Source organism: Xenopus laevis, chromosome 4S (assembly GCF_017654675.1).
Source record: "Xenopus laevis strain J_2021 chromosome 4S, Xenopus_laevis_v10.1, whole genome shotgun sequence".
NCBI lineage: Eukaryota > Metazoa > Chordata > Amphibia > Anura > Pipidae > Xenopus > Xenopus laevis.
This window is the reverse complement of record NC_054378.1, coordinates 9,215,438-9,287,526: the sequence shown is the minus strand read 5'-3', so window position 1 is coordinate 9,287,526 and position 72,089 is coordinate 9,215,438. Positions and strand designations below refer to the sequence as shown.

General features: G+C 40.3%; 2 protein-coding genes across 3 annotated transcripts in view; one reads left to right on the top strand and one right to left on the bottom strand.

The window, feature by feature from the left end:
- fshb.S (follicle stimulating hormone subunit beta S homeolog) overlaps positions 1–7,068 on the bottom strand; it is an 8,572-nt gene extending 1,504 nt beyond the window's left edge. The window contains exons 1-2 of the mRNA XM_018259910.2: positions 6,886–7,068; positions 2,713–2,915 (exon numbers count right to left, since the gene is read on the bottom strand). Coding sequence (XP_018115399.1) covers positions 2,713–2,871 — 159 coding nt within the window. The 5' untranslated portion in view covers positions 2,872–2,915; positions 6,886–7,068. The remainder of the gene's footprint in view (positions 1–2,712; positions 2,916–6,885) is intronic.
- Positions 7,069–44,158: 37,090 nt separating this feature from the next.
- On the top strand, positions 44,159–51,237 carry kcna4.S (potassium voltage-gated channel subfamily A member 4 S homeolog). Of its 2 annotated transcripts, XM_018259462.2 has the most exons (2): positions 44,159–44,819; positions 45,988–51,237. In XM_018259462.2, exon 2 carries the CDS (start codon positions 47,085–47,087, stop codon positions 49,116–49,118), a length of 2,034 nt encoding a protein of 677 aa, XP_018114951.1. In that variant the 5' UTR covers positions 44,159–44,819; positions 45,988–47,084; the 3' UTR covers positions 49,119–51,237.
- Positions 51,238–72,089: the final 20,852 nt, after the last annotated feature.

Below are 72,089 nucleotides of genomic sequence, written 5' to 3'. Positions count from 1 at the left end.
AGTTTTATCCCTCCCAGGAAATTTTCGGAAAAATGTATTGATAAATAAAGGGAAATAACCTGTACGGATTTGGTTGAAGTTGTTTTTTCAGAAAATAATGAGATAAAGTCTGATTTTTTATAAATAACCCCCTTAATGTTCTGATTCCTCATGTGGATTTACAAGCGCAATTAAACTTTAGGTTCTGACTCACACTGACATCTTATTAATCACATCAAATTTAAATGGAAAATAAAATACTGAGATTGCTCATTGAAATTGCCTCGATTATAATCACAGCAAGGCAAAAAGAGGGAAGGAAATCCTTATTGCAGAGAGTTAAACCAATATTTTATCCGTTTCATTTAGCAAAATATACAGGTATTAAGAAGAACAGGAATTCAGGAGCCATGGCAGAAAGGGAGGGAGCTCTGTCTATGTCTAAGGGATTTTATAAAAAAAATAAGAATTCTCAGGACCTGGGGTTTTCCGGGTAACGGATCTTGCCGTAGTTCGAAGCTTTCTGGATAATGGGTTTCCGGATAACTAATCCCATCCCTGTATTTATATTATTGTATTTTTACGAATGAAATATATTTTTATATCACATTTATTTTATAGGTACTGCATTTATATTCAGGTATGTATTTTTAGATTCATATTTAAATTTGTTTGTATTTATTTTTAGATATACGATATATGTTTAGATTCATATTTAGATATTTACTTTTACATTTATGTGGTTTTTTTTAATTCATTTCTAGAAATCAATTTTAATTTTATATTAATAATTATATATTTTTATATATAATATATTATGCTTCCATACTATAGACAACTACATAGAGAAAAAAGGCAGTAGGAAGCTGTAGGACTGTAGAACAATCTGCAGAGGGTTCCCTTCCAGGGCAGGACAGGCTTATTGGACAAATGGGTAATTTTTTTTAACAGAGGTTAAAAGATTGACCCTAAGCTAACCCATCATACATTATCCTGGTAGAGTCCTGAGTGGGTCCAATAGGGCAGACCTGTGCCCTACCCTGACCCGCAGACCTGCAAGCTGACCGGCACCTGCCACCCACTATGGCCCGCCACCGAAACCCAGTCCGCAAACAGCTTGCTTGCCCCCAGATCCGGCACCTGCGCAAACTGGAAGTGGCATCACTTTTACCCGGAAGTGACATCACTTTCACCCAGAAGTGACATCACTCGGAAGTGACTTCATACAGGACCTTATTCCGCTACCACAAACTCAGGAGAGGGTAGGAGGGACCAGTCCTGCATCATAGCCGGGTACCCAGACAGGCTACCCACGGACTATCTGCACAATCAGGTACTCGGAAATTTTTGCCCAAAACCCGACCACCTTCCGGGTATTCCCGCAGGTACCCGACCCGATGCAGGACTCTAATCCCTGGCTTTCCTCATGCAAAGCAATCATATGAACACCTCCACTTAGTGAGTGTAAATAAATGCAAATATGAATATTCCTTTGATATTTGTACAATTTGGATATACAATAGCGTGTGAAGAACAATAATGTACCAGTGGATTACCAAACTATCAAAATTCTTTGTGGATAAACTTGATTTATTCAACTGGACATTCCAATTAAACGACTCTAAAGACGTATATGATAAATGCTAAATAAATGAGCCAATGATCGCACATATTCTACATACGGCGTCTCTGTTCCGTAATTAAATCAGTTTGGAACGTGAGAAAATAATGGATAAATACAATATTTCCGGGCCACGCCATCTGCTCGCAAGGACGATCGGGATTATTATTATTATTATTATAGAATATTGTACATTCCGTTTATGCACTTGTTGTGCTGTACAGCCACGAGTAATGAGATATTATCATTTATATACCACCTGCTACAAGAACCATTACCTCCAGTATCGAAACTGTTGAGAAATATTTTAACTCATTATTTATATGGCACAGCTTTTATTTGGTGGCTGGACCTGTCGATAAACCATTGAAAGTGTTTCTTTGCATTCACACGGAGCAAGGAACCAAAACACCAGTCGTGGGCCATTGTTCCCACTTTAAATCCGGAATAGTTTGTAGGTGTGGAAATAATGTAAAATGTGTGTGGGCATACTGAATATTCTGTTCGCTCTGTTCATTTGTGGCATAACTTGTGTGTGGGTGCACAAGCGCACACAGCTTTGACTATACATTCGGAAAATAGTGCATCAGTTTGCCAGGAAGGTATGTAAAGGAGAAGGAAAGGCTAAAATTAAGTAAGCTTTATCAGAAAGGTCTATATAAATACACCAGTAAACCCTCTTTCGAAAGAGCCGGGGCCCCCTTGACAGTGCCGAAGCCGTGCGGCCATTTCCGAAGTCCCGAACAGCCGAAATGCGGACGTGCCGAAAAGCCGAACAGCCGAAGTCATGAAAGGAGGCGAAGACCCAAAGTCACGAAAGGAGGCGAAGTTGAAGTCCGCCAATTTGTGTTTTTTTATTTTTTTTCAATCCCCTGGCCACCAATGTATTATTTTAATATTCTATAGGCCCCTGCCACCAATGTTTTTTTTTTTAAAAAAAATCTTCTTTGGGGCCCCAATTTTTTTTAACTTATAAGGGGGGCCCTGGCGCCAACGTTTTTTTTTAACTTGTAGGGGGGCCCTGATCACCAATTTTTTAAAAAATGTTTAAGGGGGCCCTGGCACCAGTTTTTTTTAACTTATAAGGGGGCCCTGAACATCAATAGACTTACCTTGGTTAAACAGTATCCCGAGCACCAGGTGGCATTCACAGTGATGCAGGTGTCACATCCTTCCTTCTCCAACACAACTGTCATGTTAGACAACTCACACGAGCTGCATGGAATCATCTTCCAACACACAACGAGCACGTACACAAAAAGTCTCTCCATTCTGCCGATACAATCAATAAAGGAAGCTTTTCTTTACATACACACTGCAGAATGAAAGAAAAAAGAACATTAAAATGCTGTGCAGCTGAGAGATGGGCACCGAGTCTTTATCTCAACTGGGACCCACACTCTTCAGTTTTTCACCTCAATATAAAGCGGAACTAACATTATTGTTGGGCACTACAGTAGTTAGTTTCTATCCACTAAAACTATTGCACCTGAATGAGAAAATATTAGAAACAATACCCCCAAATCATCAAGGGGCCCATTTACTTAGCTCGAGTGAAGGAACAGAAGAAAAAAAACTTTGAATTTCAAATGATTTTTTTGGTTACTTCGACCATCGAATTGGCTACCTTCGACTATGACTTTGACGAACTAAAAATCTTTGAATATTCGACCATTCGATAATCGAAGTACTGTCTCTTTAAAAAAAACTTCGACTCCCTACTTCGCCACCTAAAACCTACCGAGGTGCAATGTTAGCCTATGGGGAAGGTCACCATAGGCTTTCTTAGCGTTTTCTAGTCGAAGAAAAATCGTTTGATCGATGGATTAAAATCCTTCTCATTGTTCAATTCGAAGGATTTAATCGTTTGATCGAACAAACTATTTTTCGTTCGATCAAACTAATTGCGGTAAATCCTTCGACTTCGATATTCGAAGTTGAAGGATTTACCTTTGGCAGTCGAATATCGAGGGTTAATAAACCCTCGATATTCGACCCTATGTAAATCTGCCCCCAGGTCTTTAGCCCGGTGTCTGGGGTCCCATTAATAGCCGCATGGGACTCAAATTAGAAGAAGGAATAGAGCAAAGTAGAACATTTGCTAAGGGCAAATCCGCAAAAGAAATATGTAAGAATCTCTGAGTCAGAGAATGAATTGGAAGTAAACGAAGACTCCCTAAATTTCTACCCTGTTCATAGGAGAAGTTTAATTAAGGCCTAGGGATGTTTCTAAACCAAAAATCAATGTATTACCTACAAACATAAGAGACAGAGGTATAGGAACTTTATGTATCCTGTCTGTGTGCTGGGAGGTACTACACATAGGGACAGATTCATCACATACCTCCCAAAATTTATATAAATAAATAAAATAAATAAAAAAAGGGACAAAAAAGTTGCAGCGCGGGCATTTTTGGACCACACCCGTTTTTGTGGCCACACCCCCTAATTGTCATGTTCATTTTCCAAAATTTGGCAGGTTATGAAAGTTTGAACATATTTCTGTGTTTTTTTCCCAGTTATTACAGTTTTGCTAATGAATTGCCCTTTAAACTGAGTCTAACTTCTCCCAAGGGACCTGTTATCTTATATTGTTACAATTACTTATTGGCTTATCTCAAAATTGCTACAAAAGTATCATATCTGCTGCTGTGGCTGTTCTGGGCTCTCTGCCAAAAGCAAGTTAAGTTAGAAACATTGTTTCTTTTTCTGGCTGTTCAGTGCAGAGAAAAACTGGACTTTCCAGTACAAACGAGGGACTGCGGGTTGAGCTGTTAAAAGATAGACTGTCCCACTAAAAACGGAACAGTTGGGAGGCATGTTATCAAGGGTCGAATTTCAAGTAATGGGAGGTTTTTTTTGAACTCCCATAACTTCGTAATTTGAATGAAAAAAGACCAATCTAAATTTATCAAAAAATCTAAGGGTTTTTTTTTTTTTGCCCGAATAGGTCTGTTTTCGATCGAATTGGAATCGTAAGAATCAAAGTAACATCGCATTTGATCAAATTCAATTCAAAGTTTTTTAAAAAAATAAGAAGTCCACCAATTGACTCAAAATGGGTTCTAGGTCCCCCATAGGCCAATTCGGCAGGTTTAAGATGACGATTGGTCGAAGTCGAATTTTTAAAGGGACAGTACATGATAAATTTCGATATTTGAATTTGGACTCTTCGAAGTACACAAAAATTAGCTTGAAATTCGATTTTTTTTTAATTTCGAATTTTCACTTCGACCATTGATAAATCTGCCCCGAAGGGCCAGATTCAATCAGGTGGGAAAGATGTACCGTATATACTCGAGTATAAGCCGAGTTTTTCAGCACACAAAATGTGCTGAAAAAAGTCTACCTCGGCTTATGCTCGAGTCAGCATTTTAGGAAAGCATTATTTTTTTTTGCCGTTTCTTTACAAGAGTGCTGAGCTGAATCTGGGGGAATACACGGACAGGCAACCTAACAGATATTATAGCAGCATAACGATAAAAAAAATGCTTTCCAATTAAAAATAAAACATTATGTGATTACCGTATTATTGCAAAAAGACACCTGATCTTCACTAAACTTATGTTGCTTAAGTGCCAGTTCTTCCCTTAGGCTTTTACTCGAGTCAATACATTTTCCTAGTTTTCTTAGGTAAAATTAGGTACCTCGGCTTATACTCGGTATCTCCATATTTAATTCCAGATTGTCCCATAACACCAGATACAATTCAATGAGAAAGATGAAAACGCTATTGACCTGGAGAAAATTCCCTCAAATTGAATCGTGCCCATAATTTTTTTCATGATAAACCATAAAATAATGTTTTTCTCATTGATTTAAATTTTGGCCAAAACTGGCACTGCCATGTGTTCTAGGATATATCTAAATATATTAGGTACTGTATCTCATCATACATTTTGTATAAATTGGTCCTAGCATACTATTAAGAAATCCATGTAATAAATGTCTTTTATTAGCTTTTACCTATGAGATTGTTCTCCGGTGCTATAAAGTCATGAAAGGTCCAGAAGTCAATTAAGGGAGTGGTTTGCCTTTAAGTTAACTTTAAGTATGTTATAGAATGGCCAATTCTAAGCAGCTTTTCAATTGGTCTTCATAATTTATTTTGAATAGTGTTTGAATGATTTGCCTTCTTCTTCGGACTCTCTCCAGCTTTCAAATAGGGGGTCGCTGACCCCCATCTAAAAACAAATGCTCTGTAAGGCTACACATTTAGGGGCAGATTTATCAAGTGAATTCGAGGGAATTTTCAAAGTAAAAAAATTCGAAATTCAAAGTAATTTTTTGGATACTATGACCATCGAATAGGATACTACGACTTTGAATTTACTTCGAATTCGATTCTAAGTAAAATAGTTCAAATATTCGCATATTCGATAATGGAAGTACTGTCTCTTTAAAAAAACTTTGACTTCAATAGTTCGCCAAATTAAACCTGCCGAAGTGCTATGTTCAAACGATCAATCGAACGATGGCCAAATTCGGTGAAAAATCCTTCGACTTCGATATTCGAAGTCAAAGTATTTTAATTCGATGGTCGATTTTACTTCGAAATTCGACCCTTGATAAATCTGCCCCTTATAGTTAATGTCACTTTTTATTACTCATCTTTCTATTCGGGCCTTCTCCTATTCCTATTCTGGGCTGTTATTCAAATCAATGCATGGTTGCTAAGGTAATTGGGATCTTAGCAACCAGAAATGACAAACTGGAGAGCTGCTGAATAAAAAGCTAAATAACTCAAAAACCACAAGTAATAAAAAATGAAAACCAATTGCAAATTGTCTCAGAATATCCCTCTCTACAACAAACTAAAAGTTAACGCGACGGTGAACAACCCCTTTAAGAGGAACAATCAGGAGTTATGCAATTTTGGGGGATCATTTTATATCCTGAACTGAAACCTGGATCCCTACTAGTTTACAGGGAGAAAAGAACGAATGTATTGAACAGCAGAATACCACAAATGATAAGATTGACCTTCGATTATAATAAAAGGATTATTTTATTTAAAAACAGAATTTGTTTTTAAAAAGATGTACAGCTTGCGCATTAGACAAATAATTTTTTTTTTTTTACACCACGATCAGTGCTTACAATTTTGGAATTCTAATCCATGTGTTTGTAAACAAGAAGCGGCTGACTATGGATTAATCAGAGGTTATTCGTTAGAAGCATAGGAGGAAGCTGAATAGCAGCTAATTAGAGATTTATGCTCAGCAGGGCAGTAATTGAAGAATAGATATATATATATACAGGTCTCAGTGCCTGCGGTACATTACCTTTATTGTCGGTTCGGGAGCTGGATCATTCTGTAGCCCAGGCACAGGGAAGCCCTTCCCTTTTATAGGAAACCGATGGCTGAGTAACCGACACCTGAAAGGTTTAAGTAGTATTAAAATATATCTCGTCCCGGCCCTCTGTTAGCTTGACAGATTAGCATTTGGCCAGACAGTCCTTCCTTGCAACAAAATACCCTCCCACTAATTAATAGGTCAAGATCATTGATTTTTGGTGCCTGGTCCATGTTCTCTACTCTGAGCCTGGCTAAATATAGGCATTACCCCTGTAATGATAAATGAAGTTTAAAGGGATACTGTCATGGGAAAAAAAAAATATTTCAATATGAATCAGTTAATAGTGCTGTTCCAGCAGAATTCTGCACTGAAATCCATTTCTCAAAAGAGCAAACAGATTTGCTTATATTCAATTTTGAAATCTGACATGGGGCTAGACATATTGTCAATTTCCCAGCTGCCCCAAGTGATGTGACTTGTGCTCTGATAAACTTCAATCACTCTTTACTGCTGTACTGCAAGTTGGAGTGATATCACCCCCTCCCCCCCAGCAGCCAAACAAAAGAACAATGGGAAGGTAACCAGATAACAGCTCCCTAACACAAGATAACAGCTGCCTGGTAGACCTAAGAACAGCACTCAATAGTAAAAACCCATGTCCCACTGAGACACATTCAGTTACATTGAGAAGGAAAAACAGCAGCCTGCCAGAAAGCATTTCTCTCCTAAAGTGCAGGCACAAGTCACATGACATGGGGCAGGTGGGAAATTGACAATATGTCTAGCCCCATGTCAGATTTCAAAATTGAATATAAAAAAATCTGTTTGCTCTTTTGAGAAATGGATTTCAGTGCAGAATTCTGCTGGAGCAGCACTATTACTGATGTGTTTTGAAGAAAACATGTTTTGTGATGACAGGATCCCTTTAATAAACCAGCAAATAGGGAGCGGAATAAATTAATCTGGATGTATCATTCCCGGAATGTGGAAACCCCTACAGACATAACATTGTATCATACCATTGTTTTATAGATGATCTAATACTTATTTGGGAAGGTACAGAACAGGAGTATTGTCATAGAAATGATTGCAATTTACGTTTCACCTATGTTGCAAACAGCAAAACAATTGATTTCCTAGATATCACATTGGAAGGGACGAATATTGGTGAAATAAAATGCGATCTTTAAGTAAAACCGATAGCCAGGAATACACTGTTAAGAGCTGACAGTTGCCATCCTCGCTCGGTCCTGGCAGGCATCCCAGTGGGACAGTTTTTGAGACTTAGACACATATGTACCATGTGGGATGACTTCCAGAACCAGACGAAGATACTTTGGGACTAGGGATGGGCGAATTGTTTGCCTTGTTTTGCCGGAAAAATGACGCCCATAGACTTGTATGGCGTTGGGCATAAAAAAAAAAAAAGACGAGTGGCAAAATTTTTTGATATTTCGCCGGCGGCGAATTATTGCCGAAACAAAACGGGTCAAATTCGCCCATTCCTAGGGACAAATTGGTGGAGAGAAAGTATGATGTCATGGTTATAAAAAAGGCATATGAAAAGGCAGTGGGAACCTCTAGACATGAATTATTATATCCAACAAATGGTAGAGGTAAATAGAGAAACAGATATAATAAAACACATGACGCACAAAATATGCTGTTTATTACCAAATATAGTAATCAATCGAAACAAATAAAAAAAATGATTGATAGAAGGCTAGATATTCTTCAAATGGATCCCTTATTGGACAATACAATGGTGGAAGAATTGAAATATGTCTTCAAACGGGGGAGGACCATTTCTAATGATGTATCCCCTAGTTTATATCGACCCAAAATTAAACAAACAGAAGGATTTGAAAAAAAAAAATGGTTAAAAAAGGATCATATAAATGTGGGGAAAATAGGTGCAAAGTATGTAGACACATATTGGTTCAAAACACCTTTAAGAGTAATGTTCTCAACCAACAAACCCTATGTAGAAGCAGGTCTACTAACAAACCAATCAGCAGTTACTATTGACTGTCTTCTGCAGTTTAAGGAATGACAGCAAATATGTGGTTGCTACTACAGGTATGGGATCCATTATCCGGAAAACCCATAGGCCGTCTCCGATAGACTTAATCCAAATGATCCAAATTTTTTAAAAACAATTTCCTTTTTCTCTGTAATAATAAAACAGTATCTTGTACTTGATCCCAACTAAGATATAATTAATCCTTATTGGAAGCAAAACCAGCCTATTGGGTTTATTTAATGTTTACATGATTTGACTTAAGGTATGAAGTTCCAAATTATGTAAAGATCTGTTATCCAGAAAACCCCAGGACCCGAGCATTCTGGATAACGGGTCCTATACCTGTAGTTATTCCAACCACTCCTAGGCCCAGTTTTAAGATATGTGGCCTGTTATAGTTGCGCCAGCTGTCTCCGGCCCTTTTCAGCCAAAAGAACGGGAAAAAATAGCAACTAAGATAAGAAATCCATCTGCTTATTCCACTGTTCTGAGGACTCTTTCCCTGTCATATGTTTTATATATATATATATATATATATATATATATATATATATATATATATATATATATATATATATATATATATAAGTAATTGCACAATGTGTCATAATAAGTTCTGCTCCTATGAACATTGTCCTGCAACATTAGTTAGATAATCGCCAACTGACTCTTTCTGCTCCCTGTTCCTATAAATTCATCCAATCTGCTTCTATTAAACAGCCCCATGTAGCAGAATTGCTCCAAAGTACCCCCTTTAAAAATTGTCCAAACACCCTGGCCAATCCTCTCATTACTGCCTGCCATAGAATAGGGCCCCATTGCAGCCTTGCCACTCTCTAACATGTGCAAACTGCTAGATGCAACTTGGGTTAAAGTGCAACTGCGCCCAGTTTGAGAAATTCAATTAAACAAACAGTGCAACCTGCATCCAAAACTGCACTTTGCACACTGCTGATTCCTAAATTACATTATATATAGGAAGGAGTGCATTAATGGCAGACCATGAAAAAAATATATGGCAACGACCACCAATAACTTTTTAGAAAAGTAAGGTTTCTATGTATTTATCTCCTTAACAATTCAGTAAGTTCATTTTCCCAGATATGCATATGGACACTAGTTGGCAGTCATGAACTGCTGGTTTTCTGTGTTCAGTGTTTTGTTCTCAATAAGTATAGAATAATTAAGCATATTACTTAGTAGAGCCTTCTCCTGGCTAGTGTCTACACTTAACTAGAGCATATTCCATACTAGCACCTTCTTCTGACAAGAGCATATTCCAAACTAAAGCCTTCTCCTTTTTCTTCTAGACTACTAGAGACCTATCCTGACTAGAGCATATTCCAAACTAGAGCCTTCTCCTGGCAAGAGCATATTCCAAACTAAAGCCTTCTCCTTTTTCTTCTAGACTAATAGAGACCTATCCTGACTAGAGCATATTCCTTAGTAGAACCTTCTCCTGACTAGAGCATATTCCAAACTAGAGCCTTCTCCTGACAAGAGCATATTCCAAACTAAAGCCTTCTCCTTTTTCTTCTAGACTACTAGAGACCTATACTGACTAGAGCATATTCCATAGTAGAACCTTCTCCTGACTAGAACATATTACAAACTACAGTCATATCCTGACTAGAGCATATTCCGAACTAGAGCCTTTTTCTGGCTAGAGAATATTTCGGGCTAGAGCCTTCTCATTACTAGAGCATTTGCCAGACTAACACCTTTTCCTGACTAGAGCATATTCTGAACTATAGCCTTCTCCTGCCTAGAACATACTCTTGACTAGAGCTATTTCTCAGTAGAGCATTATCCTGAGTAGTACCTTATACTATCTATAGCATACTCCTGACTATATCATATTTAAGACCAAAGCATACCCTGACTAAAGTTTTCGTGGGAGTTATCACAGAAGAATCTGTTTAATTTCTTCACAAAATGGATTTTGCAATCACAGAACTCATTTTGTGTGGACAAAATTAATTTTGTGATTATTAAAGGTATTTTGTAGTCGTGTTTCAACATAAAATACAATTTTTTTTTTTAATTTACAGAAATACATTTTCTTTAACAAAATAACCGGAGGACAAAGAGTGCCCGGTGGATATAAAGAAGCCTGAGACTGTTCTTGTTCAGGATTTCTGCAGGTGGTTGGTTCTTGGGCAGCAGATGAGACTCTGGCTGTGACCTACACATTCCAGTACGCATTGAGACAGGTGATATTTCTACAGCAGATGGGATTCAATGCCAGTGCTGTGCAATATCCAGTATTCTTCTAGAGAGGTAACCTTTGCATAACAGGTGGGATATTGCCAAGAGATCTACAAAACCCCAGAACGACTTAAAGGAGAAGGAAAGCTACTCAAGCAGTTTATTGCCAATAGTTTAGCCACAATAGTGCAAGCATTAACACTATATTTATTCTGCAGAATGCTTTACCATACCTGAGTAAACAGCTATAGAAGCTCTCTCTCTGTTTGTTTAGGATAGCAGCTGCCATATTAGCTTGGTGTGACATCACTTCCTGCCTGAGTCTCTCCCTGCTTTCTCATAGCTCTTGGCTCAGATTACAGCAGGGAGGGGAGGAGGGAGGGGCAAAAGGGAGGGGTAGAGAGGAGCAAACTGAGCATGCTCAAGCCCACGCCCTGGAGGTTTAAGATGAAAACAGGAAGTCTGATACAGAAGCCCATGAGTACACAATAGAAGGAAAGAAATGTGGTGTTTCTTTTGACAGAAGACTCAGAGCAGCATTACTTTGAGGGTTTACTGGTGTATTTATATAGACCTTTCTGATAAAGCTTACTTAGTTTTAGCCTTTCCTTCTTCTTTCAGCCAGTTGCATATATTAGAGCATATGGAAAACTAGCCAGTTATAGCAGCCTCTTAGTTTTTATAATCCTTGACACTTACAGGGTTAAGATCTGGGTGTTTAGTTTGCTAGTTCTTTATCTTTCACTGAAAGCACCAGTGCTATGGCATCTACTGTATTAAATTTTGAGGTATGAGCTACTCTGAGCATTATATATCCGAGCCAGTGGGCAGCCTGCGCCGCAGCCTTCCAAATATACTGTAATTATACGTGTGCTGAATGGAAAGAAATATGCTGACCTTCGTATAGCAGATACCAGTACTTATGTACCTCGTTGTAGATAGAAATCTTCTCTTCTGAACTGTTGGGAGAAAAAATAGCCTTAACCTTCGCTTGTCAGAGGAAAATGAGCGGAGAAGGCCTCAAGCTGTGCTGCGGCTTCACCTCGTGCCTCTAGATGGAGTTAATGGCTTGCATAATGCTCAGCTGTCTCTTTGCGATTCAGATTCAGTGGCATCTCGTAAAAAAAATGGATGGGATGAGAAAACCTAAATATTTTTCCTGGAGGTATTTACTGGGGTCACACGAGTATGGGCAGATTCAGAGAGATTAGTCGCCCGGCAACAAATCTCCTCTTCTTCGGGGCGACTAATCTCCCTGAACTTCCCTTCCCTGCCGGCTAAAATGTAAATTGCCAGCGGGATGACGCCGGGCAACTAATTTTCCTGAATCTGCCTGTGTGCCCTGACCCTAAAGGGAACAGAACCTTCTGTAGAACTAATCTCTATCATGGGACAGTCCTGATTTTGACAGCTCAGCCCACAGTCCCGGATTGCCATTGAAATGTCTCGACTTTCACATTGATCTCCTGCACAGAACAGCCAGAAAAAGATATGTTTCTAACTTAATTGCTTTTGGCAGAGCGTACTTAGATACTTTTGTAACAATTTAAGAGAATCAAAGAAGCAATTGTAACAATTTAAGATAAGCAGGTCTCTTGGGGGCAATTCACCCTCATTAGCAAAACTGTAATAACACATAAAAACCACAGAAATGTGTTCAAACTTTCATAACCTGCCAAATTTTGTAAAGTGGACATGTTGGGAGGTATGGTTACAGACACGTGACAGATCGTGCCCAAAGCTAGGGGTAGGCAGCAGAGACGCAAATACCTAGGTGATTATTTACCGATGAGGCATCCAAGGTTATACTCTATCCCATCCTCGTCGCCAATTTGTTATGTTTTGGGAAGCCGAGGATGAGTAGAGTATAACAGTGCTTTATTAGCAGGCTCATGCAGCCATTACACAACAGTAAGCAACTCTAACACCACAAGCTGTATAGAAAGTATGTATCAGTTGTGAGCACAGTGACATCTACAGGATATTTGTATAAACACCGCACAAGGGCCTCTGCATAAGTCAGCAACTTTAGGGGGCACCCCTTGGTGCTTATATAGTACAGGGGTTACTTGGTTCCTCTTTAATCAGTACGCAGTTGGCACATGCACTAATGGCCAATGGAAGGGAGTGGTCTGAAGTCCAAGTCTTATGGCAGCACTGGTGCAACATTTCAGGGTTGCTAGGACCCTAGGCACATACCACCATTGCCTTCTTAATTCAGGATCAAGGATCAGTGAGTGACGAGTAGTGGGCCAGAGTTGAAGCATGGTGAGGGAGAGCGATGGAGTGGAGGGGACGAGTGAGGAGGTGGGTGGGGGAGGAGCAAATGACAGCTGGGGTCTTGCCATTGGTGCCCTTCATTTTCTGCCTTTGATTACAGACACAAGAAATTGCTCATTTATTTATTCAATTTTGGTGGCCATTTTTTTCTACCCATACAGTTTTCTGTCTCCCATAATTTCAGGGTAGTTGCAGGCAAGTGGGGTGTTACGTCTGATGTGTCAAAATTAAATCGGGTGTTTGCATTGCGATCAATCAGTGGTGTCAAAATTGCCAGTAGGCTTTGCACCATTTCTGGTGTTCCTGGTATCAAAATTGTCTTTGCAGATCATTGATCAGATGGAAGTCTACTGCACCTACTGACGTAGCAGGGTGAGGAATCGCTGTGTATATTAACAGTGTGAAAGTGGCAGTTGCTACAGGGTTACCCAGTGGCAATAGGTGCACTGGCACTTGGTTCAACAGAAGGGTTGGGACAGATGAATTGGCAATTAAACTTGGGATGCCTGCTAAGGGGTATAATAGAGATATAAGGATTCATTATTGCCTTCAGCTGTGCTAAGATTCCTTTCCCAGGGAAAGGGTTAAACCTTGTGGCACAATAACGAAGGGCAGAGCCAAAAGCAACTTATCCTGTAAGTGATCCCGACGGAATTCCCACAGCTGAGTAGGTAACTGAGGGAACACACAAGTAACCATATGGGGAGCCCAAAAAAAGCCGCTCCATTTCCCTGTTTGGTAGGCATGGAGCTGGTCTCTAGGGGTCGCTTACTGGAGAACTGGCACAGAGACACAGAGATGGGGCCCAGGAATGAGCTATCTATCTATCATCTATCATCTATCTATTTATCTATCTATCTATCTATCTATCTATCTATCTATCTATCTATCTATCTATCTATCTATTTCTATCTATCTATCTATCTATCTATCTATCTATCTATCTATCTATCTATCTATCTATCTATCTATCTATCTATCTATCTATCTATCTATCTATCTATCTAGTTCTATCTATTTCTATCTATCTATCTATCTATCTATCTATCTATCTATCTATCTATCTATCTATCTATCTATCTATCTATCATCTATCTATCTATCTATCTATCTATCTATCTATCTATCTATCTATCTATCTATCTATCTATCTATCATCTATCTATCTATCTATCTATCTATCTATCTCTATCTATCTATCATCTATATATCATCTATCTATCTATCTATCTATCTATCTATCTATCTATCTATTTCTATCTATCTATCTATCATCTCTCTATCTTCCCTTTATCTGTCTGTCTTTCATCTACCTTCCATCCATCATCTATTCTGTCTATCATTCTATATACCTATTATGTATCTATTTGTGTTTCTCTGTATCTTTCTACTTATAATCTGTCTGTCTTTCTTTGTATCTTGGTCTCATTTACCCTTGGATGTGGCGGAACAATGGCTCTAATGGAGGCACCTGCTGTTGTGTTGCTACTGTGTGTCTCGGAGGAGCAGGGGATGCTGATGCGCAGACAAGGTTTTGCATCTGTTTCTATACTTTTGTTAATTCCTTTCCATCCCCAACATTCTGATCATCCTTTTGATCAAGTTGAGCCAAACCTTGGCAGTAGTTTAGCTTTTCTGTGTGTGTGTAGTTAAAGTTGGGAACTATTCATGCTCTGTTTTACTGGGACAGTGACAAGGTCCAGGTTCTAATCTTTTTAAATTTTAAAACCTACTCTATCTCCTTCTCCAATAATGTTGATACTGACTGGTGTTGGTGAGTGGCACAGCTTCAAACAGTGTTGTGTTGGCACTGAAGTCTGGCTTGGGTAGCAAAGCAAAACCCCAACAGGCTGCAGCACTAATTACATTTGTCCTCCAGCCATTTTAATTTAGAGAATGGCATAGTGACCTGCTCATAATTAATGGTTTTCCTGGGTTGAGTCAAATTCTGGTCGGAAAGGGGGCCTGGTTGTGTAGTGCAATGTTATATAAATTGCGATCCTCTTCCTTCTTCTTCAGTTTTCGAATATCCCAGGGGCAGACAGATGTTCAGTAGAATGAAATAGTTGGCTTTTTCATTAAAGTTTGGCGTTTCCCTCTACTGCACATGCGCAGCCGCGAGAAGGCAGAGGAAGCAGGAAGACAATCATTCCGTGGTCAGAACCCCGGCCAAGTAGTTTTCTCTTGATAGGAGCACTGGCCCGGCGTGTCAGGTAAGTAAATACAATCACTTGGGGGTGCCTAACTTTTCTTTCTCTTTTAAAGTAGGGGGTACATTATCCCTTATAATACATGAGTGATACTCAGAGTTCCCTGCAGCCTTGTGCCTTTATATGGTCACAGAACAACCCCTCAGTGACTTCTAATATCCTTATCATTTACAGTAGGGGGTACATTAACCCTTATAATACATGAGTGATACTCAGAGTTCCCTGTATAACTCAGCCTGCAGCCTTGTGCCTTTATATGGTCACAGAACAACCCCTAAGTGACTTCTAATATCCTTATCATTTACAGTAGGGGGTACATTATCCCTTATAATACATGAGTGATACTCAGAGTTCCCTGTATAACTCAGCCTGCAGCCTTGTGCCTTTATATGGTCACAGAACAACCCCTCAGTGACTTCTAATATCCTTATCATTTACAGTAGGGGGTATATTATCCCTTATAATACATGAGTGATACTCAGAGTTCCCTGTATAACTCAGCCTGCAGCATTGTGCCTTTATATGGTCACAGAACAACCCCTCAGTGACTTCTAATATCCTTATCATTTACAGTAGGGGGTACATTATCACTTATAATACATGAGTGATACTCAGAGTTCCCTGTATAACTCAGCCTGCAGCCTTGTGCCTTTATATGGTCACAGAACAACCCCTCAGTGACTTCTAATATCCTTATCATTTACAGTAGGGGGTATATTATCCCTTATAATACATGAGTGATACTCAGAGTTCCCTGTATAACTCAGCCTGCAGCATTGTGCCTTTATATGGTCACAGAACAACCCCTCAGTGACTTCTAATATCCTTATAATTTACAGTAGGGGGTACATTATCCCTTATAATACATGAGTGATACTCAGAGTTCCCTGTATAACTCAGCCTGCAGCCTTGTGCCTTTATATGGTCACAGAACAACCCCTCAGTGACTTCTAATATCCTTATCATTTACAGTAGGGGGTATATTATCCCTTATAATACATGAGTGATACTCAGAGTTCCCTGTATAACTCAGCCTGCAGCCTTGTGCCTTTATATGGTCACAGAACAACCCCTCAGTGACTTCTAATATCCTTATAATTTACAGTAGGGGGTACATTATCCCTTATAATACATGAGTGATACTCAGAGTTCCCTGCATAACTCAGCCTTGTGTCCTTATAATTTCAAGCAGGGGGCACAATATGCCCTATATAATTTGCTTAACATTTGGATATTTTTCACATTTTGTTTACAACTGAAATGGTGGTAACTTTCTCCTGCAGGAAAAACAGAAAGAAGAAATTCTTAGTGACCACAGAAGACATAGGAGTTGCATTTCACTCTCCTTTTTCGGAATAAACTGCCATTGTTGTTGCATCGCTATTCTTTTACATTTACACAGTATTTGATTTCCAGCTGCCGAGACCTTCTCCCTGTGTTCTGCTTGGCTGCTCTGTGGAAACCAAAACCGCTTGTGCATATGTTTTCTATAAGTGTGCCGCTACAGTCCTGCTTGTTTATCTTTCCTTTATAAATAGCACTCAGGGGATATCAGGTCAAGAACAAACAGGCAGCTATGCCAGTATTTTACACTTAATTTGCCGCAAATTTAGAAAAATGCAAGCAATAGAGGCGCTTACCGTCCAGGCCTGGCATATATGGGAAAGCCCCATTGCCACTGGCACAGATGAGGAGAAAAAAATCCCAAGATGGGCAGATATTTTTGGGGAGAGTGAAGCATTAAAGCAATTAAGTTTTTTAAGAAATAACAGCAAAAATGAAAGCTACATTTTTATTTCACTTTGGAAAATTCAGATCTGAATTAGATTTTTTTTATCGAAAAAAACAAACAAACTCAAAAACTGCTCGAATGCAGTGAAATTACATTTGACCCCTCATTTTGAATCAGCCTGCCATATTTCAACGCAATCTTGACAACTCGAATTGAAAAATAGCAGGTATTTTGAAAATACGAATCCTGCTGACTTCGCCATGAATGCACCGGCTTGGAGGCACAGATTTTTTTTTTCACTTTTCAAGCTTTTTACCCTAATACATTTTGAAATCTGAGTATTGGTAAATTGACTGAATGTTTTTGCAAAAACTCAAATCATAGTAATGACTCAAATTCGAATTGTAATAAATCTGGCCCTCTGCCTCTTTTGTCTGCTGTTAGCTCATGTGCATCAGACTAGAATGGTGGTGACAGCAAAATGCCTTATGCCAGGGTAACATAGATAACTAATAGTGATGTGCAAGTTAACCTGTAAACCAATAAACCCACTGGTTTATCCAATGGGTAACCATTGCTGATTTGGGTTGGGCACAGACCAGACTAGGGAAGCACACTACTCCTCTGCGCATTTATTGGAACTAGAGACACACACACAGAAGTAGCATTTGGAGCAGAAAGCCATGGGTTTGGGTTGGGCATGGGTCTAACAATGACAAAATTTTGCGGATAAGGTTCAGGTGTGGGATAAGGTTTTTTTCCTGAACCACACATCTCTAGTTGCACAAGATGACCCAATTTGATCTACTATACTGTGCAGGGGTAAGGGGCCAGCAAGTTTCAACCATGAACCCAGCAGGCAGGGCCTCATTACAAATACATACAGGTTACAATGAAAAAATATCTCAAAACAAAGAACCTCCTCATGCATTTTGTGCGTGGTTTTTGAAACATGTATCAACCCTTATACCTGTGTCAGAAATGCCATACTCTATGGGGCGATAGTGCTCAACACAGCTCAGTTGTCACATATCCAAATCCTTACTCCCCAGTGGAGGAAGACAACTTAATACTAAGGGGCAGATTTACAAAGCTCGAGTGAAGGATTCGAATTAAAAAAACTTCGAATTTCGAAGTGTTTTTTGGGCTACTTCGACCATCGAATGGGCTACTTCAACCTTCGACTACTACTTCGACTTCGAATCGAACGATTCGAACTTAAAATCGTTCGACTATTCGACCATTCGATAGTCGAAGTACTGTCTCTTTAAGAAAAACTTCGACCCCCTACTTCGGCAGCTAAAAGCTACCGAAGTCAATGTTAGCCTATGGGGAAGGTCCCCATAGGCTTGCCTGTGATTTTTTGATCGAAGGATATTCCTTCGATCGTTGTATTAAAATCCTTTGAATCCTTTGAATCGTTCGATCGCAGGATTTGCGCTAAATCGTTCGACTTCGATATTCGAAGTCAACGATTTTAGTTCCTGGTCGAATATCGAGGGTTAATTAACCCTCGATATTCGACCCTTCATACATCTGCCCCATACTGTCACCTCTACATTTTTTAAATGTATTTCTCTTCCCTTGTCATTTTATTGTTGTATGAACGATATGCATTCGTTTTTTTACCCACTATTCTGCACACAAGACTTCAAATGACTAATTAAATAACCACTTTTCAGTGCCAAGTCGCTTTGATTTCCAATCAAGCAGATCGTCTAATTGTTTAAGCTTTGAATTAACCTTGGTCATCTTGCCAAATCACACTTGTTAATTAGCAATCAAGCTAAGGTCACGAAGAAGTACAAAATCGTGTACACAAGTTCCAATGGAGACATTTGCTTTTATAAGCATTCTTGCCATTATTTTATATTCAATTTGGTGAAAACGGGATGATGGGATATTATATATTTGTAGATTAGGGACATCATTTACTATTTCCCTGAGCAGAAAATGCAAGAGCCCGTAAAAAGGATTCTGTCATGATTTTTATGATGTAGTTTTTATTTCTAAATTACACTGTTTACACTGCAAATAATTCACTCTACCATATAAAATGTCATTCCTGAACCAGCAAGTGTATTTTTTAGTTGTAATATTGGTGTGTAGGTGCATCTCAGGTCATTTTGCCTGGTCATGTGCTTTCAGAAAGAGCCAGCACTTTAGGATGGAACTGCTTTCTGGCAGGCTGTTGTTTCTCCTACTCAATGTAACTGAATGTGTCGCAGTGGGACCTGGATTTTACTACTGAGTGTTGCTCTTTGATCTACCAGGGAGCTGTTATCTTGTGTTAGGGAGCTGTTAGCTGGTTACCTTCCCATTGTTCTGTTGTTAGGCTGCTGGGGGGGAAAGGAAGGGGGGGTGATATCACTCCAACTTGCAGTACAGCAGTAAAGTTGACTGAAGTTCATCAGAGCACAAGTCACATGACTGGGTGCAACTGGGAAACTGACAATATGTCTAGTCCCATGTCAGATTTCAAAATTAAATATAAAAAAATCTGTTTGCTCTTTTGAGAAACGGATTTCAGTGCAGAATTCTGCTGGAGCAGCACTATTAACTGTAATTTCTGTCCATGGTTCAGGCAATAAGGATCAGGCCTGTGTGCCCCCCTGATGCCACCCTTCATGAATACTTCCATGCATAATGCAGGCAGCACTGTATTCAAGAAGGCAACCGATTGCAGAGACCAGAGGCCGTGGGTACATATAGACAGGTCCTCGTCCCTGTGGTACCGTTTTGTTGTAGCACGTTTGCGACTATATTTCCCAGCATGCCTTAACATTAATTGATATAATGTTGGAAATCAGTGGCGTAACTAGTGTGCGCCGGCCACGCGCAAAGGGAGGGGCCTGGAGAATGACAATCCCTAACTGCCCCAAGCCCACCAACTCTCAGGCCTCTCCTGCCCCCTGCTGCCCCATTCTCTTTTCTCCCTGCATTCTCCCTCCCCGGAGACCATTCTCAAAAGTAGGGGAGTAGCTGGGGAGTGAGAGATTCTTTAGAACTATAGAGTAAGTGGACCCCGTTGTGGGGTCTGCTATATCTGTAGTTAAACCACTGGTTGTTATATGCTGAGATTTGATGTCCAGTGGGCTTTGGAGGGGCAGCAATGTTTACTTCTCCTTTAAAGGGAATATCATGTTTCTCCAACCACATGATGCCAGGTTATGTTTTATGAAGAATTAAAGAATGAAAGCACAATGGAAGCTGTTGTCCCACAACCACAGAGATGACAATCCTATCGGCTTTGTTTGTACATGACTCTCCTAGAATTGTTTCATGCCGGACCTGCCTGAAGGCATAATTCAATATGCAAGGGACAGTAATGTATGTTCAAGCTCGGGGCATTATACTAAATATTGTTTGTGAAGAGGAGGTTAAACAGAGGGTGATGGAACAGTGGCAGTAAATCGAAGGCAACATTAATGGAAGAGGAATGCATTGCTATAACCTGTAAGAGGGGAACGTTTGACCTGTTTTTTTTTTATCCAAATACAGAATTAATTGTATGTAAAGTTTAATTGGGTATGCGCAGTTTGTTGCAGGCGGTGCAGCAGAAGAGTAATTGCCTTCCAATTATCACACTCGCTGACTGTTCTGTTTCTCAGGTTGGAAGACAAAATTGGAGCTGTGTGTGGAGACATCTGTTCCCTAAAGCCATGAATAGAATATGAGGAGAAGGCCTTTACTCCGTTAAGTCTCATGGCAAGGCAGTGGTGAGTGCAGGCCTCTGTGAAAAGTTCAAATGATGTTGCTTTACTGTTTTTTTTAAAGTCCCAGGGCTACTACTAGTCCAGTTTCTAAGATACACAAGGCTATTATTCTGCTACTCTAGAAACCAAGGTCTCTGTAGTCCCAAACTCTGGTTAAAAAAGTAGATCTTTATTTAGATAAAGTCAAAGCAAACAGCAGCATCGGTCACCTGACACATTTCAGGCGCATCCGCTTCAACGATAGACAGGGCTTCTATTCTACTAGTCCTTAGATAGAGGACTACATTTTGATGCATTTATTTGTCTCAGGCCCAGTCAACACAATGGAAGCTTCTTTCATGCCACTATGTTGTCTCCCAAACCAATTCTGCACTCCTTCTTCAATGTCCATTTATGTTCTCTGCTTTTATCTCCTTGACAGATTCCATGCTGTCTTAAAGATACAAATGAATTGTTACATATTTTGTCCACATTGAAATCTTTAGATACTAACTGTAGCTTATGCAGTATTGACATTGTAAGTCTATATACCTCCATACCCCAGGATGAGGGAATCATACATATTGAGGATTGCCTTCTCGAAACTAACTTGTCGCACAATATGGTATACTGCCTCATCGATTGCCTAACGTTAGTTTTAAAACGCAACTATTTTGGGTTTGAAGGCAAATATTACAATGTCAAGGTACATCAATGGGGGTGGCGGTTGCCCCCTCATTTGCTAATTTTTTTCTCCACGAGGAATTTAAGGATCATATACTTCTGCATTTATTTGTCTCAGGCCCAGTCAACACAATGGAAGCTTCTTCCAAGCCACTATGTTGTCTCCCAAACCAATTCTGCACTCCTTCTTCAATGTCCATTTATGTTCTCTGCTTTTCTCTCCTTGACATCTTCTGGTCTCACTTCCTTCCCCCAGGTGCCATTTTTCTCTTCCCTTCTCTCATGTTAATACCCCCCACTACTGATGGAGAACAATCAAAACTCCACTGTGTTCCTCTTCAGTTCTTTTTTTCCATTCTCCTCTTTTTTTTCTGCTCTTTTTCCACCTTTCCATTTCTCTTACTGTATATTCTCTTAAGCAAGAGCTATGGAAAGTTCTCTAAAAGACTTCTATTATAGACAATCAATTTGTAAGAGAACTTCAGCAAGGCATGTGGGTGGGTGTAGCTTGAAACGGTGATGTCTGTGGTGTCCCCATCTGCGAATATCTCTGTCCCTGGGCAATGCCTTGCTCTTGTGAGTACTAATCCATGAGGTACTTTACAACCTTAGACAAAGTGGAACATATTTGATCACTAAGAATTCTGCTCCATGCCATTCTACACACCTTCCCCCTAGCCCAAGTGCTGTAACTGTATTCATCAATCTATTGATACTTGTTGACCCATGGGGCAAAATAATCATTACCCTATGGAGCAAATTCACTAAGATTCATAGTTGCACCAGTCCTAACTTCGCCGCACTTCGCCAGGCATAGTTTCGCCAGCACTCCGCAAATTCACTAAAATCCGAAGTTGCGCTCAGGGGTAGCGGAAGGTTGCGAAGTTGCGCTAGCGATGGTTAATTTGCATACGTCGCCAAATTCAAATTTCAATGGAGGAATACGTACAATCACTACAAATGCCTGGGAAACCTTCAAAATATCAAATAAAAATCTTTTTTGTTGCCCTACACATGTGCCCACTGTATAGTTAAGTTGCCATGAGTTAGGAAATGTAGGGGAGAATTTTTCGATCTTTTTCAGCCTATCACCCATAATATAGAAAAAACGCCAGCGTTTTTTGGGACTTAGAAAAAATGTGAACTTTTTTTGAAGCAATCCCTATCTACTCTATTGCGCTTCACCTGGTCTGAGGTGGCGAAGGAAGTCTAGTGTAAAAGGTAGCGTTCAGTACAATGCGCGTGTTAGTGAATTTGCGTAGTTACGTCCGTTGCGCAAATTCGCCAGGCGTAAGGGTGCGAAGAAATGTAGGGGAAATGTAGGGGAGAAGGAGGGGAGCCCCAAAAAAGGCGTAAGGGTGCGAAGTAACGCTAGCGAAGTTACGCCAGCGTTCGTTAGTGAATTTGCGAAGTAATGAAAATGCCCAACGCTAGCGAATTGACGCTAGCGTTAAGCGCTTCAGCGCTTAGTGAATTTGCCCCTATAAGTGGCCATAGACGTCTGAAGAATGATTGAATCAGCAGAAAGTGAAGACAATCTTCATCTCCGCTACACTTATTCATCTGCCTCTTTACCAGGCACTGGCCAACATACAACGTCCAAATTTGTCCAATCTGATATCCATGAAATTAATTACATAGTTGGTGGGGGCAATTTTGGTTGCTTTGCTGATGATTTTCCTGCTGCTTAAAAATGTTTTCTTGAAAACACCCTGTGTGCCGTTACTATTGGGCTAAGCAAACATGAACCTTTCTGTCTTTAAACAGAAGCGCCCCCATCACTTATTTCTCTACCTAGCTGAGATGTGGTGCACAATGCAAACGCAGAGCTATTTGGCCATTGTTTGATATTTATTGAAGAAAAAAAAACATTCTATTTTTCTCTAAATTCTAGAGAAAGCAGAAAATGGGATGGGACCATTTAATGATACATAATTGGTTTTCTTTGTCTAGTTAGTCATGCCAGGCTGCAAGGTCCTTGTTTATTTAATCAAGCTTGTAATGGACTTCTCAGAAGTAATAACCCAATCAATAGAAAATGCCTTTCTGAACAGGCAGGTACTAATCACATTTAATTAACTGCTTGAGATCTTGTCATTTATTTCATGCTGCCTTAGGAACGGCACACTCAGCTCTGCAGTCAGTGAGATGGGTAATATATAGTTGTAGGGCAGCAAGTCATTTTATACAGTAACTAGTGGGGAAACTTAGGACCTGCTCTGTTACTCAGTATTGTCAACATTCTGAAGTTTTCTCTGGTTCTTCTTGGTGTGCCTCCGTAGTGACTTTATATTATAGGGCTTCTACAAGAAAGGGTTATTTGAGTGGCCATTGTTTTACTGGCAAACTGGCTACAGGCTTCTACACTTCCCATAAGGCTCCACTTGTGTTTGTAACCACATTTGAAGAAGCCAGGGGAGGAGTGTGACCTGATAGTCAAGGAGCATAAAATTACACCACTGGGGGTTTACAGTATACAGTATACTGTAGTGCATATGCAAGGGGTCATTCTTGACCCTGGACCTAGAGGCGTCGCAAAATTTAGTGGTCAAATTGAAAAAATGTCCTTTGTATAGTGTATATAGTTCATATATATTGTATACTTACTGCATATACAGTTTGTGCTCTATATATGCTATAGGTGCTCAGTGAAGACCATAGTGCCTGCCGTAGGTCTATACCACCATCTGCCCCATGCAGTAGGAAAAAGTAATGGCCGATATCATCCATTTATTGTATATATATATATATACAATAAATGGACGACGACGGTTCAGAGAGAACCGAAACGCGTTGATGTGGGAGAGTTTGTAATACTCTAATAAAAAGATACTTCTTAATCACTATACCCGTGAGTGCTCCTGACTACATTTATCTATTTCCTTTTGAGGAGCACCCGGGATTTGATCCAGTGAGGGTGAGTGCCGGTGTACCATATGACTATATATATATATATATATATATATATATATATATTACACAAAAGCCATGAATATCCTGTAAATTATATCCTTATAAATGGTGAGTTCTGATGTCATCAGTTATAAACGGTGAGTAGTGATGTCATTTCTGTCACATGACTCATTGAAATTTGTGTATTATAATAAATAAAGTACCCCCAGTTGCAAAATATGAGGATATTAGAAGTTACCTCGGAGTTCCATGACCTGTATAAAAACACTCGGCCTCGTGTTTTTATATGGTCATGAAACTCCTCGGTAACTTATAATATCCTTATATTTTACAAGAGGGGGTACTTTATTCACTATATATACTGTATAGTGTATGTATGCTTGGGTGCTGTAATGCAGTAGAAGTGAAGTTGTCTAATCGAAATCCCAATTTCAAGACAGCGGCTTCGGCCTCATTACATCTCACAAGAACGTCGCCATAAATATTCTCCAGCTCTGGAGGTGACATGATTGGTTCATTTATAATCTTTGTATTTGCCCGGCTGTAGCGGGAAACAAAACCTATTATTGGCCCGTAAAATATCAGCTGCTGATACAGATCCACAGATCAGATTGCTCATTCTCCAGCAGCAGCCAACACGCCTCTACATTCAGCCACAATTTATATACTCTGGGCAATAATATATCACAGCAAGGGAACATGTCGAGAATGCTGCCAGTGGGAACAGGCATAGTATTAGCCAAATGGTAAGAGAAAAGAGAACAACACAACTATATTACTGTATCATGTGTGGGAGAAGGTAATCTGGCAGGAAAAAAAACACTTTTATAATAATCAGACAGTGAAAGAGGCCCTGCCATTATTTTATGCAGTTCTTGTTTACAATTCCTGTGTTACTGTATATAATGTATAGTTCATTCAGAATGGTGAGTTTTGTATGGCTTCGGTGTCCAAATTAATTCTGTTTCCTCCCCTCTTCTTCAGAAACGGGGTACTCCAGGGCCTCTATTTACTAATGTTGGAACAGAAAAGTCTGCAATATATCATTAGCAATTTATATTCATTTTTTTGCTTTTAGTACAGGCATGGGATCCGTTATCCAGAAACCCATTATCCTGAAAGTTATGGATTACGGAAAGGCCATCTCCCATAGGGGCAAATTCACTAAAGGACGAAGCGCCTAACGCTAGCGCTAGCGTAGCGAATTTTCGTTAATTCGCCGATTCACTAACGGACACTGGCGTAAATTCGCTAGTGTTACTTCGCACCCTTACGCCTGGCGAATTTGCGCAATGGACGTAACTACGCAAATTCACTGACGCGCGCATTTTTCTGAACGCTACCTTTTACGTTGGACTTCCTTCGCCACCGCAGACCAGGCGAAGTGCAATACAGTAGATAGGGATTGCTTCAAAAAAAGTTTAAATTTTTTCAAAGTCCCAAAAAACGCTGGCGTTTTTTTTTAATGGGTGATAGGCTAAAAAATTTTTTTTGGGGCTACCCTCCTTCCCCCCTACATTTCCTAACTCATGGCACCTTAACTCATGGGCACATGTGTAGGGCAAAATAAAAATTTTATTTGATGTTTTGAAGGTTTCCCAGGCTTGTGTAGTGATGCTACATATACTTCCATTGTAAATTCAATTTGGCGCCGTATGCAAATTAAGCATCGCTAGCGTAACTTCACTTTGCCTGGCGAATTAACGCTAGTGCAACTTCGCAACCTTTTGTTTCCCCTGAGCGTAACTTCAGATTTTAGTGAATTTGTGTAGCGCTGGCGAAAATTCGCCTGGAGAAGTGCGGCGAAGCGGACGCTGGAGCAACTACGAATCTTAGTGATTTTGCCCCATAGACTCTATTTTATCCAAATTTTTAAAAATTATTTCCTTTTTCTCTGTAATAATAAAACAGTAGTTTGTACTTGTACTTGATGTCTATTAATCCTTATTGGAAACAGAACCAGCCTATTGGGTTTTTTTAATGTTTACATTATTTTCTTGTAGATTTAAGGTAGGAAGATCCAAATTACAGAAACATCTGTTAGCCCCAGGTCCCGAGCATTCTGGATAACAGGTCCCGTACCTGTATTCATGTTAGTAGTAGTTGTATACTTCTGATATCATGCAACAGGAGCAGCCCCCCTGCTGCCTGGTCCAGTGATAGATGTCCTTAGATCAGGGGTCCCCAAACACAAGCATGAAAAATGTTCCAGGAAGTGCCAAAAAAGGGCTGTGGTTGGCTATTGGTAGCCCCTATGTGGACTTGCAGCCTACAGGAGGCTCTGTTTGGCCATAAACCTGTTTTCTATGCAAAACTTGCCTCCAAGCCAGGAATTCAAAAATAAGCACCTACTTGGAGGCCACTGGGAGCAACATCCAAGGGGTTGGAGAGCAACATGTTTCTCAAGAGCCACTGGTTGGGAACCACTGCCTTAGATGTATATTTGAAAGTTGCTTTGAATGACTTTTTTTTATTAGGTAAAAGAACTGTAGTCAGGAACAGGCATATGGAGTCAAGAACTAGTGATATCAGTTTTCTGACTCAATGTAAAGTGCATCCAGTTAGACCCATAATTGGGTGTTGAACTTGGGTCTTTTGCATCTTTTGAATTTGGCACTGAGTTGCGTCATGTTGTCATCACATGCTGATATGTCATTGACTGCCACGGATGCTGCCATGTTGGACCCGATATCAGTTGCATTTGTAGGGGTGACATTCAAAGTGAGCCTTGAAAGTAACACCACTCAAAGAAATGTTGTGCCTTTTATTCCTAGATGAGCCCAATGGTGTAAGACAGTGATCCCCGACCAGTGGCTCATGAGCAACACGTTGCTGACCATCACCATAGATGTTGCTCCCAGTGGCCTCATAGCACATGCTCATTTTTGATTTCTGATTGAAGGCAAGTTTTGGAGGCATAAAGACCATGTGTACTGCCAAACAGACCTACCTGTGGTCTGTAAGTCCACATAGGAGCTACCAAATAACAAATTAAACCCCTTACTGAACTTTTTTCACAATTGTGTTGCTCCCCAACTTTAATGATATTTAAATGTGGCTCAAGGGTATAAAAGATTTTGCATCTATCCTTTTGCTTTCATTACTTATATCTCCTATTATCCCAACATCCACCCATATTCTAACCATTCCATCACTAGACCTCCTCTTGATGGAGTCTTGGTAATAGGGACTATAGCATATGAAGACTTGCTTTACATTGTCTTCTGGTGTCCAAATTAGATATATGGGAATAGAAGTGAGACAATGTCATATGACTGCATCAGCCTGTGTGACTACTGGTATTAGGCTGTTAGATAAACAAGACATTCTGCACTGGTTGGTCCAGTCACTTAATAGATCATGTCACTTCCACCTAAGGAACATATCCAAAATACGATCATTTATCACCCAAGACGCTGCCAAAATTCTTATTCACTCTCTCATCATATCACGTCTAGACTACTGTAACTCTCTCTTAATTGGCCTTCCCCTCCAGAGACTGTCACCTCTCCAGTCCATAATGAACACTGCTGCGAGGCTCATACACCTCAGCAACCGCTCCTCCTCTGCCTCGCCATTCTGTCAATCCCTGCACTGGCTTCCGTTACCTTTCAGAATCAAATTCAAATTAATGACCCTGACATTCAAAGCACTTCATAACTCTGCCCCACCCTACATCTCTGAACTCATCTCTATATACTCACCCACTCGCTTACTACGCTCCTCTACTGACCTGCTACTCAACTCTTCTCTCATTACCTCCTCACATGCTCGCATTCAAGACTTTGAAGGGCTGCACCCCTCCTCTGGAACTCTCTCCCACGGTCTGTCCGACTTTCTCCCAACCTTTCTGCTTTCAAAAAATCTCTGAAAACGCACTTCTTTCGAGAAGCCTACCCTCACTCTTAACTTAACTACCAAACGCAACACCACATACAATACCACATTTCTCACCCACTTAATTCGATCTTGCCCACTCCCACACCTTGTGAATTACTCCCTTCCCTTTAGACTGTATGCCTATGCATAGGGCCTTCCTCAACTTTTTGTACCTGTATTGATTGTGATGTTTGTTACTCCATATATTTTATATATGTAATTCATGTGATGTAGTTGTATAATCACATTTACTTTACAGTGCTACGCAATATGTTTGCGCTATATAAATACATGTTAATAATAATAATAATAATAATAATTCAAGCGTTGACTCATAATGTGGCTTGCCTGTTGGCTCTGAGCTCAGGGATCCGGGCACTGGCCGTGCTTTGCTGAGCACAGATATATCAGCAAGTTATTCTCCTGCAATGTGAGAAGAGCTGATGTCCCTATCTATCAGCATAATATGCTGAACTATGACACGGGTCATCTAATTATATAAAGAACCGAAAGAGCCATCATTCACACCAACTTTCTCAGAAGGTGCACATATTAATCAGCATAAGTGTTACATTAACCTAGAATGATTAAGTGATATATTACCGCTGTCTATCATTACTCGCAGAGAGAGAGAGGGGAAATGGCATTGAGGATAAGGAGGATAAATTCTCACATTTATTATATAGTGCTAATAATGCATACATATACCTATATTATATTACACAATTTCATTTTAGTTCTACTGTACAACAACATATGCTCAATTCTTAAGGTCTATAGTAGTAGCATGCATTGGCAAAGGCGGAGCTTGAATCAGGATAGATTATTAAAGAATACAATATACTGTATATAAAACACCAATTTGTACCCTCAGTTGTTAGGATAGTCAAAGCTTTACAATGCATAAAGAAATGTAATGAATACAGCACTTCCAAATGTATGCAACACTGTATTCATGGGGCAGACACAGGTCTTTGCACTGTTCTGACGGGTGTTTTATGCCTTTTTTTGCACTTTGCCCCTTATCATGCACTACGTGAGTCTTTACGGGTTTTTGGACTTCTTTGGGTTCAAGCCCCATTTTAGGGTTCAATTTTTGTTCAGTATTCCCCATAGCTCTTAACAGTGTTATATACCTATACTAATACTACTAAACTACTGTATTAGTAATTTAGTCCTACTTCCATGAATGTCTCGGTTCATCCATATCTCATGCTCACACCTTCAGTCTATGAGACCCTACAGACATGTTCCTCAAGTCTTACCATAGACTGAACTTCCCAACCACTGCTCTGAGCTTATCTAGGGTGGCACCACTTAAGTACAATGATGGTATTTTCAACATAAAACTTGTAGAAACGCTCACGCTTGGCAGATGGCAGAGTAGTGAACCTATGTGAACAATGTTTTGATTGTCCCCAAAAGGCTTAGGCAAATGCCACAAGGGGCTGCGGTTCCCACAGCTAGGAATCAAGGAAAAGCCACATGTAATTCAACATTAACACTCAATGAGACACATGTAGTGAGTGGGTTTTAAATTAGCTTTACATCTACATTCCTAACAATATCAACAGTTGCGAAGAAAAATGCAATGCCCGGAGGATATCATGCCCTACATATTACCCATAACCCCCTTGATGCTACTGGATAGACTTTGTTTTTTCAGGCTATAACTGGTTTAGTGTTTTGATTTGTGGAATCCATGTCAACCACATTTTATCATGTCATTGTACTTAGATTGTCAAAGTCATCATCATCCTCCTTATGCATTTGGTGCATTCTCATGCTTTTGTTTTAGTAAGCATGGATGGAATTTTTCAAGACAAGGTTCTTTCAAGGGGATGACAAGTCTAAAAGACCATCCTATAATCCTTTTAGACTGCAGCTGGACATGAAACATGGTCTGTCAATGGATCCGATCAGGGCGTTAAAGTAAAAGACTAAGCAATGACATTACCTGGACCAAAGGTATCTGGTATTCATCCATGTGTTTGGCAAAAAAAACAGCATTAAGTTGGCCAAATATAACGCGGACATGAATGTATCCAGGAAGGGCAATTCCTTTTTTTATAGGTTACGTCATCCACCCCAAATTGAACCTGTTCCACACGTGACACCATGGCAAGGAGAAGTTAAAAAGGGATGCAAGGGCCTCTTCTCCTTATAAGTTGTAACCTATAAATACCAAGGCTCTCACTAAAAGTCGCCAGTTCTTAGTTATTTTTATCTACTACATCTACAGTACAGCTGATTCCTCTAGCAATCTATAAATAATAAATTGGAACAAATACGAATTAGTAGTGGATAAGCGGTCAGGCAATGTGGGGTAATGGTGTTATGCCTTGAGGAAGGATCAACATGGGTATTTCATATATTCCCTTAAGAAACACACATTTCTACTCCATTATGGGTCTTACTTTTTGAGCTATGTGCATGGACAATTTAACTTGTGGAGGAACTCATCTCACATAAAGCATTGGCTGAGTTTTGTTTCCATTGCAGTCAGTTATAGTGAGTCAAAAACACAAGAGTTATCTCTAAGAATCACAGTAGGTAATGACCACCTGTAGTCCTCATCTATGTATGTTAATGCATTAATCCAGGGGAATTATTTTTTCACCCACAAAAGGGCACTCTAGTTTTTAATTAAGTACTCAGTGGGATGGAAGGGGTCATTTGGCAAGGAGTAGACCACAGCATCTGTAGGGACAGACAAGCCCTGTCTTTACCACCTTCCATAGGACAAGCAGTAAGGACAAGTCTACTGCTTCTCCTTAACTTGAATGTCATTCAGAAACCTGAAACAAAGTGCAAAATAATGGCCGACTGTGACCTTTTTTTGCTGATTACGCAGTGCCTTCTGTAATGTAGAATATTCCTATAGTCGTTAGTGTCCCTGTGACTTGGGCCGAGGCAGGGCAAAGTAGGGCACATCAGTAGAGGTGTATATGTAAGGGTAGGAAAATGCAAACAGGCAGATGTTGGGAAAAACATTAAAGCAATAAAGGTACTGTAAATGGTAAAGGTATTTAGCTGTACATTTAGTTGGGCATGGCATAGTGTAGCGTAAATTCACTGGCTAGAGTTGGACAAGGTGGAAAAAATAAAAGGCTGTTGATGCTGTTTCATGTCAGGCTTATTGGGTTTGGTTCCCAACCCTTGAATGTTGATTGGGTTGCTTGCCTCGGTTTCATGAACAGACTGTGCCACATGCATTTATACATTTATATGTTTTTCCCTTTGAAAATTGTTCCAGGATACCTAATAATCCCTCAACCCAAAGCTCTATAAGTGTGGCCTAGCCTTAGCTCATTGAAAGAAATGTGTCTGTTGCTGCAGCACAAATAGCAAAAAGGTCTATTCATCTTGGATCATCTTGATGGACGTTATAACTGTACCAACCATTTCTGAATTTTTCTGCAAATGATATCAGATCAGACCCCTAGTTTGCTATGCTGTACCCCTGGTGGCGGCTTGTAAATAGATCATAACACTACACAAGGCTTATCATCATCATCATCATTTATTTATCTAGCGCTGTCAAGATACGCAGTGCTTTTATGAGGCTAGGGAAGGCTTACACAAGCCTCAACAACAATACTTTCACAGAAGTCATGGAACTTCCATTAGGAAATTGCAAAATTAATATAATTTATAGTGGTACTTCAACTAAGGACAGCTAAAATGTTGTGGTCTCTAAGGTCCATGGTTAATGGTGGCCAACTGGTGAACTCGAGTTCAACCTTTCTTTAACATTTTACAAAGAAAATGTTACCTTGATTTGCGAATAGCCCATTTTCCATAAACTATAAAAATTGTGCTGCAAGAAAAATAGGTAGAAATAAAAATGCTGGACGCTGTCTCTGTTAATAGGCGAGGTTCCCACACTAGCCTAATGAAGCCAGTTAATGAAATGTAAATTGTGTCTAGGAGGGTAATTACGTGTGTGTTTTTGTATTCTGATTGCATTAAACAATATTCCAGATGGTTGTGTTTCATTCCTGCCTAGGTTATTGAGAAATAAAAGGGCTTTAATTTTAAATAAAAAGGGTAAAAATTGCTCAAGATCAAATATGCTAATGTATCCAGCTCTGCTAATGAAGGGGCTGTGATCAACTGTGTGACTCTAAATGGTAGTAAATGGTGCATATTAAACATACCCTAGGATAAACGCAAGGTTGTATTATTTTGATTGATATCCTATGTTTCTTGGTACCAACTCTTCTCTCTCTCCAAGCATGTAAAATATATTAAGGACCTGTAATACCATTATTATTTACATTTCAAATTGGTATCAATTCACTCGGCACCTACAAATAAATGATGTCTTGCCAACAAATGTCATTTTTTATGGTTCTGTATGCAGCCATGAATAGACACCAGAGCAAGAACTAAATTCACAGTATTCTACACAAATGACAGCTATGTAGACATGTCCCCAATAGCCCAGAAAAACTTAAAAGCTTGCCCCTGATGGTGACACATCAAACCCTTTCATTTTATGGTGTTACTAGTTTTCAAGCAAAGTGAGAAGCTGATCGAACTGTTTGGGGTGGTCCATGAGGAACCAATAGGCAAGAATCACATTTACTTATGGCCTGATGCAACCATAGCCTTATGGGACTTTCAAGCTTATCTGATCAATATATGACCAACCTCAATCAGGTATGGATAAGCCATGGTTTTGGCCCCATTGGCTTATAAGCAACTGCATATGGCCAAAAACTGGCAGATGTTACAGTAGGGATGCACCGAATCCAGGATTCGGGATTCAGCCTTTTTCAGCAGGATTCGGATTCGGACAAACCTTCTGCCAGGCCGAACCGAATCCGAATTTGCATATGCGGAAATCAAGTGACTTTTTGTTACAAAACAAGGACGTAAAAAATGTTTTTCCCTTCCCACCCCGAATTTGCATATGCAAATTAGGATTCGGATTCAGTTCCTTATTCAGCCGAATCTTTCGTGAAGGATTCGGGGGTTCGGCCGAATCCAAAATAGTGGATTCGGTGCATCCCTAGTTTACAGAACTTTTGTATTGCTTTTCCCCTTTGATTAAGCCCATGGCGTATTTCAGGTGTCTGATCTGCCATGTTTTTTATAATGGTGCCAACATTGCCACATTGCTGCTTTTCAATTTAATGTGACATGCCTGAAAGGGCCAGCACTGGCCAGAGAATATGTGCAGCAGAACATGTTCAGCCTGCCTGTTTTTTTGTGTGGTTTCAAGTGTTTGGGGATAAAACTAACAAACTTTGTTTTGAGTTCTGCATGCGTGCGTATATGAAAGATGAAACTATGCTCTGTCGCATTTAGGTTTAGTATCACTCAAGCAATGGGTGGGGTATATAACTCAGAAGGTTATGTTCTTTTATTAAATAAAAAAAATCTTTAGATTTCTTCCTATTCTGTATGCAAACCAAGACTAACTGCTACAACAAGAACCATATAAATCACTCTTCAAAAAGAACAACATTGACATGGTTTTAATATGTATCCTTGCTGTTACGTATGTGGACAAACACTTGTCTATCTTGCTTGACATGGTTATGGTGTTTATTTACCTATCTCTGAGCTTCTTTCACCACTTCAGCAGACTGATTGTCATGTCTTTTTGTTTTCGAGCTTTATCCATAAGCAGCCGGTGGAAAGAGGACCCTTAAAATGTCAGCAGGTGAATGCTAGCATGTATATGCGTTTTCCTAGCCATGCTTTTTCCATGAATGTCTCAAATTTACCTTTGGGAAATTTCAGTGTGATTCCTATTCACTGTTAGGGCAGAGACACACGACAAATCTCCTCTTCTTCGGGCGACTAATCTCCCCAAACTGCCTTCACGCCGGATAGAATCCAATTCGCCGGCAGGATGGCACACTTCGTTTTCCTAAGTCACCCGAAGTTTCCTCGTGAGGCAACTTCGGAAAACGAAGAGCTCCGAGTACCATCCCGCTGATGATTTAGATTCTAGCCAGCAGGGAGGCAGTTCTGGAACATTAGTTGCCCAAAGAAGAGGTGATTTGTCGCAGGGTGACTGAATCTCCCCAAATCTTCTGGTCTGTCTCTGCCCTAAACCTGATTGTGGCCTCCTTTCATGTAAAATACCTCCCAGAACACCTTGCAGGATAAATGTATTGTCAATTTTATATAAAATGCCCCAAAACACATGAAATGTTAAATTCAGTAAAATGTCTCAGAACCTCAGGCAATATAAATACAGTGCCAATTTTCTATACAATGGCCCTACAACATCTGTTTTGTATAAACACAATTCCAATTACACGTATAATACCCTAGAAAACACAGCAGGATAAATACAGTGCCAATGCCATATATTATGCCCCCAGAATACATAGTAGGCTATACCAATTTCACATATATTATGCCCCTGAAACACATGGCAGAATAAATACAATGCCAATTTCACTTATATTATGCCCCTGAAATACATGCCAGGATAAATATAATGCCAATTCTATATATCCCATAACACGTGGCAAGATAAAAAAAGTGGCTGTTCCATAAATTATGCCACCAAAAACACATGATGGTACAAATGCAATGTTTCATACATAATAACCCCAGAACATGTATAATACCTCCATACTGTTAGCATGTTTACCATAAAACAGCCCCTTTAATTTAAAGTACTTTCTGTATAAACAAAAAATACTATCCTGAAATTTTATTTTATGGAAAAATCATCCTTGAAGTAAAACGTACATATTCCAATAAAAGAGATTAGTGTTCTCAACATCACACCAGCCAAAAATTGCTATAGGGCTCCAACACTTTGACCTGGCTTAATTCAGCAGTGAGCTTGTTCTCCCATTCAAACTGGGCTGATTCTGAGTGATCTATAGGCTATATTATATTCTCCATATTTTTGGAAATTATTTAAATGCACAAGGGGTTACTCGGCTGAAGTGGTAGACAAAGTGCAGAAAACGGTGATATTTTATAAAACAAGAAAAGCCAATTTTTAACTCAATCAACATGACGGCGAGTAAATATTAAAACATAAAATTGCCATTTTTTTAATGGCAGAGACACACGTGGAGATTCAGAGACATTAGTCGCCCAACGACAAATTGTCCTCTTCTTCGGGCGACTAATCTCCCCACCGGCTAGAATCGAAATCTCGGCGGGATGAAACTCGGATCGCTTCGTTTTCAGAAGACGCCCGAAATTTTCTTGTGAGGCAACTTCGGGCGACTTCGGAAAATGAATCGATCCGAGTGCCATCCTGCCGGAGATTTAGATCTCCCCGAAGGCAATTCAGGGAGGGAGGCAGTGGGTCTGCGCGTCGGGTTGCAGGTTTTATCTAAATTTCTTATCTTATGTTATATTGTCTATATTTTACTCTTTTTTAAACTTGTTTCTATCCCTATGCACTTTTGATGATGTCACTTCCAGTTTGCAGCAACATCAATTCCTGTTTGATGGTGGTCGGCGGGTTGCGGATAAGTCAGTTGCGGGTCCGGGTTGGGTAGTGGATCAAAGTGGGTAAATATGCGGGTTGTGGTTCGGGTCATGGGCTGCGGGTTGTGGGTCCGGGTCTTAGAAATTGGTTCCGCGCAGGACTCTATCCCAAACCATTCAATAATAATCTTAAAGGAGCAGTAAACCCTTCTATATATAATAGGATCCCTACACAGGCCCCAAACACAAGACCCATATTCCCAAAAGGGGTTCACTATTCCCCTGTTACTGAGGATGAAATAGAGCTGTGCATCTGGGTTGGCAGCCTGGTACAGGTATGGGACCTGTTATCCAGAATGCTTGGGTTTTCCAGATAATGGATCTTTCCGTAATTTGGGTCTTCATGCCTTAAGTCTACCAGAAATTAATTTAAACATTAAATAAACCCAATAGGCTGGTTTTGCTTACAATAAGGATTACTTATATCTTAGTTGGGATCAAGTACAAGCAGAGAAAAAGGAAATCATTTTTTAAAATCTGGATTATTTGGATAAAATGGAGTCTATGGGAGACAACAATTCCGTAATTCGGAGCTTTCTGGATATCGGGTTTCCGGATAAGGGATCCTTTACCTGTACATGCTTTTAGAGCCGTGATCAAACCAGGAGCATGAGCACGTAACAGGACCATGTTGATATGTTGTCTGCGCTTAACAATGACAGTATGTACCAGGACCACACTGCCAACCCAGATGCACAGCTCTGCATTCGGCTTTCAGGTACTGGAGAACAGGGGCTCTTTTTGGGAGCATGACTCATTACATTAGCTTCAGGGTTTTATGTTTGCTGACAAACATTGTTTAAATATTTAGGAATAGCAACCTTAGGGAATGCTTCTGGCTATGTATAGCCCTGTGTTATCATTGCTGTCGCCCCAGCCCTCATATCTCATCTGCTTTACTTGTAGCCAGGATGACTTTGGTTTCATCAGTATTAATATATGTATATGTGAACGAAACAGTACAACATTCTGCATGTAGTACATTTACTTGACCCAGAAGTGCCATAGAAAATGCATACATGTCCACACATAAACACGCACAAAACTAGGCCATGGGTGGAAGCGTCCCATGAGACACCAGGGGGCCGATTCATCAATAGTCGAATATCGCGCGTTAATTAACCCTCGATATTCGACTGGGAACTAAAATCGTTCGACTTCTAATATCGAAGTCGAACGATTTTGCGCAAATCCTTCGATTCGAAGGATTTGAATCCAACGATCGAAGGAAAATCCTTCAATCAAAAAATCACAGGCAAGCCTATGGGGACCTTCCCCATAGGCTAACATTGACTTCGGTAGGTTTTATCTACCGAAGTAGGTGGTCGAAGTATTTTTTAAAGAGACAGTACTTCGATTATCGAATGGTCGAATAGTCGAACGATTTTTACTTCGAATCGTTCGAATCGTTCGAATTCGAATGAATTTAACCAATTCGATGGTCGAAGTACCCAAAAAAATACTTCGAAATTCAAAGTTTTTTACATTCGAATTCTTCACTCGAATTTTGTAAATCTGCCCCCAGGTGTGGATGAGTTAACAGGTGTCAGAGATACATGTGATTGTCAAGCATCGACCACAATTTTTTTCTTAAAAAGCAACCATATACTAGATATTGTACAACTGCAGCACCCAGTATTTTCTCCTAGCCAACTGCAAGAATTACTTAGGGGCAGATTTATCAAGGGTCGAATTTCAAATAAAAATTTTTTTCGAAATTTAAATTAAAAAAAGACCAACCGAAATTTATTTTGAAAATTTTTCCGGGTGAATAGACCGGTTTAGTTTGAATTCGAATCGTACGAATCGAAGTAACATCGTATTTGATTAGATTGAATTAGTTTCTAAGTTTTTCTTAAAAATTGTTTTTTTATTTCAAAGTCCACCAATTGACCCCCATAGGCTAAAACAGCAATTTGGCAAGTTTTAGATGGTGAATCGTCGAAGTCTAATTTTTAAAGAGACAGTACATTTATTTTTCAAATTTGATTTGAATTTGAACTATTCCCTAGTCGAAGTATAGCAAAAATAGCTCAAAATTTGTATTTTTTTCAATTAGAATTTTCACTTCGACCCTTGATAAATCTGCCCCAATATAATAAATTTCATGTTACATTTTTTTTCAAATTTGATTCGAATGTGTCGAATAGTAAATTTGAATTTTCGAGTTTCAAAATTCATACATTCGAATTTTAATGTCCCTATTCAAATGTAAATTCAAATGTGAGATTTATCACACCTTGACCATGGATACAGTTCTAATTTAAATATTCGCCACCTAAAACCTGCTGAGTTCATGTACAAGTCAATGGCAGAGGTCTGTTGAGCCGTTTGGAGGTGTTAATAGCCTTCCTGACAATTGAAATTCAAATACAATTCGAATTTTCGGGTCGGAACCATTCGATAGAATATTAGACATTCTAATTTTTTTTTAATAAATTCCCAGTCGAATTATGAGTATATTCAAATTAAAAAAAAATTCACATGAATTCGAAATTCGACCTTTGATAAATAGGCTCTAAATCTTCCTAATACCTCTGCCATTTGGCTCTAGTCACCGCTTATTCGGTATTCGCTATGAATACAGACTAACCAATCACAGTCCTTTTAAAGACTGGGCCATATTCACAGCACTGTTTTAATTTTTATTCATTTACTTAATGTATCTTTTTGTCACCATCATGTCTTTTTTTTTACTTTGGATTTTTATGGTCAGTGATGGACTGGCATACAGGGATCTCCCAGTGGGCCCAGGTGTTACTGTCATGGGAAAAAAAATATTTTTCAAAATGAATCAGTTAATAGTGCTGCTCCAGCAGAATTCTGCACTGAAATCCATTTCTCAAAAGAGCAAACAGATTTTTTAATTTCAATTTTGAAATCTGACATGGGGCTAGACATTTTGTCTATTTCCTAGCTGCCCCTGGTCATGTGACTTGTGCCTGCACTTTAGGAGAGAAATGCTTTCTGGCAGGCTGCTGTTTTTCCTTCTCAATGTAACTGAATGTGTCTCAGTGGGACATGGGTTTTTATTATTGAGTGTTGTTCTTAGATCTACCAGGCAGTTGTTATCTTGTGTTAGGGAGCTGTTATCTGGTTATCTTCCCATTGTTCTTTTGTTTGGCTGCTGGGGGGAAAAAGAGAGGGGGGTGATATCACTCCATTTGCAGTACAGCAATAAAGAGTGATTGAAGTTTATCAGAGCACAAGTCACATGACTGGGGGCAGCTGGGAAACTGACAATATGTCTAGCCCCATGTCAGATTTCAAAATTGAATATAAAACAATCTGTTGCTCTTTTGAGAAATGGATTTCAGTGCAGAATTCTGCTGGAGCTGCACTATTAACTGATTCATTTTGAAAAAATTTTTTTTCCCATGACAGTATCCCTTTAAGGTGGCCATAGATGTAGAGATCCACTTGTGGCAATGTCGCCAATGAGTGGATTCTCCCTGATATGCCCACATTGAAGTGGGCAATATCAGGCTGATCCGATTTTGGGAACTAGGGCCCAACAATCGGATCATAATGCACCCGAAAAGGGCGGTCGGATCGCAGGACCGCATAAACGCACAGATGCAAGGTAGGCACGTGCCTAGGGCGCAAAGCTGGGGGGCCGCCAGGCACGTACCTGCTCTGTTGCCTACCCCATGCCCGGTCCCGTCTCTCCCCGACCACCACTGACAATTTCTGCCTAATTACGTTTCTGTGCATGCGCTAGAGCTCAGTCTCGAGCGCGCACTCAGGGGTGAGTGAAGAAAATCGTGTGATTTTTAGTCACAAAACAAGGAAGTAAAAAATGTTTCCCCCTTCCCTTGCATATGCAAATTAGGATTCGGATTTGGTTCTGTATTCGGCCGAATCTTTCGCAAAAGATTCGGGGGTTCAGCCTAATCCAAAATAGTGGATTCTGTGCATCCCTAGTTACAACTCATATTTTAATGGACTAGAGTTCCCAGCACGCTTTACCCTCACTCATAAGATGGAGTATTTGTAGTCCAGCAGCATTAGGGTAGCGAAACAATGGGGAGCTATTGCAGAACCTTCTTAATAAAACATTTATACAAACTCTGAATTACTGCATACCCCCAAGCCCTTATTATTTGCTTTGCAAATACACCTGGGCGTTTCTAAAGCCTCCAGCGATATCACAACCTTAAGCCGTAAATCACCAGTCGCCTACTTACCACTGGTGACAGGTTATTTGCATAGGCAAGTTGGGTAGTATTAACCAAACTCATAACTGCATAACTATGCATAAAATGCATAACTGTTGATGAACTGTTGCCTAGGACTTTGCAGGTGCTCAGGATAGAGGGCCCTAGGGTGCAGTTATATTAAAATGATGGACTGTCAAGGCAGGTGTGCACCTTCAAAGCACATACACCCAGTAGCTGAATGGCTGCTAAGAGTGTGATGAAACAAGCAAACTGACCAATAACAGATGACCTTAGCATGCCATTCAAATAAAAGTGCCCCAATGCAGTATTTTCTTGACAAAGGAAGAGGACATATGCAGTAGGTGGGCCACAGGCGGAAACAGCATGGAAAGGTAGGTGATTTGGAACAGCAAATATTTCATATTTAAAAAAATGTCATATTTTGTTGGGGTTTTTTTCACTTTGAGATGCAAAGATTTACCTAAAGTTATTTCCTTATTCAGCCCAGTTCTCTATTTATATTTAACATACACCAATAAAAACAGGGGACACTAGGGCTTAGTAGCACTGACCCATGGTGAACAACTAGCAGTACTTGGAAAGGGCACCATCTGTAACACAATATTTCCACCATTGTCAGCTGAGAAGTGGCACATACAGCACCAAATGCTTTCTTGCAGCATTTGAAACCTCTTTCTCCATAGACTTGCAGTACAACCAATCATTGCCCCCCATGTACTCTCTCCCTGGTGCTCCTGTCTTGCTCATCCTAAATGAAGTGCAAGTTAGGTGTGTAGCAGATAACACTGATGACCTGCAAGGTGCCACCCCAGTGTATTGCAGCCAGCACTGTATACTTAAAGGGGCATATCTCTTCTTAGCACTCCTTTCTATGTAGGGATGCCAGCTGTCTATTTTTGAACTTGGAAGCCCATTTTCCGAAGTTGCCTCACAACGAACTTCGGGAGACTTCAGATAACAAAACACTCCAAGTGCCATCCCACTGGAGATTTCGATTCAATCCGGTGGGGAGGCAGTTCAGGAAGATTACTCGCCCGAAGAAGAGGCGATTTGCCTCCGGCCGACTAAATCTCCCAGAATCTTATGTAATGATGCAGGCCTTCAAAGCTCTCCAGAGCAGCTCTTGGATCTTGTTAAATGAACAGTAACATAAAAAATTCAAAGCCAAAGCTGAAAAAGGAGAAAAGGCATGGGATACACAGCAGATAACAGATAAGCTCTTTAGCATACAAAGGGATTCTTCAGTCTGTTATCTACTATGTATAATGTGTTTGAATGGCTCCCTACACAGCAGCTTGTTTATAGAAGCTATAATTGTTTTTCTGAAGCCAGTTTTGACAGTGCAATACATTATATTGTCATCCCTTCAAAACATTTTCCCTTTTTGGTGTTACTGTTCCTTTAAGCCATCTTTTGAGTGTCAGTGGCACTACACATGCTCAGTGTGCTCTGGGCAGCTGGGGAATAAGGTTTAGAGGAAATCAGCAAGCAGAAATGGAAGTTTGTGTATCATAAAAGCTGATACTATGGGGCTGATTATTACATACTCAGAAAGCACTGGTTTTGGAGTTGACATATAGAGGCACATTTATCAAAGGTCGAATTCATCTGGGCTTTTAAAAACTCCCACAAACTCCCATGAACTCAAAATTCGACCAATCGAAATGTATTAAAAAAATACAACGAAGTTGTGCAACTCGGGTGAATAGGTTCGACCCGAAAACTCAAATCGATTTTGGATTGAATTCAATTTGAGTTTTAAAAATTTCATTCAAGGTTTTTCTCCAAAAAAAATGAAAATGCCAGGAAGGCTTCAAACAACTCCAAATTGATCCCATCGACTTAAACAGCAATTCGGCAGGTCTTAGGAGGCAAATAATCAAATTCAAGTTCTTAAAGGGCCAGTGTATGATAAATCTCGAAAATCAAATAAAATTTTTTAGAAAAACTCGAATCAAATTTGAATAATTCCCTAATCAAATTTGACAGTTTTGGCCATAAAAAAACTCGAAAAAAGAAATCCTGCATATTACTTGTTGTTCCATATAGAGAATTTTCAATTCCACCCTTGATAAATCTGTCCCATAATGTGAATCTGTGTTGATTATTGGTTAGCCTTGTATTGTCATCGTCATATTTTATATACATATACTGTTCAGGTTGGGTTGGTCCCTAAACTCAGGTAAGTGACACAGCAGCCCAGAGCATGTGCAGTGAATCAGCAGAAAAGAAGATGGGGAGCTACTGGGGCCTCTTTGGAGACACAGATCTTCAAAAAGCTCACTGTCCCCTGTCTTCTACCACTGGAACTGTAGTTCCTTTCTCTGACACGATCTTGCCTTACTATGTGCATTATCCTCCAGCTATAACCCCTTCCCCAACTCCATCTTGCCTTACTGTGCACACCTTCCCACAGCTATAGCCCCATCCCCGACTCCTTCTTGCCTTGCTAGATACACTTATTTACAGCTATAGCTCCTTCCCTTGACTTCATCTTGCCTTACTATACACACTATCCCACAGCTCTAACCCCTTCCCCTGACTATATTTTGCCTTACTATACAGACTAACCCACAACTAAAGTCCATTCCCCTTACTCCAGGTTGCTTTACTATACACACTACCTTACAGCTATAGCTCCTTCCTGTGACTCCATCTTTCCTTAATATACACATTATCCACAACTATAGCCCCTTCCCCTATCTTGTCTTACTACATAATCCGACAGCTATAGCCCTCTCCCCTTACTCCATATTGCCTTACTATATAATCCCATAGCTATAGCACCATCTCCTGACCACATCTTGCCTTACTATACACACTATTCCTCATCTCAAACCTCTTCCTCTGTATTCATCTTGCCTTACTATAAACACACTTCCACAGTTACAGTGCCTTCTCCTGACACCATATTTCCTTACTATACACACTACTGACATGACATTACACATACTATGGGATACTGTCCATAGCTATAGGTTACTTTCCAGGTGTTGATAAATAAGCAACACCATAGTTATAGTTGTTCAATCTTGCCTAGCTATCCACACTTTTACATAGCTTCAGCTCCTCTGTGCTTTACTATACACCAAATATAATCCCACAGAAATAGCCCCTTTCCCTTACAGGATTTCTAGTATTACCATGCACCCATTTTTACCTTTCTATACACACTTTAACTCTTCGGTTGCATAAATCTGCCCCTAAGAAGAGTCAGCTTAGGAAAAATTGCCCCTGTACCCAACCCGCTGATTTAATACATTTCCACGGGGGCACATTAAGGATTTATAGAGTGCAAGTCCCTCATTAAAACAATATTAATAGATGTACAGTTTGTATTGCTAAATAACAACATGCAGGGAATGCAGCCTCTATGTAACATTACATAACTGTATCAATGATACCGGGACAGCAAACTGCTTCCCTAATAAGGATCTGCCATGCTGCTTGACTTCTCATGCTCATATGAATAAAGGGAAAATAATTAACATTTCATATTCCTTCCCAGTGTATTACTATGGCACAACAAAGCAGATATAGAGATCAATGACACAAGAGGGGGCGACAAAGAACTTGCAATTACCCTCTTTTACTTTGAATGGGATTATATGCAAGGCCCTTGTGTGCCTTTGCCCCTTAAACCATAATTTTCTACTATGAAATAATGAATGGTGACTGCTTATTTGAAAATGAATTGGGATAACAATGAACTGTACGTAAGGCTGAATATGAATGACTAATCAGAATCAGAGGAATCACCATTACACACATTCTACTGCAATAGAACATTCCAATTGACCACACAGGGAATAAAAAATGTCATTTTTAACCTGAATTAGTGCCTGGAGTCAGATCCACCTCTGGAATTCCTGTTAACATTGGAGACGGCATTTGAGTGAAGTGTATTTATTTCATTGCCGTCCCTTCCTTCTTAAGAATAGCAGTGCCCTTAGCAATATGTTTTATTAGAGTGCTATGCATAATTTAAATTGGGTATATTTGCTTCATCTTTTTTTCTACCGAGGGCGAATGACAATTGTTCAAGGAGCTCCAGACAGGGTGCAGTAGTGGGTTGTTTCCACTAGAAGCTGATAGGGAGCTGGAGAGCCCTGGGAATTAATCAGGCTGGGTTTACTTGCTCGTCCTTCAGTGATATATAAACACAATTGGGACTTGGAGGGAGACACAGCACTTGTTCTTATAACAGTCCGATTTATAGATGGTTTCTTTTGTACTTAGGTTAGATCATTGTATGCACAACACCTTGGATGTGATCAACAGTGCTGCCTGGTTACTTGATGCTGCTGCTGGAGATGAGAGTTGGAGACTGGTCCATCTGGAAGAAGAGCTACATTAAATGCCTGTTGTGAGATTTAGCCCTAAGCAGTCATTTCACTTTTGTCAATATGACAGTCAGATGAGGACATGGAAACATAGTGCTAGCCTTCAAGGCGAGTGGATGAGGAATAGATTTGCAAACATCAATGCAAACAGAGGAGGATCATCCCTGCCCTGAGCCCCTGTCTCCAAAATTCAGGCAATAATAAAAGGGGAGATAACAGCCAGCATCCATTCCCAACTAAAACCCTAGTACAAAGGAAAGCCCTGGTCTCCGGCTTGCTGCCTTCTGAGCCTGTGAGTATTTTATTTCTGTGCTTGATGATAAATACCATAGAGACCTGTTCTGGGAAATCATCATTTAAAAATAAAAAGTTACATTTTCAGTGGTGGTTGTGAAAGGGATTAGCAATGCATAGCAGGGATGAGAGTGACAAGTTCATTTTGCGTACAACAAATTAGCAGCGGTGCCGTACAAAAGCCATAGTGCTCCCAGTTTAACTCCTTCACTGCTGAATGATGAAATCATGATACAAAAACTGGATTTTGAATTATTCAATGCATTTCTTGGTATTCTGTGTCTGTATCTGCACATGTTAGTAAATCTGGTTGGACTCAATGACTTTATTCCTGTAGGAGTGTAGGAGACTTTGACCTGACTGTTGCTGCTGCATCATTTCTTGGGGTTCACTGCTTTAATCATTGATTATGTCATGATTATGGGGGATAAGCAAATTGCTACTGATGTAATGGGTATGAGAAATAAGCAAATTGCTGATGGGGTTATTATTATATTGAATAAGCTCATAACAATGATATCTGCTTTCCAAGTAGTTCTGCAGCAGCTGAGGTCTGTATGTCCAACTGTCCAAGAAGTTTTACAGCAGCTAAAGTCTGTATGCCCCCTATCAAAGTAGTTCTGCAGCAGGTGAGGTCTGTATGCCTCTCTGTCCAAGTGGTTCTGCAATAGCTGAGGTCTGTGTGCCCTCTGCTCAAGTAGTTCTGCAGCAGCTGAGATCTGTTTGCCCCCCGTCCATGAAAATATACAGCAGCTGAAGTCTGTATGCCTCCCATCAAAGAAGTTCTGCAGCAAGTGAGGTTTGTATGCCCCTCTGTCCAAGTGGTTCTGCAGTAGCTGAGGCCTGTATGCCCTCTGCTCAAGTAGTTCTGCAGCAGCTGAGGTCTGTATCACCCTCTGTTTAAAAGGATGAATTGTTTTTTAGTCCATGGTAGGCACAGGAAATTTCAGATCCTCGTAATGCCTTTATATCTAGGCCAGATATTTGCCTCCTGCAGAAAAAAACTGTATATAAATGCTCTGCTGAACTGTTTGCATGCAATATTTTAATTTACAAAGTGAGACAGACTAAATGTATTAAGAGACTGAATAAGTAGCAAAGAAGTGATCATATTATAAAGTGTATCTTCTCTCTCTCTCTTCTACTATTTTTCTTTTGTATTTCAGGCTATGGAACACTTCCTTCGAGTCCAAGGAACAGGGAAATGCTACATATTGTGTTTCTGTACCATGGATACCTAACGAGAGCCATTCCTTGCTGCGATTGCCAGATTCCCAACTGCCTGCAGGAGGAGGCCGGAGACAAGTCATGTGAGGATCAGTATTTACACAGTGATGGCTTCCTGGCACGCCGACGTGTTACCTGCATATGTCACCAGGCCAAATCCCCGTCCAATGAGATCCATGATCATATTGACTGTGGTGAAATGAAGTGGAGGGTCTCAGGAGACAAAACACATCACTGATCCCCCCCCCCCACGCTTGGCAAAAGAGTTTATTGCTGGTTTACATTCCCAAGGCCTTCCAAGCGGATTTTTAAAAAAACAAAAACAATGTTATTGGACAGTGCTTTATGAAACTGCTGGCACATGTGGAGTTTGGCAACTGGTTTTGCTTCTAGGACAAATACCTGAAGAGATATCTGGCTGCGTTTCAGCTGAACTCTTTTTACAGTTTTTTTTCCACACAAGTTTTGCTTTAAGAGAGCTCTAGGGACATTCTTTGGACATTCCTCTTCTTCTGCAAAAAAAAACTCAACTGACTTTGCTGCACCCCCTCTTGCAAATTGGTTCCACTCGCCCAGAGCTCACTGCGCTTCCTGTTCATTTTTTCTTCCACAGGCTCCTCACTTTCAAAGGCCGGAAAATACCAGTGAGACCAGGTCCGGACTGGCAATCTGTGGGTTCTGGCAAAAGCCCGAGGGGCTGCTGTAAGATGCCATAGACACTCACTATTTAGTGGGCCAGTGGGGTGTTGTTTGGGCCACCGTGTGGCCTGTTGAGGCCTCTGGGTACCTGAAATGCCCGGGCCTATTTTGAGTCTCAGTTCAGACCTGCTTGAGACCATGAGGCCGTTTGCCTTCATTTTTGTTTTCCTGACAGATTCAGGTGAAGTCACAAAGGCCAAGTCCGGCCACTGAGAGGCAAAAACACTGGATTAAAGTTTTATTGCCACCATGACAGGGTGGTACAGTCCACTGAGCAGTCTCCCTGTCACACAGTAAATAGTGAGCTCACAGGAACGCGCACCTCCCAGCAGCAGAGATGGAGGTTGCCATGGTGAGCGCGGACAGTTCCGGCTGTAGCAACCACCTGCCTTACGGATATGCACAGGCCCGCGCCCGCGAGCGGGAACGCCAGGCGCATTCCCGCGCCGCAGCCGCTGCCGCTGCTTCTGGAGAAGGCGGGAACTCAGGGGGCGGAGCCGGAGTGAACGCGCGGCGCGCGCCTCAGAATCAAGTGCCAGAGCAGCAAGAGGAGAAGTCATCGCAGAAAAAGAAAAGTGCCAGGCGGAGGTACTGGCCACTAAGCGGCTGCAACAGGTGGAGGAGCCGGCACAACGAATGCAGCGGAGGCGCTGGAGGAAGAAGAGCAGGAGGAGAAGACGACGGCACCTTCCCCTCGGAGCTGGGTCTATGCGGCTCTGAGGAGATGATGCTCAGGGAAGAGGTGGCTGAGGAGGACCAAAAGTTTTACATTTGTGAAGAGGATGATAAGGAGGCCAACAGCCTGCACAGGAGGAGAAGCCCCACAGAGGATGGATATCACCCTGTGTACAGCGAGTTTGAGTGCTGTGAGAGGGTCGTGATCAACGTGTCAGGAATGCGCTATGAGACCCAGCTAAAAACTTTGAGCCAGTTTCCCGAAACTCTGCTGGGCGACCCAGAAAAAAGGACGCGCTATTTCGACCCTCTGAGGAACGAGTATTTCTTCGACCGCAACCGCCTGAGTTTCGACTCCATCCTATACTACTACCAGTCCGGGGGAAGGCTGAAGCGGCCGGTCAACGTGCCCTTCGACATCTTTTCCGAGGAGGTCAAGTTTTACGAATTGGGAGAGGAGGCCTTGCTAAAATACCGCGAGGATGAAGGTTTCGTTAAAGAGGAAGAAAAGCAGCTGCCAGAAAATGAGTTCAAGAAGCAAGTGTGGCTACTGTTTGAGTACCCGGAAAGTTCGGGGGCAGCTCGGGGCATTGCCATCGTCTCAGTGCTGGTCATTCTAATCTCCATTGTCATCTTTTGTTTGGAAACATTACCGGAGTTCAGGGATGACAAGGATAATTTGCTGTCTCCGCTGGGAATGGGGGATGATGATGGTGCAGGGGAAGATGGAGAGGGAGGGGCTTACAATGCAACTTTTCTATCAACAGATAGTGGTCACACTGCATTTAATGATCCATTTTTTATAGTGGAGACTGTGTGCATTGTCTGGTTCTCCTTTGAGTTTGCTGTGCGCCTTTTTGCTTGCCCGAGCAAACCTGAATTTTTTAAAAACATAATGAACATAATAGACATTGTGTCCATTTTGCCTTACTTTATCACCCTGGGTACTGAGCTTGGGCAGCAGCACCCCCCTCAGCAGCAGCAGCACCTTGCCCTAGTAACAGGGCAACAACTTCCCCAGGGAACTGGGCAGCAACAGCAGGCTATGTCCTTTGCTATTCTGAGGATAATTCGCCTGGTTAGGGTCTTCCGAATCTTTAAATTGTCCAGGCATTCCAAGGGGCTGCAGATACTTGGTCACACCTTGAGAGCCAGCATGAGGGAACTGGGATTACTCATCTTCTTTCTTTTCATTGGGGTCATTCTATTCTCAAGTGCTGTTTATTTTGCAGAGGCTGATGAACCCACAACCCACTTTCAGAGCATCCCTGATGCCTTCTGGTGGGCTGTTGTTACAATGACCACAGTGGGTTATGGGGATATGAAGCCCATTACTGTTGGGGGTAAGATAGTGGGCTCCCTGTGTGCCATAGCAGGGGTATTGACTATCGCACTACCAGTGCCAGTGATAGTTTCAAACTTTAACTACTTTTACCACAGGGAAACTGACAATGATGAACAAACACAGTTGACACAGAGCAGCTCCAGCTGCCCATACTTACCCACCATCCTATTGAAAAAGTTGAGGAGCTCCACATCTTCCTCTCTTCAGGACAAGTCTGAATATCTAGAGATGGAGGAAGGGCTCAAAGAGTCTCTCTGTGTAAAGGACAAGGCTAGTGAGGGTACATGGAATGGCAACGAGACCATTAAGTATAACTGTGTGAATTTAAAAATTCTGGAAACTGATGTGTGATATAGTGAAATATATTTTTGGAACTTTCTCAGAGTCTATTTATGCATTGAAGAGTGCAGTGATCAAATGAAATATGCAAATCTAATCAGAAACTCGACAGCCAGTTATCTGATTAGGTATGAAATACTGTGGCTTCCTGTTGTAAGAACAAGCAAACTTGGGACCAGATCAAATGCTACAAGAAAAGCAGTGCCTGTTCTTTGGCTTTGTTTTTTTTCTAAAGTGATTTGTCCATGATAAAAATATTGCAGTGTGACAGTCTGCACTATTTACCACTTTAGAGAGGGGTACATGCTTATTTAATCGGGAGCAGAAACCACCATGTCGTTCTTGACTGCTGTGTTTTCAAAAATACCTGGCACCCAGTAAAATGACATTGTTTACTTGTTTGCTTATGATCATTTTTTTTACAAAAATGTTTATTTTTTAAAAAAATCCACATCAATAGAATTTTTTCTTTTTTAAATGACGGCTTGCTGTAGATTCCTATCCAGATACCGCACTGTGTTTTGTGCTTTTACTAATGACTAAGGAACGAAATTCTTATGTGTTGTCATATACTCATCAGGTCTGACATATCAAGGATAGAATGGGTAAACAAAGGAATTTTAAAGTGAAAACATTTTTAAAGAATGCAATGCAATGCTTCTGCAACTCATTGCACACGACTGCTCAGACAAGTCAGTTTTTTATTTTTACATTTTCAATTTATTTTTTTCTTTCTAAATTACTCAGTATGAGATTAGCAAAGATATATAGTCAAAATCAAACTAGAAACCATCTTAAAAATGTCTTCTCGTTCCACTTAAGCTACACTTAATTATATTGAAATTTACTGTGCAATTTTAGAAATGGAACAGCTGCCCAGTGCCTCCATTGGATAAGAGTTTATCTAAATGTTTATCCCAAATTGCAATCAGTAAGGGCTGCCAACTATGCATAGTATCACTGCTAGCAGAGCATTTATTAGGTGACTGACAGGATTGAAACTTTTTCCTTTCTTGCTGCTTGTAGTGCATTGATAGGGAATGCTTTTTTGCACAACAGCATAAGCTGGATAAATGAGGAAATTTGACAAGGCATCGTACTGTGAACCATTTCTGTAATTCTGAAGTTTCTAGACAATCACTAAAGCAGGACATCTGGAGATTCCTGTTAACTTTGACATGAGTATTGTATTTAATACAGTTGTGTAGCTGAAGCAGTTTGTTTTAGTATATGTTTCATTCTAGTTCATCTATGAATTTGCACAGCTGATTGTATTATTATTTTTGTCTTTCCATCACTGTCACAGTATGTTTTTTAGCCACAGTTAAATTGATCATTTTTTTCACCCGAACAGTTGCTTTACTGTACTGGGCCTTAAAAATTTAATATATGCCAAAGCCCAAAAATTTATGATTAATATATTTTCATTATAACTTCAGTTTATATAAATATATATATATTTTAAGTGAAAAAAAAAAAAAGAAAACCGGTTTGTGTCACTTCAGTTGTTATAATAATATTTTACAATTGGCTAGAAAATGTCTACATTTTTTTTAAAAAGTTCATCAATAATTAACTTTTCTTTATAAATGGCAGTTCTTAGTTTATCCTGTCACACTAAATAGTAATGTTAACGTGTGTTAGCACGATGTCTGATTTACAGTGACGGAGGTCTTTATGTTGTGGTTTCAGAATTAAAGCTATGTTATTAGAAGAAGAAATCCAGTTACAGTGTGTGGCGCGATTGAAGCATTCCTCAATATATAGAGTAATATATAATTATATATCATTAAATCATGGAACGTTTACAACCAAACCTTTTGCTGCTACACTTTGTTTTGTGGCAGCAATATGATTAATCTAAAATAGTGCGGGGATATAGGGAAATATTACAGTTGCTGCCTTGTCTACAGTATGGGTTTACAGTAATACGTATCTGCATATAACTAGAACGGCTTTAACATATTTCAGTGCTGGAAGTCTAAGCAAAATGCCTTGCTCATCTCCTGGACCCGAACATTCATGAATGGGTTATTCATTTTCATAGCATTGTGAAATTCTTCCCTTTTGTGAGTACATGTGAGTACATGACCTTGAAATCTTAAAATAAAGGGAATATTATTTTTTTGGATGTTGGGTAAGTAAATTTCAGCAAGCAACGATTTTCAGCCCCAGTATGCATATGATTATAATTTCAGCTTCAACTTCAAAATTGTTTTCATGTAAAACTGAACTGGACACTTATTGATAAACTACTGATGATATTGCTCATCTTTTTTAACTGTATACTGTCTTGTTGCAATCTTGTATGGCAGATAACTAGATGACAATGGAATTAAAGCAACATCTCAAAGAAAATAGGTTTATCGAACTTTTATTTGTTATTGTTAATATAGGAGAGAGTTATTGCTAGAAGGAAGTTTTTTTCTATGTAATTATAATTATAGGTTGAGCAATTAAGTTGCTCAGAACATTGGGAGAGACTCAAGTAAACCATAAGGGTATAAAGACAGGCTATTGGTGAGACCCTAAAAAACTGTCCACCTATTGCTCTTTAGCTGTTGTTGCAGTACAGCTTTAAGCACCTCTGATAATGAGTGTGGAGAGTAGTATTTTATTGACAACTGAATGACTGCAGAGAGAGCGTCCCTCATGTAAAGTGTTACTGTCATCATATTGCCCTTCTGCTGTCATTCTAATATTGCCATCATGGTCTTCTATTACTGTTACCCCATTTATCCCACAACTGTTCCATGTGAAATCCCCTCCCTTCACCCCTTTTTATTTGAAAGTGCAGTACTGTTGTGTGGTTAAGCATTACGAAAAAAGGCAGCAGTTTGTTAGATCAAATGAAAAAATCACTAAGGGTTTACTGTGTAGTTTTTGGCTTGATATAGCTGGAAAGTTGCAAACATTTATATTTATCGCCTAAGATTTATGGTGATTCAAGAGGTAGGAGGAAATAGAATGGACTAGTGTCAGCATGTGTAAAGAAACACTCCACAATACATTTTAACATTTATTGACTGTAAACTTCTAGCAGATCTTTACTGCATGTTATTAGTTCTGAGGCCAGACAATGTTTTCTAATATTATTGGATAAAACTTGTTATGGTTTTTCTTTAGCAATATATGATGAAGTTATGCTTCTTTCTCTGTGTCACATGAACACCCCAAATCTTGTCTTTTTATATTCATGCTAGCTAAGCTAAGCAAATTATCTGATGTCAAGAGGTTACTTTCAACCATAAGCTAAATTGTTAGACCAAGCTAAACTTGACTAAGGTTTCTAAATGGTATGCAATGGTCATAAATGTCTCAGTGCTCTAGCTAAAGATGTCCTAAACATCAGGAATGTTGCTGCCTTTTATGTACTGCACTTGTGCATACCCGATTAATGGTACACAGCTTTGGAAACAAGATAAGATGAGCCTTCCTGTTACATAATCAGATCAGGAAGGCACCATAAATGAAAAATGTGCAACCTGTTCTGCATTCTCAAGTGACCGCTGATAATAAACAGGCTTATACTAAGAAGGTGCTTCTTACATGCTGATCATAGGTTCTATTTCCAAATAATTTAGTATTGAGGTTTGTCTTTCAGTTTCCAGGTCATAAAAGGGACATCGGCAGTTGTCTTCTTCATTTCAGAATTTCAGCAGTCTTTGGTGTCAGAAAAGGCTTGTGCAAGCCTAGCCTAGGTTCCAGTTCTTGTGACCTTTTTAAAGCCCCTGATGTGAACTCTTGGCTATTTGCATGGAGCAATTTTTGATCCAGTTTGGTTGGACTGAAATGGTTGTGCCATTATAGATACCAGTGAATTTTTGATGGTTCTCACCGGTGTAGTTTTTTTTTTACAGCTCTTAAGTAACAGACAGGAGTGTGCATAAAGAAGTTATTTGTTGAAACTATAACAATTACTAGACATATAGTGCTCTGATTAGAAAGTTGAAGTTTGGTTGTTTCTAATGGTTATTAGTACAGTTAAGAGAGCTGTTATTTAGGCATTTTTTCTTGTAATTTAGGAAATTTGTATGAGTTTGTATTCAGCTGACTTTAGGGGTCATTTACTTTACAAGAGGCAGTTTGCAAAGTGCAAAAAAAACCCCCCCACAATCAGCCATTTTTTTGCACATTGCCTTCTGGTGTTTCTAGATTTGTGCTCCCTCTCGGAGGTCAGTGACCTGAGCTAGCCGCATCAATACAGCACTGACTGTGTTAGCCAGCCCTGTATCTGTGAGGGGCTGGAGGGGGAGGCCTCTAGGTGTCCCTTTTCCGCTCGTTACCTGTCTCCTAACTTGCTTCTTATTCAGGTGCTCAAGTTAGGGACCAGCAGGAGACACAGGCTGCAAAGGGGCCCTGTTCTTATAGGGCTGACTTGTACTTCCTGATGCTGCACTCTGCTTCTCTTGACGAATTTTTAATCTGGTGCTAGGAGCAGAGTGCAGCCTTCTGTGGGACGTAAGTGCTTGTTAAATGAGCAGCAGGGTGCCCTTAAGTGCTGTAGCACTTGTGGTCCAGGGAATAGTAAATTACACCTTTTGTTTCTGACAATTTGTATTATGCAATATATACTTTAAAATTGAAATGTGTACACAGGATAGATTTCTTAATTATGAGTATTAATTAATTATTAGTATTATAGCATAAGACTAATTCTTTATAAAGCCCATAGTACAAACATTCTAGGTTGCTCCTTCTTGTTAGCCTCCTACGCTGGGCATTAAGAATGGTGAGTGAATGGTATCATTGACCATATACATCAAGTGCACCCCTGGTTGTGCTAAGCTCCTACACGCATACACAGTGGTCTAAATTGGACGATACAAGCCCTGATCTGTAATGTCAGCAGTTGAGACCATGAACTGAATTATCAGGAATGCCAATAAATCCTTTCAGCCAAATTATAGAATTATAGGTAGAAAGAAGAATTTGCATAAGCAACAACATGGCTTTGCCTCCAAAAATTGCACCTTGCACTGCCCTTGTGAATGTGTTTTTTATGTATATATCTTGCTTAGATACTATATTTCCATGGAAACACTCATGTTAATTATCATTGTATACAGAAAGAGTCATCGCCAGCCTATTTTTTTTACTGCTGACAGATTGAACATTATTTTTAAAACTGTGTTTTACACGGTCGGAAATGATTTTCTTTTTTTGAGAGGGACAAAAACAAGTGAATTATTTTGCAGACCTCTTACATTTAATGGTTTGTTGACATTTGAAGTTGGCAGGCTGTAGACATTTGGCTGCTGTGCCACAGCAGGATACATTTGGTTCTTTAAAACACTAATCTGTCAGTGTATATTACATTTTTATAATAAGCGTTACATGTTTTGCCTGGGATGTATGTGCTACAGTGAAAGATACATGCAAAAGACATTGTAAATATGCCACAAACCTGCTGTACGTCGTTAAATAATAACTTGTTAATGGAGAGCTAAATCTTAAAATGGATTAGAGTTGGATAAATTCTGTAATGCCTTTTTGGGTTTAGAGCATGTAATATGGTAGAACCCAAGCAATTTAGCAAAATAACAAAACATTCTCGATTAAGCTCCTTAACTGGACAAAATGATACGCCTTCTATGTCCCAGTCTCTTCTCTGTCTCTGTATTGTTGGTGTGGCTCCTGTATGATGCTGTAAATTTCTTCAGTGTCACTAATGACGGCTGAGAATTCATTTAAATATTTGCAGACATATTAACATATTTAAAGTATTACCCAACCCCCAGGATAGGATACAGAAAGAATATTTTAATCTGGACTACAATGTTGGGGTAATTTATGCTTGCTACAAATGATACATTCTGAACAGTTGTGGCCTGTTTGTGTGTGAATCATGTATGTCTCTTGGCAATGTTTGTAATGAACCACGTCTACTTCTAGTTGGGGGCAACAGTGAATATTTATAGATCAACAAAGGCAGTTATACATGTTTTTTTTTGTTATGCTGCTGCTGGTTGCAGAGCTCAGTAAGGAAAAACTAGTCAAGACTTTTATGTGAGGGTGCTTTTGTTTGAATGACCCTTTAATACACAACGATAGTAATACATTATAGGGGCATGTTGTTAACAGTATTGACTTACAGTTCAAGGTCTCAAATTGCATGTGCCATTCTGGCCACTGAAGTAACTTCCGATTTCAAAGAATCTGATCAGAACTATTATTTTCCACTCTGGGCATATTGCATAGTTGCAGTGCCAAAAGCATCATTGGTACATGGCAGATTTATCAAAATGTGAGATTAGAACTCACCACAGAAAAACCGACTCATGTTCTATTCACAGTGTCGGACTGAGGGGGTCCGGGCCCACCGGGACTGCTACCTTAGGGGCCCGCATGCACCCGCTCCAGTCCCCTGACCCCCCTCCAACTTCAGGGCCACCGCCTGCAAGCCGCCCCTGGATCGCGTGTACCTGCTTCTTATTTCAGTTGGGGCAGGGAGAGGCAGGCAGGGGAAGGGGATCTGGTTTTTGACTATGGGATTTTTAGAATGTTATTTATCAGTGGAGTTCATTTGATAATCCCATAGGAATGAATAGAAAGTGAGTGAGTTTTATTGTGGTGAGTTCCAAATTCACACTTTGATAAATCTACCCCTAAGTGTTACCCTTTTAGTCACTAGTTAATAAAACTGAACTATATTTGTTGTTGCTTTCATGGGAAAGGCAGGGAAACTTTAAAAAAATTACCTTTTTAATTAGGCCTAGTGTTGTTGAGTTTAAATAGTGTGGCACTAAATCCATCATCTTTGCATTTGGCCAGACACTGAACCAAATCAAAGATCTAATTATATTAACATTTAAGAAGAATTTTATAAAACCTAGTGGATACAAATGTTCCATCCAGCTCTTCATAAAGTGTAAGGCACAAGTGTTTGGACTTTGTTATAGGTTTTTTACCGACATGCAACTGGTATCGAGGCAAGGTGCAAAGTGCAAAAAACAGGTGCCAAGAGCCCTTCGTATTTTACTGTACATTTATAGTCTATGATAGTGAAAGCAGGCACTTCTTTACTAATATGATACTGGCAGTTTTCCATGCTGAGTTACCTGTCTATGTACTCAAGAAGCTGGCATAGGAGTCTCAGACATCCCTACAACAGTCCAGTGTTTTGCAACCAATGAGCCATAACATCTCCCAAATATTTATGGAATGATGCTTTAGCAGACTTTCCTGTCGATTGAAGGCTAGCCTCATTCCTCATGGTTTGTTACTGTCTGGTGCAAAGTTTGTCTCAACATTTCACGTACTTCGCAGCAATGCAGGCAAATGTTTGAGAATTTTAATATAAATTCTAAAAGAAGTAAGTCTATACAAGCCATAATGCCATGTGGAAATATAAGCATTAACTCCTTAGTTTGCTTATTGTCTGACTACCCAGAGGGCATGAATTAAGGAGCATGAAGTTGTATACCAGAATGCTAGGCATATGAGCACTAAATGCATTAAATGCAGCATGTAAGCTTGGGGTGTATTGGCAAAGCTAGGAGTGAATAATGTGTGGTAATATATGAAGATGTATTGTGTATATGAAAGATTTATAATCAGGTTCCCTGTTCTTAATAGTAGGTAACAGTGAGCCAAGCACCTAATTAAAGGTATGAATGCACCAAATCTGAATGTGCCCCTTAGTGCACATTCAGAGATCACTTCTGTTTGGGGTCTGACTGCACACTACAGCTTGAACCATGTAAAAAACTGTTGGTGAGGTGCAGAATGGAGTGTCAGTGGGCACGAGGCAGCCCTATCCTTATCCCTGCCAGGGCCCTGTTTTCCCAAATATGACCAGTTAAGGTGGGCTTTAATCTGATAATTGACCCTAGGGACAAACATTTGGATTACACTGGTGGAGCACACCATCTAGCTGATGCGGCCCCCAATCTGATGGGAAAATCAAACATGCCCGGTCGACATTTGGCCCATTTATGTGTAATCTGATTTTGTCAGTTGATTTTCAATTACTTCTAGCAGGGATCTGCGATTGTCTGAATGAGTAGCACAGTGAGTTGCCTTGGACTCCAGATTATCACTTAAAACGGCACCGGTATGTGTGTGTTTTACATGATAATCGTTCTTGTATGATGAGTTGAAAGGACTCGTAGCAGGTGGCTAACATTTTTATCGCTGTTACAAGTAGTAGCAATCAAAGAGCCCCCCGTGCCAATTCCCTCTCATTGATTTTTAGAAGCGAGCTGTTAATCTCCTTCCCTGGTGTTTAATCTCTGCAGGATATCTGATACATGATCCACGTGACAGTGCCCAAGCTATTTCATACATTCAGTTATTAAAGGCCTGAGCCGTGGGTGTCTTACAGCTAGGATAAAGCACAATTTGTTGCCTGGGGTGATGGGTGGCATAGCAAAAGGGGCTTAGGGTGGTGCTGGGGTAAATCTGCCCCTGAATACATGAAAGTGAATGTAGATTCTCATGTGCATGATATTTTCCCACACATTAACGCCACTTCAGAAGTCTTTATGGACATGAAATCTTCTCCATATTGTAAAATACCTTTTTAAAATGTCTATGCTTGCATCCTCTACTCACTACCTGTAATTACTACTGAATTGGTCAAGTGAATTATAATGATCCTGTGCACAATAGGGATAAGCCAAGAATAGCCGTTGACCTACTGTAGATATTTTATTAGGGGTTCATGCAGAATATAATAAATCCCTATGGATGATTGCTATTGATGGTTCTTTTTTCCAGTGTTTTTTATTACTGTACAGTGGAGCCATAAATAGTTCTTGTTCTAGAACACAAATGACAACATAAGGGCAACACAATGCTATTTGCAGCTCTCAAGATGACCTCACACAGACCAGTTCCCAATGGGATAGCCTACAGACACAGAGATTAGATTATATGTAACTTGGTGCATTGATCCAATCAATTGGCTGTACAATGCCACAGAAAGTGGAGGAAGAGGAAACTGTGGCCTCGTTTTCTATTGGCTAGGGAATGGGAGACATTAGTTGACCATTTTTTTCCCAGAGTGACTGACTTGGATCTAGTGGTAACAAACATACATGTTGGGCAAGGTCCCAATACAGAGTTATGTACTGTAGCCTAGCCTATATGAAGACTCTTATGTGGCTGGCATTAAATCAAACCCTACTTGGGTTTTGGAATTTGTAATTTTTGACAGGGCTGTCCTGTGGGATGTGAAGCATTTAGGGCAGCATAAAGGCTGTACTCTGTCTGTTGTCAAAGGACAAGGAATGGTTTATTTACTTGGAAGGCAGTTTGTTAGTCACCCCAGTAAGTCAAAATGCATGCTTTCTGTCCCCTGACCAGTTGCCCTCTTCTATAAAAAATACACCAACCCAAGGTACTGTGGAGTGGTATGCCACAATTTTTTCCTTTCTAATAAGACGCCTAGCTTGGGCTTGGGATGGACAGTATAGCAATTTAGGTAGGTCTTAAATGAGAACCAAATCCTTAATTATAAAAACAACTACCCCCTACCCTACATAGACCCCAATCCCTGCTTGTCCCCCCCCCAGCCCAGCTGTTACCTTTGGTAAATGCCCCTAACTCTTTACATCCCTCTCTTGTCAGAGTCAGCTCAGCGAGATTCAGAGCAGCGGAGCTCATGGGCGCATCTTCGGTAATCTTCAGGTCTTCTTCCGGTGCTTCAGCAATTTCCGTAAATTTTGGTGCATGCGCAGTTGTCAAAAAACTCGAAGACTGCTCCAACTGCTCCAGATGGCGCCCGTAAGCTCCGCTGCGCTGAATCTGCAAAGAGAGGTAAGTAAAGAGTTAGGGACATTTACTGAAGGTAATAGCTAGGCTGGGGGGGGGAACAGGGAGGGGGGTCTATCTAGGGTTGGGGCTGTAGGGTTTTTTTAAGGGTTTGGTTCTCCTTTGATGTGCTTGCCATGTGTCTTTCCGAAACAGCACAATGACTACATGGGAGAGACACAATAAGGGTAGAGCTCCCCAACCACATACCATACCAAATACTGGTCTGATGGAATTTCTTTTAAAGGAGAAGGAAAGGTTAAAAGTAAGTAAGCCTTATCAGAAAGGTCCATCTAAATATACCAGTAAACCCCCAAAGTAATGTTGCTCTGAGTCCCCTGTCAAAAGAAACACAGCATTTCTTTCCTTCTATTGTGTACTCATGGGCTTCTGTATCTGACTTCCTGCCTTCAGCCTAAACCTCATTGCCCTGGGCAAGAGCATGCTCAGTTTGCTCCTCTTCCCCCCACCCCTCCCGTCTCTACTGTAATCTGAGCCCAGAGCAGGGAGAGACTCAGGCAGGAAGTGATGTCACACCACATTAATACTGCAGCTCCTATTCTAAACAAACAGAGAGCTTCTAGAGCTTTTTACTCAGGTATGGTAAAACATTCTACAGAATAAATATAGCATTCTAGCTTGCACTATTGCAGCTAATCTATTGGCAATAAAATGCCTCCGTAGCTTTCCTTCTCCTTTAATAAAAGAAGTGAACCATCCCAGGGCATAAGGTAGGCAGCACTGTAGGTACTGTAGACACAATTGTTTCCTAAGTTTTGATATTTTGGATACTTGTATTACAGCACAGTTCAAATTATAAGGGGGCATCACTGATAATGAAAGGAGCTTCAGTTACATCCCCTTGCATCTCCTACATGTTGAATGATGCACAAGGTAGGGGGTCATCCAGTGGGATCTGTGTACCTCCAACTGCTCACCCCTTTGAATACCATGATGGCCATACACCATCAGTGATGTATTCAAGTGAATACTTGTGCTTGGGAGCACAAAAGGGGGTCATTTAGGACAATACATCCAGTGTGCAAAATGCAATTTCTAGAGCATGTGGACTTATTTTTTTGTAGTAATGAAGGGGTTATGTGCTAGTCACAACTGCATTAAAATATCAGGCTTTATCTTTTCACATCAAAAGATGGGCGAGTGATTCTTTAGGACAAAGTGCGCTGAGTTAATTGATCTAGGCCACTGTGGGAATTTCCATAAGACTATTTAGGGGTCTTTTATAAGCCATTCAAGGCACTTCCGTATAGTTGTCACTTGATCAGTCCCGCCTCCTGTAGCAAATTTCGTGCAGTTGTGCCTATCGATGTAGGGGAACCCTGGAGCTACCACCATCTCCAAAGGTGTCAGTAGCCTCGATTGGCTTATAAAAGACCCGTAAAGAGCCTTCTTATAGAAATTGTTGGGCAGGATGTAAAGTGTAAAAAAATGATGCTGTGTATCTGTTTTTTTCACTTTCACACTCTGCCCTGGGGTTTGTAAATGCTAAGGCCTGAATCGTATTTCTGGGTCTGCAGAGATTTCTATCAGAATTAGGGATGTACCAAACCCTCCATTTTCTGGTTTGGCCGAAAACCCGAATCCAGGGATATTTATTTGGGCGAATACCCAACAGAATCTGAATCCTTCTGCAGTGCTGGAAAGGCAAAGCCACCAGCGGAAAATAAAGACTAACGCATCTAATTTTTTCAATTAGATAGATTTCAGTTTCGTTTCAGCCAGGCTTTTGGTTTCGCAAGAAACAGAATGTTGCTGACAACAGCTCGGATTCAGCCGAATCCCAAACGAATCAGTGATTCTTAATCATAATCAATGCAAGTGAAAACAGATCCAGGTGATGGCAGAAGTTTTGGTGGATGCTGGGCTGAAGCTTTTACACACCAGCAGTAAGGAAAGAAGTTTCCCATTAAGCCATTTATATTATGGTATGTTTTTTTTTTATACAGTGGTTACCGATTTGTTTTACAGCTCTGTATATTTAAGTAAGAGCCAGGATCTAAATATTTAAATGATCTGGAGGTACATGATGTATTTGTCTGTCCTTTGACCATGATATTAAACCTGCAGGCAGAATTTTCTTTTTATACGTACTAGGAAAACTAGAGTTGATGTGTCTGTAGATCCAAAAGGAATGGGTCGTTTGCAGTATTTCTAAATATTTAATAGTTTCCTCACCATTTGTAACTGGCTGAATGAGGACAGAGGTTTTTTTTCCGTTATAATGCTATCTTTATGGTTTCTCATAAAAGAGTAATCTGTTGGTCTGATTCACATGGTTTCCTTGCAGAAGGCCAAGGGACGGCACAAAGAGAAAACTCTTTCCTTGATGAAAAAAAAAAAAGACTTTTTAAGTCATTGAGTAAGGTGATTCCTTTCAGTTCTGGGCACAGTAGAGTTTACATCATAGCAGTTGTCACATGCCAATCATCATTAAAGATGACTTTAAAAGGGGATGTTAAGTTCATGAGTTAGCAAAAGATTTGTTAGCAAAAGATTGGCCGGGCTATAAAACTCTATGGATTTTAGTTTTTTGGTATTAGCTTAAAATCTGAAGCCATTTACAGGTAAAAGAACATAGCGGAGATGAAAACAGGACATATAGAGGAAAACAGGACATTAAGGAATATCTACCTAGACCCTGCTCGGAAGCAGAAATGCACAAAGGGGTGCAAAAGTGTGCCAGCCATAGGTTAGTCTGGAGCTTTCATTACCCCATGTTGCACTCAGATCTTGCCACTCATGGACTCATTTTTGAGCTATCCATTATCTAGATACTTCATGATTTCACCAGATACTTAAATGTGTAGAATGAATTGTTTAGTACATGATGCCATTTATTTTACTAATGAGTACCTTAGTCAAATACTACTGCGGTTATCAGCCAACTAGGGTTTTATATTTCGAACATTTCCCTTATTATAAACAGTTTAGTATCATGAAGCCAAAGATATTTCTTTTTCTTAGAAAAACAGAAGTTGCTAATTTTCTATTTCTTCTATTACTTGTCTTTCTATTTGGCCTTCCATCAAACTGAAATCTATCTTCTTGGTTGCTGTAGTTAGTATCACTCTAGCAACCAATGTTTAGTATATTTTGAGGTGAACATATTAAAATCACTTTTTTATGAATCTTGCTTTATGGTAGTGGTTCCCAAACTATGGGACTGGCCCACCAAGGCGGGGGGGCTCAGTGCTTGACTTGGGGGGCCCAGCATGAAGGCCAGTTGTGATCCTAGATATCCTGGAAGTCAATCTTGGAGATCAATTAGAGTGAGGTTTAAGGTGAAGACCTATCAAATGTTTCTACTAATATCACTGAAGTATGGATTATGGTTAGGGTTGTCACCTTTCTTTGGCCCACAATCCGGGCAGGAGCAGGATGGTGATGTCACAAGGGCGGGTCGATGACACAACGGGGCTGGTGATGTTGCAGGCAGAATGAGAGACATCACGGGGTTATGACTTGGCGATCAGTGATTGGCTGGGGGGATTTGGAAAGCCGGGCAGACTTTCTTAACCCAGGCAGTGATCCTGTGGATCCGTTTTGAGTGCCGGACAGCTCTGCTTCTTTATCTTCTTACCCCAGGCAGCCCTTCAAAAAACCGGGTTGTCTGGAGCAAAACCAGAGGGTGGCAACCCTAATTATGGTCTACAACAATAAATAAAGTGTGGTCGAGCAGTGCGGTACAGTAGGGTTGAGATTCCCTTTAATAGAATTTGCATGCAAGTTTGGTTTTTGGCCTTGTGCAACTGCTCACGATAAAAAGGGATGGCTAAGCCACTTAGTCATTCACTGGCTTGTATTGTTGTTTGAATTTCACACATTTAGTGCTATAGTTCTACTGAAGTGGTGTATTTTCCCATTTTGCATTCCTCTTCATGACAAGTCAGTGGATGTGATTTCTAAGTTGCCCTTGACAGTACTTATTTATATTAATCCACAGGGTGCTAAATCTGATTTTAATGCAACTAAAATGGGCAGTAGAAGCAGCAGCACTGCAAAAATTATTTTGACAGAAATAGAAATTTCCCAGTAGAACAGGGTTGCTTTTTATGAATAATCCCTTACGATTCTCACTTCTGTTTAGAATGTACAGTATGTCTCTCCCCGGCACAGAGAGAGAAAGAGAAATACAGGGCTGCTTGAGAGAAACTGCAACAGCTGTTACCTCGCCGTTGTGGTGAAACAGCCACGGATTTAAGGAGCTTATTTTAAGAATTGCCTTTTTCCCCAAATGCCTGGCTTCCTGGACATGCTCTGCGAATGCAGACAGCTCCCGTGCCCATTATCATACCAGGGAAGATTGATGAGATTACGCTTGAAATGCGGCTAAAGCACATAAGGGCTCATTTATGACAACTAGGTGCAAATATGGGAGCAGAATTGCATGCCACCCCTTTCCCTGGAAGCCACAAGCGGTTCCCATTTGCATACGATTTACTGCCTTTAAACACAATTAAGCTGGAATTCTAGGAATGTTTGTTACATTGTTAATAAGAATATGATGAATCAGTGCAATATTTTTGTACTTTGCATTCCGTAGGGGTCATTTACTGAAACCCCCAGATAGAGTCCTGCAGCGGGTCAGGTACCCGTGGGTTACCCGCAAAAACCTGTGGTACACTGCGGGTAGAAGTTCCGGTTGCGGGTATAGATGCGGGTCAGCAGTTTTGCTGGTTTGCAGGTCGGGCTGCGGGTCTTCTCAATAGCGATTTTTACTCCTTTTTTCTGATCACGTCTACTTCCGACAATGTCACTTCCGGTTTACAATGACAGCACTTCCAGGTTTACTCCTTTTTTTCTGACCACGCCTACTTCCGATGATGTCATTTCCGACTTACAATGACAGCACTTCCTGATTCTTGATGGTCAGCGGGTCGCGGGTCCAGGTTGAGGGTGAGGTACTTGCGGGTCGAGTAGAAGCAATTCTCTTATGTGCAGTGTGCAAAGTGCAAAAAACAAGGTGGATTGCATTGTCTTAAATTTAGTGTCGCCATAAGGTCTGGATTCACATGTACCGTTTTATGTGGGTTCAGTGTTCAAGCCCCCATCTGTTGGTATTTTTTAATTGTGGAATGCACAAGAATTAATAGTACAGGACGTAAATATAAATACCCATGTATGTTGTTGTATAAGGGCTCTTAGATAAGGACTGTTTAACTTTCTGCCATACGGTGGCAAAGAAAAGAGCTCTTCTTTCTGCTTTCCCTACCTTACTGTGCCAGCCTCTGCTTCTGGCAGCCATTATTTATAGGCGTGCACCCCCTTTCATGACATCAGAGATGGGGAGGTCACGGGTCTATAGATAAAAGTGACGGTAGGGTTCAGGTCGGGTGCGAATTGACAGCAGGCGGATGCTGGTCCAGTTTTTGTCAACCCGCATATCACTAATATACAGCTATTGGATCCCGTATCTGGAAACCAGTTATCCAGACCATTCTGAATTATGGAAAGACTGACTCCCATCTTAAGCAAATAATTCTAATTTTTTGAGGTTAGTAGTTTTCTTGATACACTCAAGTATGTAGGCAGAATCGGACTGGCCCACAGGAAACCGGGAGAAATCCTGGTGGGACCCGACTTTAACATTGAATAGGTTCATTGAATAAGGTTAACTGGGGTATGTGCTTCGGTTAGGGATTGCAGAGGATGTTATTGGGGTTCTCAGGGCTGGATTTACATAGCCGGTGCTCCGAGGTCTGTTGGCGTTTGTCATCCCCACCCCCTCCTCTTTATTCATGCACATTTTTTTCATCGTGTCCCCAGTGTTTCTGAAACAATGTGGATGTGGTTGGGCGGCATGTCACCTCCTAAAATCCTACCGCCCTAGGCCCAGGCCTTGGTGACCTTTCCACAAATCTGGGCCTGGGGGTCCTCAGTCCTACATTTTATGCATCCCAGGCATAAAAAAATCTGTTGCTTCTGGGTATGTTACAGTACAGTAGCTGAATAAACCTAATTTTCCATTATGCCGGACAATAAACACATCTCTACACACACACACGTAGCAAGGCCTCTGCTAATTCTCTCCACTGAATAAACATCTCTACAAGCCGTAGTACCCGTCTAACACATCTGCCATTACTGTACCTGAATTCATGGGCAAATAAATTAGTTAAAGTGAATTACATTTTCTTCATGACCCAGGACTCCCCATTCCATTTAGAGGCACTTGATAGCATTATCTTATTCTGACGGTCATTTTATTTTATTTATTTTTTTCTCATGAGATGGGGTAAAAGGGAAAGAGATTAGAATTGACAGCATGAGGGAAATGTGAATGGGGAATTCTAAAGGCTTTTTAATAATTCTGTCACTCACTGACAAAAATATGGAACGGTGGAGAGCAATTTTGTAGAATAAGATGATTTCTGACAAATTGCAAAAATCCATAATGTAGATGCTTAAGCAATGGTTTGTGTCTTTATAATTCTACCCTTGAAATTCAGGCAGAACCTTTTAAGGGCTTCTCTATACAGGTATGGGATCCTTTATGCGGAAACTCTTTATCCGGAATGCTCCAAATTACGTTATTATTAATAAAATAATTGAAATGTTTAAAATGATTCCTTTTTTCTCTGTAATAATAAGACAGTAGCTTGTACTTGACCCAAACTAAGATATAATTAATCCTTATTGGAAGCAAGACGAGTCTATTGGGTTTATTTAATGTTTACAGGATTTCCTAGACTTAAGGTATGAAGATCCAAATTAAGGAAACATCCATTATCTGGAAAACCTCAGGTTCAGAGCATTCAGGTCTCAGCTGTATTACATTCCCTTACCCTGTTCTTGATCAAACATTATCAATGCCAAGGTTAAGCTCACTTGCTGGTCCTAACACTGACATATTGCATATGAAATATGTAAAGTGTCACCTGATCAACACATTGTCCTTACAAGGTAGACCTTCTACCAACTGCCATCTTTAAACTTTATATATAGGAGCTGGATAGAAGGCCATCTCCTATTAATAAAAATATAAAATCTCCCTTTAAAGGTTTTTTTTGGGGGGAGAGGGAAGATAAGAATTAAGGAATATATTTTCACAGTACAACAACCTTATGTATGTGTCCTGGTATGTATCAGATATATACTGAGTTGGGAACCAATGAAAGACTTTTATTCTGTATACTCTGTAACCATGTTAACACCTATTAATATTCTTCCATGCAAGAATTATTGTAGATTGTTAATGGGTTCATTTCAATATTGGTCCTGTGTGTTTAACTCTTTGGATGACAATCATGTACAACTGAAATATCTGACACTCAAGTTTCGGGCTGATGGGCAAAGTATACGTTTCTGGGTTCTCTGTGATTCTTCATTAGAATTATACCCATCAGATAACTGCCAGGATGCCTACTCCACCATCACGTTATGTGCTCCTCTATCTCAGCACCAGCCTTCAAGATTCAAAAACATTCAACAATATTGTGTTTATGTATGTAGAATATAATAGAGTTCAGTATTTTCGTGTGCATCAAAAGAAACACCAGTGATCATAAAGCTAAAATTCTCTTTGTAGTTTTTATTAGCTAAGAATTGCAAAGTATCCGACTCGGTATGGAACCTACTGCAGAAAGTCAACCAAGTTAGTTTAAGAAATGAGTGTTCCTGCCAATGTATCTGCTGGAAAAGACCTTAAAAGCCCAGATACTCATAACATTAAACAAGAGCGAGCTTATTCACCAAAGCAGTGCCCAGTTTAGATGGAAATTGCCATGTTTTTACCCACAATGCAGCATTCTGTTTGCCAAAATTCGTAGGTCATTGTGAGAGTTCACTAAATAGTGTGCAATTCAAGGACTGCAATTTGGCATCAGCTTTGAAGACCTTAAAGCGATATTCACACGTTCCTTAAAAAATTATAGGAACCTGTCAGTTTAAAGTAAATGCTTTATCCGTAATAGTTCCCCTCAAAGCCCCCCGCAAAGACGCCCCCAGCCCCCCGTTCACCCGACCCTCCGACACTGCTAAAAGACCTTCTGAGCCGCTTCAGTGACGCTGGCGGCATGATCCTTCCATAGGCTGATTACGAATGAAAACAAGAATTCAGCCTATGGAAGGATTTCTCCGCCCCAAGCCCAGTGTCACTGAAGCAAAGTGGAAGATCTGTTAGTGGTGTCAGCCGGTCTGCTGCAAACAGGTTTGGGGGGACTGGGGGCGGCTTTGTGGGGAACTATTCCATGTGCAGAATTTACTTGATACTGACATGTTCCTATGATTTTTATAGGAACGTGTCAATATCGCTTTAAGTTTCACGGGCTGGCACTAGATAATAGGGGAACCATGGAAGAACCAGCTGTCTAAGGTAGGAGTTAATTCCAGTGTTCCTTTGCCTCCATTAAGGCTTTTCATCATGTAGACCTTCCATATAAGACTAAGGAGCTGACAGCCAATCACAACTACATATGGATCATTTAAAGGAGTAAAACCCTAAAAATGAAAATGGCTAAAAAATTCCATATTTTATATACTGAGCCAGCCTAAAGTTGTAGCATCTCAATAGCAGCAATGATCCAGGACTTCAAACTTGTCACAGGGGGTCACCATCTTGGAAAGTGTCTGTGACACTCACATGCTCAGTGGGCTCTGATTGGCTGTTGAGAAGCTAAGCTTAGGGCTCGTCACTAATTATCCAGCAGAAAATGAGCTTCCCCTGTAATATAAGCTGATGCTACAGGTTTGGTGATTATTAAATTCTGATGCTAATTGCACTGGTTTCTGTGCTGCCATGTAGTAATTATCTGTATTAATTACTAATCAGCCTTATATTGTGACATTTCTATTCTATGTGTACTGTATATTGTGAGTGGGTCCCTAAGCTCAGTAAGTGACAGCAACACAGAGCATGTGCAGTGATTCAGCAGAAAAGAAGATGGGGAGCTACTGGGGCATCTTTGGAGACACAGATCTTTACTGCTAAAGGGCTGTGGTTGCCTTGGGCTGGTACAGAAGCACAAAACACCATGTACAACATTTCTAGTCTACTTCTTTAATTAGGCTTTAGTTCTCCTTAAAGACCTTTAAAGGAGAAGGAAAGGCTTGGTGCACTTGGGGGTGCCAAATGTTAGGCACCCCCAAGTGATTGTATTGACTTACCTGAAACCCCGGGTCAGTGCTCCTCTCAGCAGAAAACTGCACCGGGTTATACCAGTGAGCACATGGATCGATCTTCTTCCGTTTTCCTCTTTCTATGCTCGGTTGCGCATGCACAGTAGAACGAAAAGCCGAACTTTAACTAAAAAGTCAACTATTTCGTTCAACTTTAATGCAGAATGCAAAGTGCAAAAAAGTGTTTTTTCTTTTGAAGAATTGCTTTAGGCCTTTTCTCTCCATTGTGGAATGCAAGGACCTGAGGATACCCCCTTAAAATGCTCGAAAAGAATATGAAATATTATGATGGAATATTTTTCATTGATCCTTGAAGATTCAGATTGCAGTTAAAAAAAGCAACAGTGGGCTCCTGGCTTGGTGGGCCCTGGGAAAATTGACCTTGAGTGACTGGAACTAGCATTACATTATACTTTTTGATTTGATTTGTTGTCTTGTAACCATGTCAACTCCAACTGAAATATTGTTTGACTAGAATTTAATGACCCTGCAGGAACTCATGACTTTCAGCTGCTGGGTTCTTCACGCATATTGTGCACGCATTCCTATCTCACAGAAACAGAATCCTGCTCTTTTAATGGAGGAGAGTTTATAAACCATGGCAGTGTGTATTTGGTTTCGGAAAGTGTCATCATCCCACAAATTTCTTAGACAATATAGACAGTACTTGGCGGCAGATTTATTAAAGGGATACTGCCATGGGGAAAATTTTTTTTTAGACATTTTGTAATTTTCCCAGTTGCCCCTGGTCGTGTGACTTGTGCCTGCACTTTAGGAGAGAAATGCTTTCTGGCAGGCTGCTGTTATTCCTTCTCAATGTAACTGAATGTGTCTCAGTGGGACATGGGTTTTTACTATTGAGTGTTGTTCTTAGATCTACCAGGCAGCTGTTATCTTGTGTTAGGGAGCTGTTACCTGGTTACCTTCCAATTGTTGTTTTGTTAGGCTGCTGGGGGGGGGAGGGAGGGGTTGATATTAATCCAACTTGCAGTACAGAAGTAAAGAGTGACCGAAGTTTATCAGAGCACATGCCACATGACTGGGGGTAGCTTGGAAACTATGTAAATATGTCTAGCCCCATGTCAGATTTCAAAGTCAAATATAAAAAAATCTGTTTACTCTTTTGAAAAATGGATTTCAGTGCAGAATTCTGCTGGAGCAGCACTATTAACTTATGCGTTTTGAAAAAAAAATGATTTATGCTTTTAAAGTTGGCTACAGGGGGTCACCATCTTGTAGCTTTGTTAAACATCTTTGCAAGACCAAGACTGTGCACATGCTCAGTGTGTTCTGGGCTGCTTAGGGATCATCGTTAACAAAGCTGCTTGAGTTCTGCATGGCTGGCAAGTAAGGCGGGGACTCCCCCTGCTGTTCATAAGTATGATTGTTTCCTTGCAGAGCAGGTAGGGACCATCTGACAATTCCTATCCACAGCAGTAAATGAATGGAGAATGTTACTGCATACAGTCAGGTTTCTTATAAAAACAGTACAGATTTTTTAATTAAAGTATATTGGAGATAGGTTTCTTTTTCATTAAAGAAAGTAAAAATGGGATTTTATTTTTTTGCCTTTACATGCCCTTTAAAGTGTGGAGATCCAAATTATGAAAAGATCCCTTATCTGGAAAACTACAGGTCCCAAGCATTCTGTATATCCAGCCCCATAACTGTACCTCCTTCTATGAGGATTGGCTGCAATCCATAGGAGCTCTGACTGCACAGAACAACTGAAATCAGTAGTGGCTCTGGCTGTGAGCATCTGTTGGACTCACTATGGGCTCCAGTCCAGCTGGAATCACTCTGGTCTTTGGCTGCAAAGATCATTTGGTCTCACTAGGTTCATTGGCTGCAAGGATTGGCTGGACTCACTGCTGGTTCCGGCTGTGAGATTTGGCTAGAATCAAACTCTGGCTTCAAGGATCACCGATGGTATCACTTCCAGCCCAGCCAACTATTGCTCTACGCACATCTCTGAGTAATTTCGATATAATGAAGGAAACACATGTTCACATTATACTGTTTCACATTCATATCTCACTTCCTTTTCTATTAGTCACATGAATTAATATCGTGGATGGGAAGGGAACAATTCAATAGACCTTTATCCAGAGTGCTCTGGACCTGGGGGTTTTCAGATAAGGGGTCCATGATTTAGATCTCTATACCTCGTCTACTAAAAAAATAATTGAAACATTAATAAACTCGACTGGATTGTTTTGCCCCCAATAAGGATTAATTATATCTTAGTTTGGAACCAGTACAAGTTACTGTTTTATTATTACAGAGAAAAAGGAAATCATTTTTGAAATGATCAATTACAGGTATGGTGCCAATTAATAGAGATGAGCGATTCTGTCCCGTTTCGCTTCGCTGAAAAATTTGCGAAACTGTAAAAATATTTGTGGAACGGTGAAAAATTTGTGAAATGCATTGAAGTCAATGGGTGTTTTTATGCGCAACTCTTTTTTCATGCGCATTTTCTCACTAAAAATGCATTAAGGTTAATGGGCGTTTTTTCTCATGTCGACTTTTTTCGTCCTAATGCATTGAAGTCAATAGGCGTTTTTACACGCAACTTTTTGTTACGTGCATTTTCTTACTCAAAATGCATGAAAGTCGATAGGCTTTTTTTCTTATGGCAACTTTTTTTGTCCTAATGCATTGAAGTCAATGGGCGTTTTGTACGCGCAATTTGTTTATTACACGCAACTTTTTTTTAACGTGCATTTTCTTACTCAAAATGTATTAAAGTCAATGAGCTTTTTTTCTTATGGCGACTTTTTTTGTCCAAATGCATTAAAGTCAATGGGCTTTTTTGCTAATGGCAAATTTTGGCAAAATGCATTAGGGTCAGGGCACACAGGCAGATTCAGGAAGATTAGTTGCCCGACGACAAATCTCCTCTTCTTCGGGGTGACTAATCTCCCCAAACTGCCTCCCCTTCCTTCCGGCTGGCTAAAATGTAAATCCCTGGCGGGATGGTACTCGGCGCAATTTGTTTTCCCAAGTCACCCTAAGTTTCCTCGTGAGGCAACTTTGGGCGACTTCGGAAAACAAATTGCACCAGGTGCCATCCCGTCCGGTGATTTACATTTTAGCCGGCGGGAAGGCAGGGGAGGCAGTTTGGGGAGATTAGTGCATTAAAGTCAATGAACGTTTTTTCTTATCTCAACTTTTTTTGTCCTAATGCATTAAAGTCAATGGGCGTTTTTTTGTGTGGCAACTTTTTTGTCGTAATGCATTAAAGTCAATGAACGTTTTTTCTTATCGCAACTTTTTTTGTCCTAATGCATTTAAGTCAATGGCCATTTTTTCACAGCAAATTTTTCCACGGCTAATTTTTGCCGCAGTTTCACGAAAAAAATGTGCACGTGGTGAAATTTGGAATTTTGCCATGAATCCATGGCTGTCAAATAAATTCGCTCATCTCTACCTATTAACCAGAATGTGCGGGACCTGGGTTTTTCAGGATCAGGAATGTTCATAATTTGGATCTCTATACCTTAAGTCTACTTAAAAATTATTTAAACATTAAATAAACCCAATAGGCTGGTTTTGCTTCCAACAGGGATTAATTATATCTTGGTTTGGATAAATGTAACCATTGCACTGTTTCTATATTACAGAGAAAAAATGTATTTGACTAAAACAGAGTCTATGGGAAATGGCTTTCCAGTAATTCAGAGCTTTCTGGATAATGGGTTTCCAGATAAGGGATCCCATACCTATATTTAATTTTACAAGGACTCTATGGGAGATGGCCTTCCCATAATTCTGAACTACTTGGACAACAGGTTTCCGGATAATGGATGCCAAACCTGTATATAAAGTGTCATGGGTTAAGAAACCTTAAGGGCCCTGGTGCAGTCGCACCCCCTACACCCCCAGTAGTTCTGCCGCTGCATTACTCACAATGCACCAATGTCTCCCCTCCTGTATCTCCCTTCAAAGGATGGACGCCATATCCACTCTATGATTAATGGTGCCACTTAAAAAGAATCTTTCATGTCTGGTACCAGATAATCTCAGGCACGTTATCATCTGTCAGGTCTGATCAAAATAGATGCTCAGTCTGCGCAGGCAAGGTTA

What these genes read in the sequence shown, in the direction of transcription:
- kcna4.S (XM_018259462.2), top strand. Translation starts at nt 47,085, where the DNA reads ATGGAGGTTGCCATGGTGAGCGCGGACAGTTCCGGCTGTAGCAACCAC.